The following is a 63815-nucleotide window of genomic DNA, read 5'->3' on the forward strand; positions in this document are numbered from 1 at the left end:
CAGCAGAGCAACCCGGCACTTTGCCTGCACCATCAAGAGCCCTGACACAGGGGCCAACGCCATCTCAGCGCCGAATTCAGGAAGTCAGCCCTGCAGCTGCCTCAGGGCAGAAACCTGTGCCCTCGGCTCAGTCCCCCTGGCTGCACAGTTCCCAGTGTCCGCGACCTGGAACTCTGGGCGCAGGCAAAGGAACCACGGACCCTAGGCTGGGATGGTGGTCCACTCCATGACCCTGAGGCTGTCTGGGAAACGCCTTGCCAGCCTCCCTCACGGGCTCAGCTGCAGCAGCCACTGCACATGGGTGCAGTAGCCTTGGTGGCGACCCCAGACCATGCTCTTACAGCAGCCAGGCGGACCCCAGGGCCAGACGCCGCCCAGCGGCTAACTCGGGTGGTCAGGCCTCAGCTGCAGGAGGGTGGGAACCGGCTGCTCAGCCATTTCCTGGAGGCTGCCCTATGCCCAGAGCCTACACACCCTGCTCTGGGTGCCTGCAAGAAAGAGCTGACTCTATGGTGAAAGGGCCATGCCCTCAGCTATCCCCAGGCTGTCTGGGAACAGCCCTGCCTGCCTCTGCTGTAGGTTCAGCTGCAGTGGCAACCTGCACAAGGCGCCGCTGTGGCAAACTCCGACCCTGCCAGTGCCACCAGCAGTGCGGTCCCTTGGGCCAGAAGCCTCCAGGGCACCTAAGTCAGGGTGTTGGTCCTCAGCTGCAGGAGGACGGGAACTGGCGCTCAGCCCCACCTCAGAGGCTGCATGGTTCCCAGAGCCGGGGCCCAGCTCTTCTAGTGCAGGTTGTGGAGGGGCCAGGGGCCACCCAGGCTGGAGGGCAGTATCATGACCACAGCTCACTGAAGCCTCAACCTCCCAGATTCAAGTTATGCTCTCACCTCAGCCTCCTGATTAGCTGGTAGCTGGACTACAGGCAGGTGCCATAATGCCTGGCTATTATATTTTATATATATTTTGGAGAGACAGGGTCTCACCATGTTGCCCGGGCAGGTCTTGAACGCCTGCAGTTCAAGTGATCCTCCCAACTTGACCTTCCTCAGTGCCGAGATGGTATGTGTGAACCACTGGGCCCTACCAGCCGCTTTTCTTATAAGGATACTTGTCATTGGATTTCGGGCGCATCCTAATCCACGATGAGATGCCTTCATCTGAAGGTGCTGGATTTGATTACATCTGCAGAATGTTTTCCAAATAAAGGCACATTCACAAGTTCCAGTTAGACATATCTTTTGATTGACCACCATGCAATCCACTCGAGGAGTATTAAAATGCCAGTGTGGACTGAGGCACCAAAGAATCACATTATTATATCATATAAATTGCCTTCTTTGTAGTGATCTGTGGGCTTGGAAACAGAACCATTTGCAGCTGTCAGGCAAGTGCACAGAGCCTGACTTTCCTGCAGCCTCTTCCCCACTGGCGTTCCATGAGAGGATCACCCCTTGAGAGTGTTGAGAGATTCCTCTTAAATGCTAAAGACCACAGGAACATTTGGGAGAAGGAAGATGTTTAGGGAGCAACTTAGTTGCCCTGAGGTGCCCATCACCCTTCACTGTTTCAGCAAGGATCTGGGAATGGGAACCAGGCATAAGACAGATACATGTGGATGAGAAGAGGCCAGAGTCTTTCTCTGTGTAGGCACCACCCAGCCCAAGATGAGCATTGCTGCAGAAACACATGCACTCACGATGTTAAACCCAATCTATTGAGTACTTAATGTGAACTGGGAATTTTTTTAAGCACTTAAGCTGACATTTATATCTCCCCTACCAGTGTTGCACATGGTATTAAGCATTTGACAAAGTGTATTATATTAACTCCTGCAGAAAACCTAAAAAGGGGAAGGGCAGTATAATTAATAGAATTTTCCATATGAAAAGACGGGGACTTGAGTTGAGGTCACAATTTATATATGGCATTATATTGTACTTCACACATGTAACATAGTAAGTGTCCTGGAGAATCTTGGTCTCTTAGTCTATATAATAACATAAGCAACTTTTGTGAGATTAATTGTTTTTCCTAACCATGCCTGGAATATTTGCATAACATTCCAGTGTTTAAATATGCTGTTTATTGCCAGATGTGGTGGCTCACGCCTGTAATCCCAGCATTTTGGGACTCCAGGGCAGGTGGATTGCCTGAGCTTAGGAGTTCAAGACCAGCCTTAGCAACACAGGGAAACCCCATCTCTACTAAAATACAAAAACATAGCCAGGCGTGGTGGGGTGTGCCTGTAGTCCCAGCTACTTGGGAGACTGGACAGGAGAATTTCTTGAACCTGAGAGTTGCAGTGAGCTGTGATCGTACCACTGCACTACAGCCTGGGCAACAGAGCGAGACCTCATCTCAAAAAAAAAAAAAAAAAATGTTGTTTATCAAACCATTTTCATCTTCGAAACATTTCAGGCCTCCTCCAACTAACCAGCTTATGTTACATTTTGTTTTACTTGAATTAAATTTAATTGTAATAGTAACCTGTGGCTATTGGCTACTGTAGTGGATAGCACAGAGATGAGAAATAATAGAAACCTTTTTTGTTGTTGTTTCAATGGCTAACATTGTCAAAAGTTCAGTTCCTGTTTTATGTAAGATTTTGGCTTATATTTTCTCAAAGAAGTGAAGCACGAAAAAGAAAAAAGAAAACAAAATGATGATCAAGCAGAACTTTGGTAAGGAAGGGTGAAGAAGAGACACTTAACTAAGGGTGGAGACAACAGCAATGACCTTGTTTGAAATGCAGCTCCTCTCTGTGTGGCTCTCAGTGCTCTGTTGGGGCATCAGTTCCTTTACTTCTTAGTTAAATCAGTTATTTCGATGGTACAATGCTTTTTTGTTCAATAAGTGTGATATTTTGCATAGCTGGTTTATCTCCAGTATGGAAGCTCTCTGCTTAATCGTCTTGATTTCTCTGGGCTTGTTCCCATTCTGCAGGTGTAAGCATGACACCGGTATCTCTCTCTCCAGATTCTGATCTAGTGTGACAGTATCTATGACGTGCCCACCTAGAGAAATACACACATTGCAACTTGAGGAAGAGAAAAAGAGGGTCCTGCAAAAGGCATCTACAGGCCCCACATGCTGTTTACCCTTCTTATTTATTGGTGAAGTGAGTCCTCATTCATTTATTGGGCAGTTGTAAGCAAAGGAATTAACTGACTATGACAATTTATCTTGATGTACAAAAATGTAGTCTGTTTTGAGTTTCCACTGTTGGGAAATACCTAGTTATACTAATTAAGAACAGTTACAGATAGTATAGTGATAGCCTGGTTTTTTTTTTTTTCTTTTTTTTTTTGGAGACACACTCTTGCTCTGTCACCCAGATTAGAGTGGAGTGGCATGATCATGGCTCACTGCAGTCTCAACCTCCCTGGGCTCAGTGATTCTCCGACCTCAGTCTCCTGAGTAACGGAGAATACAAGCACATGCCACCGTGCCTACATATTTTGTGTATTTTGTTTTGTTTTGTTTTGTTTTGTTTTGTTTTGTAGAGATGAGGTTTTGCCATGTCACCTAGGCTGGTATTGAATTTCTGGTCTCAACTGATCCTTTCTCCTCAGCCTCCCAAAGTACTGGGATTACAGGTGTGGACCAGCATGCCACGCCTATAGTGATATCTTTAAGTAAGCCTCTCCTTTCTTCTTTTGAGCAATTTTTCAAAGCAACAGGCACCTTATTAAATGAGAAAGTTGATCGGTTTTCCTAATGCCTGATAATAAAGAACTAAGGAACCTCTTTGATTTCAATAAAGTCCCTACAGATGTTATGGGCTACTTGTTACTGACAAGTATGGTAGGAACTATAGGTCAAGCTGTGATAGGCAAATAGATCTTGCTGAAGAGGAAGAATGATTGGCTAAGATAATCCCCCAGGACAGCTGGCATACGTTTAGACATAGCTGAATTGAATGCTTTCTGAGGAGGAGTGTATTAGTCTGCTCTCACAGTGCTATAAAGATATACCTGAGACTGGGTAATTGAAAAAGAAAAGAGATTGAATTGGCTCACAGTTCCGTGGGCTGTATAGACTTATGTTTATAGGGAGGCCTCAGGAAACTTACAATCATGGCAGAAGGGGAAAAGGAAGCAAGCTTATATTCACATGGCTGAAAGGAGTCAGGGGAGGTGCTACACACTTTTTAAACAAGCAGATCTCAGGAGAACTTTGTCTTCAGACAGCACTAGGGGGATGAGGCTAAACCACTAGAAACCACATCCATGATCCGATCGCTTTACACCAAGCCCCTCCTCCAACACTGGCCATTACAATTCCACATGAGATTGGGAGTGGAGGGTGCACAAATCCAAACCATATTAAGAAGCATTTTAAAAATTGAGGGAAGTTCTAATAGATGGCAAATCAGGATAGGGCATTCCATCAGCATAATACTCCTCTCAATCCACACCAAAGTGGGAGAAAGGGAAAAGTGCAAGGATGAAGATGGGACACAGCAAAATGACAGGATGACTCACAAGATGACCCCTGTGGAAAGCATTTACTGACTCAAAATCCAAACAATGAATACAGTAAGAGAAAATTTGCTGAGTTTCTATGCTCTTTATGTTTATTAGGGAAGGGCAAAAGCCAGCCCCTTGACATTGTTATTGTTAATTAACATCATCACCGCCTGCTCTTAAGTGTCTAGATACTTTCTAGAATCTAGTATTACTTTCACTCAAATGTTTTTTGGATATGCCCTGTCATGCACGTGATATTGCAGAAACATTCTACATTAACCACAGCAAGATGGCTATGTAATATATGGGATCACTTTAGAGGAGTGTATTTCTACCCTATTGTGAGATGGAAAATGAAGTAGAGATGTCCCTTTGTCAATTTCTTCTACATTATGTCAAATATTCAAAGAGATTATTTTATTTATTTCAAAGATGTATTCATGTTGAAATTAAAATTTAAATTAAGAAAATGTATAAACTGAGTCAAAAGAAAAGCAAGCGAGGCAGTTGGTTAATGTGTCGGTTAGTGCTACCATACTTCTGCATGCCCTGGAAGCGTCAGGCATAAATGACTCTAAAGTATTCGGCATGTGGCCAGGTGTGGTAGCTCACGCTGTCATTCCAGGATGTGGAGAGGCTGAAGCAGGTGGATTGCTTGAGACCAAGCAAGGCAACATGGTGAAACCCCATCTCTATGAAAATATGAAAATTAGCCAAGCATGGGGGTGCCTGCCTTTTAGTACCAGCTACTGGAAAGGCTAAGGTGAGAGGATCAGTTGAGCCCAGGAGGTCGAGGCTGCAGCAGCCTGGGTGAAAGAGGGAGACCCTCTGCCCAGGACTCTTGGGATAGGACTATACCCATAGGGATTGCCCGCAGTAACTACACATTTGAGTAGAAGTGGAGATCATATGTACCTATGCCAATATGTACCAAAAAAGAAAAACATAAGAAATTATGGCAGAAATGGCCCAAAGTATGAAAGAGGGCGGAGGTAATTGAGAGAGGCTTTCTGGTGATACAATTTGAACTGATTTCTGGAGAATGGGTTGAATTCCAATAGGGGGAGATGGACCAAAGTTAATTTTGATGAGGGAAATGTCTTGAGCAAAATCTCAAAAAGGAAAACAGGCCCATGTAAAGTGTTAATGAGCGGTCAGGTTGGGGTGCGGTGAAGGAAGAGAGTTCCAAGTGAAAAGGTAGTTGGTCTGATAGGTCAGGGTCTTGCAGGCAGAGGCAGATACTATCATTATTCCATTTTTCAGATTGGAAAACAGACACAGAGAGTCCAAGGTCACAAAGCCGGGTAGCGAATCTGGGCAGTCTACGGGTAGCAACCTCATCTTAAATGATCCATTAAAGCTTCTCTTCTGCTGGCATTCCAAACCTCTTCTCCATCTTTAGCTTCCGCAGAGTACCATGAGGCCCCTGTCTACCTCACAGGACGGGGTCTCAGAAAAGCAACAGATCCCAACTCATACTAGCTTTTAAATTAAAAAATGTATAATCTTGCAAAACAAGAAGTGCAGAGATTGGGCGAGAGCCAGCATTGGTTAGTTCAGCAGCTCAACAATAAATCCAGGGACCTGGGTATTGGTGCACCTCTCCACGTCTCCACACCACCATCCTCATGGACCAGCTTCTACTTCCTCCTGAATGCTGTGTCTTTCCCTAGTTTTCTCCCTGATTCTAGCTCAAGTGCTGCTTCCTTCCTGGGGGCAGTCTTTCCTGCCTCCCTCTTGGGGTCAGTCCATCTTCCCAGGCTCTTGCAGCACACCTGGGTCTGCTGCACTTCCCCTTATTACATAATTCTGTGAATAACGTCACCTCTTTCTGTTAGACTCAAAGCTCTACTAGGGAAGAAATTCTGTGCATATTGCTCACTATTGAACCCTGGAGTTGACACCCAAATATTTGTCAAATGACTAAATGGTCGCTCTTCAGGGCCAAGGAACCCAAGAAACACAAGAAACATGCAAACTACCAAAATAGTCTTTACAACTCACTCCCCTCTGGAGAGTTCCCTGAGGCACATTCCTGTTGGTTTCTTCCCCTCAAGAAGCATTCTCCTTTCTCCTTCCTGTAAAAGCCAGGTTATTCTCAGATAGCCACACCATGCCCCATGCAAAGAGATTTGGATTATTCTATCATTTGGACATAGTCTATGCACCCTATGCAGGTCCACAGGGTGCTGGTTGCCCCAGCTGCTGCTGGTAGTCTTCATGTAGCCAAGATATCGCTAGTGCGTATGGAGAAAACAGAGCAACTGGAGAGAAACTGAGGAGGTAAAAGTGGGCAGGGCTTGGTGATGTTTGGGGATATGAGGGATAAGACAGAGGATGGTCTTAGGAAAATCTGTTTTTTCCTTTTGGATAATGATATAGATGAATAAAAGTTCCAATCACGGGGATAGAAAACACTGGAAAATATGAGATTCATTCAAGCAAGTCTTTCATACACTATTCCATCATCAGTTTCATAAGGGAAAGGGAGTCAGATCTCATCTCCACCTTGTTTGCTTCTGTCATACTGTGTTCTACCTTGTTGGATCTAATTGATAACTAGATGATAACTTGCTACTGGTAGTGGACTTACCTACTAGTGTTTACACCTCCTCCTTGCCAACCTAGAAGCTCTGAGACAGCAGGAGCAGTGTGTGTGCACGCATGTGTGTGTGTAACTGGATTCCCCAGAGCACATTATTGTTTCATCCATAGTAAATGGTGGAGGAATATTTGCAGGCCTTAGCTGGACTGCAGCATTGTGAAGGTCAGATAACCACATTTGATAGACAGGTTGCATTCTAACCTTGAAGCAGACAAAATGCCCATCTTATCAGCCTCGCTCACACCGGCTGTGCCTTTCCTTTGTGGTTGTACGTTTGAAGAGCTCATGCCACAAGCTTCTTAAAAAGGGGATTGGACGTTCACCAGCCTCAGGCTGCATGGCAGGGTGACTGTGTCTTTGAATATCCCGGCTGGAGGCTGGTCATCCTTTAGTCTTTGGATGAATAGACTACTCAGGAAGGCAGGGATGTGTGCACCCCCCATTCTTGTTAATGAGTTGCATTTTATTTTGGCAGATCTAAAATAATATTTCAACAGCAGTGTAGAAGCAGATAGGGACATTACTTGTAATCGTTTAATATTGTTATGACATGACATTTGCCTACAGAAAGAGAGACAAGCCACCATCTTCAAGGGAGGGCCAGACGTGTTAAGTGCATCGTGTTGAATACAATTTTGTTTGGTGATCAGGCAGCCCTGGGTTCAAATCCTGCCTCTATTGCTACCAATTAAGCCACTTAACTCCATCTGAGCCTCAGGCTGCCCATCTGTGTAATAAGCAGTAATAGCAGCTCTCCTGCAGGACTATGGTGAGAATTACAGCTCAGGCAACGATCATGATACTTCTTGGCACAGAGGTGTTCACTACCTAGGCAGTGTTATTATTATGTCTAAAGTCACAAAGGGAGTTTTTGAGAAAGATGGAATGAAAATTGTTTCTCTCAATTCTGAGCTTATTAGAGCACTGTTTTGCTTGAATAAAGCAGCCCTGGAGTCTCTCAGGGGAGGGTGTTTGTAACATCTGCTCAGGCACGGTTTCATTTCCTATATACCCAGAGACTAGCCCTGTACAAGTTGTGGGGAGATACTCATGGGAGTTGGCGGACTTTTGGTCAAATATTTTCCCTAAGCCCAGGTCTCTATGGCATTCTACAGAACACTCTGCATGCTTCTAAGGGACACTGGACGAGCAAATGGATTGTATAGTGAGTTACAAATAAAATGGCCAATTTCAGCATGAAAGACTGAGGGTGTTACCTAATGAGGACGCACACCACTCCATCTACATACAAGCCCATCTACATACAAGCAAACCACGAGCCTGCCAGAAGGAAAGAACATGCTATGTAAAGATTTAATAACAGTGATGAATATTTGAACTTCAGCTCCAGAGCAGTTCAGTGGCCTCCCTTCCAGGAACAGAAGCCAAAGCACATCAGGATTCTGGAAGGCCCTGAAAGGTAAATGAGAATCCTAGTGTATGGCAAAACATTCCCACAAAAGAAGGGCTCCGTGTGTAGAGACTTAGAAAGGATTCCCAACTTCAGTCCCTTCAGAACCAGAAGCAAAGGTGGGGGACAGCGCAATTGAGTGGCCCTAGAGATTTGCCAGGAACTAGAGCCTTCCGGAGAAGTCCAGTTTTCCTACGCAGGGAGAGGACTGGGAGTTCTCTGGTCACAAGCGTTGTGCCTTTGTTTTCATGACGACTTTTGGAGTCCCCCAGCATTGGAGGACCATTGCCTTACTGCGGACTCAAGCACAGTCTCTTACCTGGTAAGAAAAATGGAGCTGCATGCAGCTGCTGAAAACTTTATCCAGAAGCCCAAAGATGTTGGCACAAAAAAAGGAGGGCTGAAGAAAAGTGACCATGAAAACACATTTAGCTCTTAATCTGACCCATTTCTTCTGGGACAGGCCTAGTGCCTAGAATGGGATGATGAATAAGGCCTGAGCTGAGATCGTGAGGATGAGAGGGAGTCCACCGTGTGGGGATCTGGGATGATGAAAGGGCTCCGCAGATGGGGGACCCTGTGGCCAGAAGTTCTGCTGAGTGGAAAAGAGCTTGGAGTAACTGAGGTCAGCTGGATTCCTTAAACACTGCTCAGAGCCCTTGAAGCCATCTAAGGGCACGCTTCTCAGGCCTGCTCCAAGCCACGCTCAACTGGGAAGCTTTTAAGGACAGCTGCTCTGTTAGGCTTGCGTGAGATGGTATAGTATTCCCCCGCCGCGGTAGAGGCACAGACAGTAAGTGTTCAGGAGCCGGGCCTCACAATGTCGTGGACTAGGGTAAAGGAGGACCCCGTCCTCTCCCAGCCCTGGGCTAAAACACGGGAGGACCCCGACCGGTGGCTCCATGGACCCCTGCAATGCCAAGAGCTAGGTTATGCTGCTGAAGGACCTCTCCGCCCTGGACTAAGGCACCAGAGGATCCTGGCCCTGCCCCGCCCCACGGTGTCCTGGACCGTGTCACTGCAGAACCCCAGCCCCTCCACACCCTGGACTCTGGTTCTGGAGGACTCTGGCCCTGGCTCGCCCTGAACTACTCCTGCCCCTCAGCGCGCTGGACTGTGTTTCCAGAAGACCTGGTCCTGCGGCAACTTGGGCTACCTCGTGGACTCCAGGACCCCAGTCCTGCCGGGCCCTAGACCAAGACCCAGGAGGACCCGCCATCCCCTGTACTAGGGCACCAGAGGACCCACACCTTGCCGTGCCCTGGACTACAGCTCGGAAGGACCCCCGATTCGCTGAGCACTGGGTTCCAGCACAGAGGGACCCCCGCCATGGAGATATGGACCACTCCTGCCCCACCGCACCCTGGACTACCGCACGCCAAGACCCTCGCCTGAACGTGTCCTACACTCTGGCGTGGGGAAAACCGGCCTCGCAGAGCCCTGGACTCTGGCATTGGTGGACTCCGGCATTGGTGGACTCCCACTCCGCTATGTCCTGGACTCCTGCACCAGAGGACTCCTGTCCCGCCGCATCCTGGACACCTACACTAGCAAACCCTATCCCCGTCTCCCCCTAGACTATGGTAGGGGGGGACCCTGCAAACCGACTCCGGCACAGTAACACCCCTGACCTGTCACGGGCTGTATTCCAGCACTGGAGGACCCCCTGCCAGGGCGCTCTCTGGACTACCCCTGCCCCACTGCGTCCTGCCCTACAGCACAGCAGGACAGCCGTCCCCCGGCGCACTGGACTGAGGCACAGCAGGACTGGGGCGTCGTGTGTGGCGGACTACAGGATGAGGTGATCCCCGCCCCTCCGCACCTCGGACTATGGCACAGGAGGACCACCACTCGCGCATGCCCTGGACCACCGCAGGACAGGTCCCCGACTCCGCCGCGCCCGGAAGACAGCACTGGAGGACCCCAATCCCCGTCACTCCACGGACTCCACCACTGAAGACCCTCGCTCCCCTGCGTCCTGGACAAAGGCACGGGAGGACCCAGCCTCACCGGCCCGTGGGCTATCGCATAGGAAAACCCCCAGCCCCACCGTGCCAGAGACTCTGACAAGAGAGGACTCCTGCCCCCGCTCCCCCGACTACAGCAAGGCAGGAACCACACTCCTCGGAGGTCCTCACTGTGGCAACTGTGGACCTCCGCCCTGGTATGCCCTGAACTAAGTCAGGCAATGACCCCGACCCCACCACGCCCCATGAACTCCAGTATTGGAAGACCATTGCATTACTGCGGACTCAAGCACTGGACTATCTCAGGGCAGGATCCCTGTCCTGTCATGCCCTACTCTATGGCACGAGAGTACCCAGCCTCAGTGCGCTCTGGACTCCAGCACCCCAGGACTCCTACATGGAGGACTCCTGCTCCTTCACAGTCTCGTCCTGGACTCCTGCACAAGGGAACCCCCGCCCCGCTGCACCCTGGATATAGCAAGGCAAGAATTCCACCCTGTGGTGCTCTGCACTGTGGCACCTGAGGATCCACACTCCAGTGCGCCCTGGACTACTGCGCCGCAAGACTCCTGTTCCGCCGCCCCCTGGACTATGGCATCAGAGGACCCAGCTCCCCGCGCCCTGGACAATGGCACCGGAGGACCCAGCACCCCTGCGTCCTGGACTAAGGCACAGTAGGACTCCGGCTGCATTGTGTACTCCTGCACAGGAGGACCCTTGCACGGCAGCGCACTGGACTGAGCTACTGAAGGAGCCGCACTCCTGCCTCACCCTGGACTAAGGCACTGGAGAACTCTTCCTCCGCAGAGCCGTGGACTCTTGTAGGAGAGAACCTCCACCCAGCCTGCCCAGTAGGGCCCACACCGCGTCATGGACTCCTGTACTGGAGGAAGAATAGTGATAAATGTCCGGGTTTATAAATTGAAAAGTAGCAATCAATGTGTTACAATGAATGGATTTGATGTAAAATTACAAATGCTGAAACCATTATGTGTAATTGCCTAGCCAGAACAATTACACAAGACAAAGAAATAAAATAAATCCATATACGGAAAGAAGAGGTAAGATTGTTTCTGTTTTCTGAAAATATAATCTTAAGATAGAGAACATCTTAAAGACTCCACCAAAATAAATGGTTAAAGCTGATAAAGAAGTTCAATGAAGTTAATAGTTACAAAATCAATATGCAAATACCATTATTGTTTCTATACACTAATGACAAACTATTACCTGAAAAATTAATTGATAAGGCAATTTCATTTATGATAGAATCAAAACAGATATATAAATATATAATAGACAGGAGTAAATTTAATCAAGAACGTGAAAGATTTGCACACTGAAAACATAGCACATTGATGACAAAATTAAAATAGCATGAATAAATGCAGAGACATCCTTTATTGATGAATTCAAAAATTAGTATTGTAAAAGTGTCAATGCTACCCAAAGCAATCTACAGATTAAATGTAACCACTATGAAATTCCAATGTCATTGTTCACAGAAATAGAAAAATTACTCCTGAAATTTGTATGGAACCACAAAAGACCCCAACTAACCAAAACAATCTTGAACAAAAAGAACAAAGCTGGAGGCATCAGACGACCCAATTACAAACTATATGACCAAGCTGTAGTAATTGAAACAGCATAGCAGTGACATAAAAAGAGACACGTAGAACAGTGAAAAGGGATATAGAACCCATAAATAAATCCGCATGTCTGTGGTCAATCGATTTTTTGATAAAATAACTAAAAATACACAAAGAAGAAAGAAAATTATTTTCAATAAATGGTATAGAAAAAACTGACTATCCACATACAGAAGAATAAAATTTGACTTTTATTTTTCTCTTTATACAAGCATCAAATCAAAATTAAAAATTTAAATGTAAAACTACTACAAGGAGATAGAGAAGAAGACGGCCTGACATTGGCCTGAGCTATGATTTTCTGTAGATTATTTTGAAAGCACAGGCAACAAAAGCAAAAACACACAAATGAGATTGTATAAAACTAAAAAGTTTTTCCACAGGAAAAAAGCAATAACAGAATAAAGAGAACCCACAAATGGGATGACATTTTTAAACCGTACATCAGATAAGGGGCTCATATAATAATATATAAGTAACTCAACCTACTCAAAAATAAGAAAAAAAATATGCTTATTAAAAAAGTAAGCAAAGATCCTGAATAGACATTTCCTAAGGCATACAAAGGCTAACAGGTACATGAAAAATCATAAGCATTCCTAATTATCAGAGAAATGCAAATCAAAGCCACACTGAGATATCACCTCACACATTTTACTAGGGCTATCATAAAAAGAGATGGAAGATAAGTGTTGATGAGGACGTAGAGAAAAAAGAAACCCCGTACACTGTTGGTAGGAATGGAAATTAGTACAACCATCTTAGAAAACAGTATGAAGCTTCCTCAAGAAATTATAAATATATTTACCCTATGATCCATCAATCCCACTTCTGGATATATGTCCAAAGAAATTTCAATCAAAAAGAGACATCTGGAATTTCATGTTCATTGCAGCATTATTCATAATAGCTGTGAATTAGAAACAACCTAAGTGCTTATCAACTGAAGAATGGATAAAAATATGTGGAAAAATTGGAACCCTTCTACACCTCTGGTGAGACTTCCAAATGTAAAACAGTCTGGCAGTTCTTCAAGATGTTACACATAGACTTAGCACATGATGCAGCAATTCCACGCCTGTGTATTTACCAAAAAGAAAACAAAACAAATGCTACACACAGTAGTACACAAATGTTTATAGCAACAAAAAGTAGAAAACAACAGAACTGTTCATCAACTGAGGAGTGGATAAATCAAATGAATCCATAAAATAGAATCTTATTTAGCAGTAAAAGGGAAAAAAGTGTTAATGCATGCTCCAGAATGGATGAACATTAAAAATATGTGAAGTGCAAGAAGTGAGTAAAAAATGACTATGTGTTATGATGATTCCATTTATGTGAAATGTCCAGAATAGGCAAATTCATATTCAGAAAGTAGAGGAGTGGTCACCTAGACTAGGAGGGGTTTAGGAAAGGCTGGAGAAAATGGGGAAAGTTTGCTAATGGGCGCAAGTCTCTTTAAGGCACATTAAAATGTTCTAAAATTATATTATGATGATTATTTCTCCACCCGGTTAATATACTAAAAGAATTTGAAGTTTGTACTTTAAATGAGTGAATTACACAATGTATGAATAATATCTCAATAAAGCTGTGGGAAGTTAAAAGTATATGTAGGATGCATACAAAAATCCTACTTATCTTCATACATGAATGAAATTCTGTCATTTGTAAAAACATGGATGAATTTAGAGGATATTATACTAAGTAAAATAAGCCAGACGCAGAAAGACAAATATCTCATAATATCACTTATATGTGAAATCCACAAATGTGCACTCACAGATGTTAGGAGTAGAATGGTGGTTTATCAGAGGCTGAGTGAGGTGGGCGGGGGAGGAAGTTGGGAGTAGAATGGTGGTTTATCAGAGGCTGAGCCGGGTGGGGAGGAAGTTGGGAGTAGAATGGTGGTTTATCAGAGGCTGAGCCGGGCAGGGAGTGGGGGAAGTTGGGAGTAGAATGGTGGTTTATCAGAGGCTGAGCGGGGCTGGGGGTAGGGGGTAAGTTGGGAGTAGAATGGTGGTTTATCAGAGGCTGAGCCGGGTGGGGAGGAAGTTGGGAGTAGAATGGTGGTTTATCAGAGGCTGAGCGGGGCTGGGGGTAGGGGGTAAGTTGGGAGTAGAATGGTGGTTTATCAGAGGCTGAGCGGGGCTAGGGATGGGGGGGAAGTTGGGAGTAGAATGGTGGTTTATCAGAGGATGAGCCGGGTGGGGAGGAAGTTGGGAGTAGAATGGTGGTTTATCAGAGGCTGAGCGGGGCTAGGGATGGGGGGGAAGTTGGGAGTAGAATGTGGTTTATCAGAGGCTGAGCCGGCAGGGAGTGGGGGAAGTTGGGAGTAGAATGGTGGTTTATCAGAGGATGAGCCGGGTGGGGAGGAAGTTGGGAGTAGAATGGTGGTTTATCAGAGGCTGAGCGGGGCGGGTGGGGGTAAGTTGGGAGTAGAATGGTGGTTTATCAGAGGCTGAGCAGGGTGGGGAGGATGTTGGGAGTAGAATGGTGGTTTATCAGAGGCTAAGCAGGGCCGGGGTGCAGGTAAGTTGGGAGTAGAATGGTGGTTTATCAGAGGCTGAGCGAGGCGGCTAGGGGTAAGTTGGGAGTAGAATGGTGGTTTATCAGAGGCTGAGCGGGCCGGGGAGGATGTTGGGAGTAGAATGGTGGTTTATCAGAGGCTGAGCAGGGCCGGGGTGAAGTTAGGATTAGAATGACGGTTTATCACAGGCTGATCAGGGCGGAGTGGGGGGTGAAAAAGGGGGAACTATTCAATGAGATAATGCTTCAGCAAGGAGAGATACATGCTGGTGATATGGTGCACAGCAAAGTGACAGCAGTTACTCATAATGAAGTGCGTATCTTAAAACTGCTAAAATACTACATTTCAAATGTTTCACCATAATGTAATAAATATGTGAAGTGGACGATATGTTATTTAACCTAATTTGTCCATTTCACAATATTTGCATGTATTGTACCACATTGTATGCATATATATTTATTTATCAATAAAAACAATTTTAAAAAGCGAGCGAAACAGTTGTGCCAGATCTTCATCTAAAGACATTTCTGAGAAAAATGTATCTGTTTTCTTTCAGAATAAATTTACAGTTCATAGATATTGTGTTACCTAATGTAAAGCGGATAATTTTGGCCATCAGCTTATACTGTGGGATAATCTCTTTTTGCTGACCTTGTAAAAGCTGTGGCGGATTAACAACAAGTAGGAAAGATTTTTATCATGATCAGGTAAAGTTTCTGCTTGCTTCTATTTTGAATAATATTGTCCCCCTAGAATCGCAAAGTGTGAATGCCTTTTGTTTCAGAGGTCTAGCCCTAAATGCTTTAGTCAATTACATCATGCATTCTAAAACAAGTCCTGGTGCGTTTGTGATGGTACTACATATAATTGTGTTTTTAATTTAACTCTCATATATGTCTACTTTTCTATTAAGAGGCTATATTTTACCGAGGCCCTCCATACATATAAGTGCTTTTATGATAGTCTATCCACTAATTTCAAACATAAGTTAAGGAACAGTTTTGCTTTTATTTTTTATTATTGTTATTACATTTTAAGGCTAGTCAAGTGAAGCAGTGGGAGTGGAGAAGGAACTGCTTTAATTTTTATATGTTGGTGTTACAGGCTGTATGTGACAGGCTATGTATTTGTCAGCTGAATTTTAGAAACAAAGTGAAATATTTATTTCATATTTCATTAGATGTTGGGATGATGATTACTTCAAGGGACTGTCGCTAGACTGAAAGCATCACATCATCAATCACTTGGAAACAATATTTTGCCTATGTGTTCTGTTATGTTGACAAAAACTTTTATTGTGGCAATATACCTCACAATTGAAATATGTGAAAAATATACAGAAAAAAAGATAATATTTGTTATTAAGGGATATTTAGGCCTGAGCTGCAGGATGCAAATATTTAAAACATACATTTTTTAAAAATTACATTTAAAATGTAAATTGAAGCAAGGCATTTGAAAAAGACGTTATATCTACTATAAAAGTCCTAGGTTAGAAAAGTTAAAATACTAAATGAGAAAATAATGCTTCTTGGGTAGCTTAAAATCAAATATGAGGCAAAACATTACTCAGAACTTTTTGTAAGTTTAAGAACAGGTATACAGTTTCTTTGATATAAATGAAGTAAATGGATATAACTTTAATAGAATAGGGAGACAAGAGCAAAGGAGAGATGTATGCAGAATAAAGTGAACATATTATTCTAACAATGAGAGGACAGAATTGAATGATTGTTCTTGGAGACAAGGGATTTTGGTGTCTAAGTCAATGATGAATCTTTCGTGTGCAAGTGAGAAAATGGACCTTAAACCTGGTGAAGGAATAAAGGGTGGTGGAGGGGATGATTCTTTGTACACTAAACTGCTTTTAATGACTAATGAATTAATCATGAGTTCAAATGATTTTATGGAGGCCCTTTCTTTTTTATTTGATATTTCTGGACTGCTTTTCTCTTTGTATTTGCTCCATTTTTACCTGCTTGAACAATTTTTCCCCACAAAGTTTAGGAAACACTGTAACCACATGCTCCAGCATGATGTGATCCCTGAAAGCATTTGCAGCTGGGGAGGAGGCAAAGGGGCTTCTCTTTCAACAAATGCATATGAATCTCGGTGAAAACTCAGAAGTTTAAACATGGTCCTCCTTGGGTCATGTGGCTACCCCAGGACCAGTCATTGCACCAGACATAGGAGATAGTCTCAAAAGCCAGGCTGGAGTCAAGGTTCTCTGGTGGAGTTTCCACTTGAGAAATGGGTTTTGTCAGGCTTTGTGTTTTCGTGTTACAGACATGACAGCCATGTATCTATCTATTCCACTTCCAGTGGAGATGAAAACCTAACGCATATGCCCATTCAATGGATTTTATATGAATCTTCATAACAGCTTTACTTGCAACAGCCAAAACCTGAAAACAGTCCAAATGTCCATGGACAGGTGAATTTGTGACTGAAAAATTTACTATGGTATATGTATATAATGAAATAATACTCCCTAGTAAGAACAGAACAATTGATAGATGTAGCAACATGAATAAATCTCCAAAATAGTGATGCTGAGTGATGAAAAAGTATACCCACCCTATGATTTCATGTATTTGGAAATAAAAACTCACAGGGACTGCAGGTGGATCAGTGGTTGCCTGTGGATGGGATGGGGATAGGCAAGAGAAAGTGAGTAGAAAAAACAAGAAAACTTCGGTGGTAAAGGTAATGGATATGCTTTTTATTTGAATATGTTGTTGGTTTTATAGAGCTACAAATATCGAGAATAATCAAAATGTACAATTGAAGTATGTGCAGTTTATTGCATGTAAATAAACCTTTTAAAAATTAACTGATGCAAATTGACTTACATGACCAGAAATCTGTTGAAAACTCTCATGTTTTCTTCCCTATTTTTATTCTTGTGTGCTCCTACAGACTGTGTGAACACGTTTCTCATCTTACTGTTCTTTTATGTCTACATTTCTCCAGGTCAATATAACTATCACCATAATTTCTTGGTTTCTCTTTAGTTCATTAGTAATTATGAGTAATGTATTGAAATGTTAAAGATATGTTCATGCATTCAGAATCCTCTGCTCTCTCATCCACATAATAGTGAATTAAGCTGCCAACAATTACACAGAATATTGCTTCTTTGTTTGTTTGTTTGTTTTTTGATGAAGTCTCGCCTGGTTACCCAGGCTGGAATGCAATGGCACATTCTGGGCTCACTGCAACCTCCACCTCCTGGGTTCAAGCAATTTTCCTGCCTCAGCCTCCTGAGCAGCTGGGATTACAGGCATCTGCCATCATCCTCAACTAATTTTTGTGTTTTTATTAGAGACAGTGTTTCACCACATTGGCCAGGCCGGTCTTGAACCCATGACCTCAGGTGATCTGCCCACCTTGGCCTCCCAAAGAGCTGGGATTACAGGCATAAGCCACCATGTCCAACCAGAATATTGCTACTTTTGCAAATAGCTACAATTAACCCTGATCTGGACACCTTGAGTTGATCATAGCTTTGTAAAAGAGGATAGTATTGTAAAACTATAAAAGTAGACTAATAATAAATAACATAGGCCGGGCGCGGTGGCTCAAGCCTGTAATCCCAGCACTTTGGGAGGCCGAGACGGGCGGATCACGAGGTCAGGAGATCGAGACCATCCTGGCGAACACGGTGAAACCCCGTCTCTACTAAAAATACAAAAAAAACTAGCCGGGCGAGGTGGCGGGCGCCTGTAGTCCCAGCTACTCGGGAGGCTGAGGCAGGAGAATGGCGTAAACCCGGGAGGCGGAGCTTGCAGTGAGCTGAGATCCGGCCACTGCACTCCAGCCTGGGCGACAGAGCGGAACTCCGCCTACAAAAAAAAAAAAAAAAAAAAATAACATAGAATGCTTTCAGTATAAGAAATAACACTATCCTAAGGAAAAATAAATAAATAAATAAATAAATAAAGCTGGAGGAATTCTATTATCTGACTTCATATTATACTACAGAATTATAGTAACCAAAAGAATATGGTACTGGCATAAAAACAGACCCATAGATCAATGGAACAGAATAGAGAATGCAGTAACAAATCTACATAGCTACAGTGGACTCATTTTTGACAAAGGTGCCAAGAACATACACTGGTGGTAAATGGTGTTGAAAAAACTGGATATCTATATGCAGAGGAATGAAAACAGACTAGTATCTCTCATAATACATGAAAGTAAAATCAAAGTTGATTAAAACTCCAACAATAAAACTAGTACAAAAAAAGTTTGAGGAAAATCTCTAGGACATTGGTCTGGGCAAAAATATTTTGAGCAATACCCACAAGCACAGGCAACCAAAACACAAATGGACAAATGGATCACACTAAGTTCAAATGCTTCTGCCCAGAAAATGATACAATCAACAAAATTAAGAGACAATCCACAGAATGGGAGAAAATATTTGCAAACGACTCCTCCAACAAGGGATTAATAATCAGAATATATAAAAAGCTCGAACAACTCTTTAAGAAACAATCTAATAACCTGGTTTAAAAAAGGGGGTAAAATATTTGAATAGATATTTCTCAAAAGAAGACCTACAAATGGCAAACAGGTATAAGAAACGGTGCTCAGTATTACTGATCATCAGAGAAATGCAAATTAAAACTACAATGAGATATCATCTCACCACAGTTTAAATGACTTGTATGCAAGCCAGGGAAAGTCTACTTTGATTGACTTAATGGCCCTAGTCACCTGGCAGTTCCTTCAGATGTGGCTTCCCAGGTTTGTGCATCCATGTGACAATGTGCCTGTGTCTCCTTGTGTCCATGTGGCAGTGTCTGTGTGGTGGAATCTGACAGTGCGGAGGTGTGTCCATGTCACAGTGTGGCGGTGTGTCTGTGTGGCAGTGTCCATGTGGTGGTGTCTGACAGTGTGGAGGTGTGTCTGTGTCACAGTGTGGCAGTGTGTCTGGGTGTGTGGCAGTGTCCATGTGGCAGTGTCTGTGTGGTGGTATCTGACAGTGTGGAGGTGTGTCTGTGTCACAGTGTGGCGGTGTGTCTGTGTGTGTGGCAGTGTTCATGTGGCAGTGTCTGTGTGGTGGTATCTGACAGTGTGGCGGTGTGTCTGTGTGTGTGGCAGTGTCCATGTGGCAGTGTCTGTGTGGTGGTGTCTGACAGTGTGGAGGTGTGTCCGTGTCACAGTGTGGCAGTGTGTCTGTGTGTGTGGCAGTGTCCATGTGGCAGTGTCTGTGTGGAGGTGTCTCACAGTGTGGAGATGTGTCCGTGTCACAGTGTGGCGGTGTGTCTGTGTGTCCTTGTGTCCATGTGGCAGTGTCTGCGTGGTGGTGTCTGACAGTGCGGAGGTGTGTCCATGTCACAGTGTGGCGGTGTTTCTGTGTGTGTGGCAGTGTCCATGTGGCAGTGTCTGTGTGTGGTGGAGTCTGGAGTGTGGAGGTGTGTCTGTGTCACAGTGTGGCGGTGTGTCTGTGTGTGTGGCAGTGTTCATGTGGCAGTGTTTGTGTGGTGGTATCTGACAGTGTGGCGGTGTGTCTGTGTGTGTGGCAGTGTCCATGTGGCAGTGTCTGTGTGGAGGTGTCTCACAGTGTGGAGATGTGTCCGTGTCACAGTGTGGCGGTGTGTCTGTGTGTCCTTGTATCCATGTGGCAGTGTCTGCGTGGTGGTGTCTGAGAGTGCGGAGGTGTGTCCATGTCACAGTGTGGCGGTGTGTCTGTGTGTGTGGCAGTGTCCATGTGGCAGTGTCTGTGGGGTGGTGTCTGACAGTGTGGAGGTGTGTCCGTGTCACAGTGTGGCAGTGTGTCTGTGTGTGTGGCAGTGTCCATGTGGCAGTGTCTGTGTGGAGGTGTCTCACAATGTGGAGATGTGTCCGTGTCACAGTGTGGCAGTGTGTCTGTGTGTCCTTGTGTCCATGTGGCAGTGTCTGCGTGGTGGTGTCTGACAGTGCGGAGGTGTGTCCATGTCACAGTGTGGCGGTGTTTCTGTGTGTGTGGCAGTGTCCATGTGGCAGTGTCTGTGTGGTGGTGTCTGAGAGTGTGCAGGTGTGTCCATGTCACAGTGTGGCGGTGTGTCTGTGTGTGTGGCAGTGTTCATGTGGCAGTGTCTGTGTGGTGGTATCTGACAGTGTGGCGGTGTGTCTGTGTGTGTGGCAGTGTCCATGTGGCAGTGTCTGTGTGGAGGTGTCTCACAGTGTGGAGATGTGTCCGTGTCACAGTGTGGCGGTGTGTCTGTGTGTCCTTGTATCCATGTGGCAGTGTCTGCGTGGTGGTGTCTGAGAGTGCGGAGGTGTGTCCATGTCACAGTGTGGCGGTGTGTCTGTGTGTGTGGCAGTGTCCATGTGGCAGTGTCTGTGGGGTGGTGTCTGACAGTGTGGAGGTGTGTCCGTGTCACAGTGTGGCGGTGTGTCTGTATGTGTGGCAGTGTCCATGTGGCAGTGTCTGTGTGTGGTGGAGTCTGGAGTGTGGAGGTGTGTCCATGTCACAGTGTGGCAGTGTGTCTGTGTGTGTGGCAGTGTCCATGTGGCAGTGTCTGTGTGGTGGTGTCTGACAGTGTGGAGGTGTGTCCATGTCACAGTGTGGCGGTGTGTCTGTGTGTGTGGCAGTGTCCATGTGGCAGTGTCTGTGTGGTGGTGTCTGAGAGTGCAGAGGTGTGTCCGTGTCACAGTGTGGCAGTGTGTCTGTGTGTGTGGCAGTGTCCATGTGGCAGTGTCTGTGTGGTGGTGTCTGAGAGTGTGCAGGTGTGTCCATGTCACAGTGTGGCGGTGTGTCTGTGTGGCAGTGTCCATGTGGCAGTGTCTGTGTGGTGGTATCTGACAGTGTGGAGGTGTGTCCCTGTCACAGTGTGGCGGTGTGTCTGTGTGGCAGTGTCCATGTGGCAGTGTTTGTGTGGTGGTATCTGACAGTGCGGGTGTGTTTCCGTGTCACAGTGTGGCAGTGTGTCTGTGTGTTTGGCAGTGTCCATGTGGCAGTGTCTGTGTCGTGGAGTCTGACAGTGTGGAGGTGTGTCCGTGTCACAGTGTGGCGGTGTGTGTCTGTGTGTGTGGCACTGTCTGTGTGTGGTGGTGTCTGACAGTGTGGAGGTGTGTCCGTATCACAGTGTGGCGGTGTGTCTGTGTGTGTGGCAGTGTCCATGTGGCAGTGTCTGTGTGGTGGTGTCTGACAGTGTGGAGGTGTGTACATGTCACAGTGTGGTGGTGTGTCTGTGTGTGTGGCAGTGTCCATGTGGCAGTGTCTGTGTGGTGGTGTCTGACAGTGTGGAGGTGTGTCCATGTCACACTGTGGCGGTGTGTCTGTGTGTGTGGCAGTATCCATGTGGCAGTGTCTGTGTGTGGTGGTTTCTGACAGTGTGGAGGTGGGTCCGTGTCACAGTGTGGCGGTGTGTCTGTGTGTGTGGCAGTGTCCATGTGGCAGTGTCTGTGTGGTGGTGTCTGACAGTGTGGAGATGTGTCCGTGTCACAGTGTAGCGGTGTGTCTGTGTGTCCCTGTGTCCATGTGGCAGTGTCTGTGTGGTGGTGTCTGACAGTGAGGAGATGTGTCCATGTCACAGTGTGGCGGTGTGTCTGTGTGTGTGGCAGTGTCCATGTGGCAGTGTCTGTGTGGTGGTATCTGACAGTGTGGAGGTGTGTCCATGTCACAGTGTGGCGGTGTGTCTGTGTGTGTGGCAGTGTCCATGTGGCAGTGTCTGTGTGGTGGTGTCTGACAGTGCAGAGGTGTGTCCATGTCACAGTGTGGCGGTGTGTCTGTTTATGTGGCAGTGTCCATGTGGCAGTGTCTGTGTGGTGGTATCTGACAGTGTGGAGGTGTGTCCATGTCACAGTGTGGCGGTGTGTCTGTGTGGCAGTGTCCATGTGGCAGTGTCTGTGTGGTGGTGTCTGACAGTGTGGAGGTGTGTCCGTGTCACAGTGTGGCGGTGTGTCTGTGTGTGTGGCAGTGTCCATGTGGCGGTGTCTGTGTGTGGTGGAGTCTGACAGTGTGGAGGTGTGTCTGTGTGTCCTTGTGTCCATGTGGCAGTGTCTGTGTGGTGGTGTCTGACAGTGCGGAGATGTGTCCGTGTCACAGTGTGGCGGTGTGTCTGTGTGTGTGGCAGTGTCCATGTGGCAGTGTCTGTGTGGTGGAATCTGACAGTGCGGAGGCGTGTCCGTGTCACAGTATGGCGGTGTGTCTGTGTGTGTGGCAGTGTCCATGTGGCGGTGTCTGTGTGGTGGAGTCTGACAGTGTGGAGGTGTGTCCGTGTCACAGTGTGGCGGTGTGTCTGTGTGTGTGGCATTGTCCATGTGGCAGTGTCTGTGTGGTGGAGTCTGACAGTGTGGAGGTGTGTCCATGTCACAGTGTGGCGGTGTGTCTGTGTGGCCGTGTCCATGTGGCAGTGTCTGTGTGGTGGTATCTGAGAGTGCGGGTGTGTGTCCGTGTCACAGTGTGGCGGTGTGTCTGTGTGTGTGGCAGTGTCCATGTGGCAGTGTCTGTGTGGTGGTGTCTGACAGTGTGGAGGTGTGTCCGTGTCACAGTGTGGCGGTGTGTCTGTGTGTGTGGCAGTGTCCATGTGGCAGTGTCTGTGTGGTGGTGTCTCACAGTGTGGAGGTGTGTCCATGTCACAATGTGGTGATGTGTCTGTGTGTGTGGCAGTGTCCATGTGGCAGTGTCTGTGTGGTGGAGTCTGACAGTGTGGAGGTGTGTCCGTGTCACAGTGTGGCGGTGTGTCTGTGTGTGTGGCAGTGTCCATGTGGCAGTGTCTGTGTGTGGTCGTGTCTGACAGTGTGGAGGTGTGTCCGTGTCACAGTGTGGCGGTGTGTCTGTGTGTGTGGCAGTGTCCATGTGGCAGTGTCTGTGTGTGGTCGTGTCTGACAGTGTGGAGGTGTGCCCGTGTCACAGTGTGGTGGTGTGTCTCTGTGTGTGGCAGTGTCCATGTGGCAGTGTCTGTGTTGTGGTGTCTCACAGTGTGTAGGTGTGGCCATGTCACAGTGTAGCGGGGGGTGTGTGTGTGTGTGGCAGTGTCCATGTGGCAGTGTCTGTGTGGTGGAATCTGACAGTGTGGATGTGTGTCCGTGTCACAGTGTGATGGTCTGTCTGTGTGTGGCAGTGTCCATGTGGCAGTGTCTGTGTGGTGGTATCTGAGAGTGCGGAGGTGTGTCCGTGTCACAGTGTGGCGGTGTGTCTGTGTGTGTGGCAGTGTCCATGTGGCAGTGTCTGTGTGGTGGAATCTGACAGTGCGGAGGTGTGTCCGTGTCACAGTGTGGCGGTGTGTCTGTGTGTGTGGCAGTGTCCATGTGGCGGTGACTGTGTGTGGTGGAGTCTGACAGTGCGGAGGTGTGTCCGTGTCACAGTGTGGCGGTGTGTCTGTGTGTGTAGCAGTGTCCATGTGGCAATGTCTGTGTGGTGGTGTCTGACAGTGTGGAGGTGTGTCCGTGTAACAGTGTGGTGGTGTGTCTGTGTGTCCTTGTGTCCATGTGGCAGTGTCTGTGTGGTGGAGTCTGACAGTGTGGAGGTGTGTCCATGTCACAGTGTGTCGGTGTGTCTGTGTGTGTGGCAGTGTCCATGTGGCAGTGTCTGTGTGGTGGTGTCTGACAGTGTGGAGGTGTGTCCGTGTCACAGTGTGGTGGTGTGTCTGTGTGTGTGGCAGTGTCCATGTGGCAGTGTCTGTGTGGTGGTGTCTGACAGTGCGGAGGTGTGTCCATGTCACAGTGTGGCGGTGTGTCTGTGTGTGTGGCAGTGTCCATGGGGCAGTGTCTGTGTGTGGTGTCTGACAGTGTGGGGGTGTTTCCCTGTCACAGTGTGGCGGTGTGTCTGTGTGTCCTTGTGTCCATGTGGCAGTGTCTGTGTGTTGGTGTCTGACAGTGCGGAGGTGTGTCCATGTAACAGTGTGTCGTTGTGTCTGTGTATGTGGCAGTGTCCATGTGGCAGTGTCTGTGTCGTGGTATCTGACAGTGCGGAGGTGTGTCCGTGTCAGAGTGTGGCGGTGTGTCTGTGTGTGTGGCAGTTTCCATGTGGCAGTGTCTGTGTGGTGGTGTCTGACAGTGCGGAGGTGTGTACTTGTCACAGTGTGGCGGTGTGTCTGTGTGTGTGGCAGTGTCCATGGGGCAGTGTCTGTGTGGTGGTGTCTGACAGTGTGGGGGTGTTTCCTGTCACAGTGTGGCGGTGTGTCTGTGTGTCCTTGTCTCCATGTGACAGTGTCTATGTGGTGGTGTCTGACAGTGCGGCGTGTGTCCATGTCACAGTGTGCGGTGTGTCTGTGTGTGTGGCAGTGTCCATGTGGCAGTGTCTGTGTGGTGGTATCTGACAGTGTGGAGGTGTGTCCATGTCACAGTGTGACGGTGTGTCTGTGTGTGGCAGTGTCCATGTGGCAGTGTCTGTGTGGTGGTGTCTGACAGTGTGGAGGTGTACCCGTGTCACAGTGTGGTGGTGTGTCTCTGTGTGTGGCAGTGTCCATGTGGCAGTGTCTGTGTGCTGGTGTCTCACAGTGTGTAGGTGTGGCCATGTCACAGTGTAGCGGTGTGTGTGTGTGTGTGGCATTGTCCATGTGGCAATGTCTGTGTGGTGGAATCTGACAGTGCGGAGGTGTGTCCGTGTCACAGTGTGGCGGTGTGTCTGTGTGTGTGGCAGTGTCCATGTGGCAGTGTCTGTGTGTGGTCGTGTCTGACAGTGTGGAGGTGTGTCCGTGTCACAGTGTGGCGGTGTGTCTGTGTGTGTGGCAGTGTCCATGTGGCAGTGTCTGTGTGGTGGTATCTGACAGTGTGGAGGTGTGTCCGTGTCACAGTGTGGCGGTGTGTCTGTGTGTGTGGCAGTGTCCATGGGGCAGTGTCTGTGTGGTGGTGTCTGACAGTGTGGGGGTGTTTCCCTGTCACAGTGTGGCGTGTGTCTGTGTGTCCTTGTGTCCATGTGGCAGTGGCTGTGTGGTGGTGTCTGACAGTGCGGAGGTGTGTCTATGTCACAGTGTGGCGGTGTGTGTGTGTGTGGCAGTGTCCATGTGGCAGTGTCTGTGTGGTGGTATCTGACAGTGTGGAGGTGTGTCCATGTCACAGTGTGGCGGTGTGTCTGTGTGTGGCAGTGTCCATGTGGCAGTGTCTGTGTGGTGGTATCTGAGAGTGCGGAGGTGTGTCCGTGTCACAGTGTGACGGTGTGTCTGTGTGTGGCAGTGTCCATGTGGCAGTGTCTGTGTGGTGGTGTCTGACAGTGTGGAGGTGTGCCCGTGTCACAGTGTGGCGGTGTGTCTGTGTGTGTGGCAGTGTCCATGTGGCAGTGTCTGTGTGGTGGTATCTGACAGTGTGGAGGTGTGTCCGTGTCACAGTGTGACGGTGTGTCTGTGTGTGGCAGTGTCCATGTGGCAGTGTCTGTGTGGTGGTGTCTGACAGTGTGGGGTGTGCCGTGTCACAGTGTGGTGGTGTGTCTCTGTGTGTGGCAGTGTCCATGTGGCAGTGTCTGTGTTGTGGTGTCTCACAGTGTGTAGGTGTGCCATGTCACAGTGTAGCGGGGGGTGTGTGTGTGTGGCAGTGTCCATGTGGCAGTGTCTGTGTGGTGGAATCTGACAGTGTGGAGGTGTGTCCGTGTCACAGTGTGGCGGTGTGTCTGTGTGTGTGGCAGTGTCCTGTGGCAGTGTCTGTGTGGTGGTGTGTCTGTGTGGTGTGTGTCTGACAGTGCAGAGGTGTGTCCATGTCACAGTGTGGCGTTGTGTCTGTGTGTGTGGCAGTGTCCATGGGGCAGTGTCTGTGTGGTGGTGTCTGACAGTGTGGGGGTGTTCCCTGTCACAGTGTGGCGGTGTGTCTGTGTGTCCTTGTGTCCATGTGGCAGTGTCTGTGTGTTGGTGTCTGACAGTGCGGAGGTGTGTCCATGTAACAGTGTGTCGTTGTGTCTGTGTATGTGGCAGTGTCCATGTGGCAGTGTCTGTGTCGTGGTATCTGACAGTGCGGAGGTGTGTCCGTGTCAGAGTGTGGCGGTGTGTCTGTGTGTGTGGCAGTTTCCATGTGGCAGTGTCTGTGTGGTGGTGTCTGACAGTGCGGAGGTGTGTACTTGTCACAGTGTGGCGGTGTGTGTGTGTGTGGCAGTGTCCATGGGGCAGTGTCTGTGTGGTGGTGTCTGACAGTGTGGGGGTGTTTCCCTGTCACAGTGTGGCGGTGTGTCTGTGTGTGTCCTTGTCTCCATGTGACAGTGTCTATGTGGTGGTGTCTGACAGTGCGGCGTGTGTCCATGTCACAGTGTGGCGGTGTGTCTGGTGTGTGGCAGTGTCCATGTGGCAGTGTCTGTGTGGTGGTATCTGACAGTGTGGAGGTGTGTCCATGTCACAGTGTGACGGTGTGTCTGTGTGTGGCAGTGTCCATGTGGCAGTGTCTGTGTGTGGTGTCTGACAGTGTGGAGGTGTACCCGTGTCACAGTGTGGTGGTGTGTCTCTGTGTGTGGCAGTGTCCATGTGGCAGTGTCTGTGTGTGGTGTCTCACAGTGTGTAGGTGTGGCCATGTCACAGTGTAGCGGGGGGTGTGTGTGTGTGGCAGTGTCCATGTGGCAGTGTCTGTGTGGTGGAATCTGACAGTGTGGAGGTGTGTCCGTGTCACAGTGTGGCGGTGTGTCTGTGTGTGTGGCAGTGTCCATGGGGCAGTGTCTGTGTGGTGGTGTCTGACAGTGCAGAGGTGTGTCCATGTCACAGTGTGGCGTTGTGTCTGTGTGTGTGGCAGTGTCCATGGGGCAGTGTCTGTGTGGTGGTGTCTGACAGTGTGGGGGTGTTTCCCTGTCACAGTGTGGCGGTGTGTCTGTGTGTCCTTGTGTCCATGTGGCAGTGTCTGTGTGTTGGTGTCTGACAGTGCGGAGGTGTGTCCATGTAACAGTGTGTCGTTGTGTCTGTGTATGTGGCAGTGTCCATGTGGCAGTGTCTGTGTCGTGGTATCTGACAGTGCGGAGGTGTGTCCGTGTCAGAGTGTGGCGGTGTGTCTGTGTGTGTGGCAGTTTCCATGTGGCAGTGTCTGTGTGGTGGTGTCTGACAGTGCGGAGGTGTGTACTTGTCACAGTGTGGCGGTGTGTCTGTGTGTGTGGCAGTGTCCATGGGGCAGTGTCTGTGTGGTGGTGTCTGACAGTGTGGGGGTGTTTCCCTGTCACAGTGTGGCGGTGTGTCTGTGTGTCCTTGTCTCCATGTGACAGTGTCTATGTGGTGGTGTCTGACAGTGCGGCGTGTGTCCATGTCACAGTGTGGCGGTGTGTCTGTGTGTGTGGCAGTGTCCATGTGGCAGTGTCTGTGTGGTGGTATCTGACAGTGTGGAGGTGTGTCCATGTCACAGTGTGACGGTGTGTCTGTGTGTGGCAGTGTCCATGTGGCAGTGTCTGTGTGGTGGTGTCTGACAGTGTGGAGGTGTACCCGTGTCACAGTGTGGTGGTGTGTCTCTGTGTGTGGCAGTGTCCATGTGGCAGTGTCTGTGTGCTGGTGTCTCACAGTGTGTAGGTGTGGCCATGTCACAGTGTAGCGGTGTGTGTGTGTGTGTGGCATTGTCCATGTGGCAATGTCTGTGTGGTGGAATCTGACAGTGCGGAGGTGTGTCCGTGTCACAGTGTGGCGGTGTGTCTGTGTGTGTGGCAGTGTCCATGTGGCAGTGTCTGTGTGTGGTCGTGTCTGACAGTGTGGAGGTGTGTCCGTGTCACAGTGTGGCGGTGTGTCTGTGTGTGTGGCAGTGTCCATGTGGCAGTGTCTGTGTGGTGGTATCTGACAGTGTGGAGGTGTGTCCGTGTCACAGTGTGGTGGTGTGTCTGTGTGTGTGGCAGTGTCCATGTGGCAGTGTCTGTGTGGTGGTGTCTGACAGTGTGGAGGTGTGTCCGTGTCACAGTGTGGCGGTGTGTCTGTGTGTGTGGCAGTGTCCATGGGGCAGTGTCTGTGTGGTGGTGTCTGACAGTGTGGGGGTGTTTCCCTGTCACAGTGTGGCGGTGTGTCTGTGTGTCCTTGTGTCCATGTGGCAGTGGCTGTGTGGTGGTGTCTGACAGTGCGGAGGTGTGTCTATGTCACAGTGTGGCGGTGTGTCTGTGTGTGTGGCAGTGTCCATGTGGCAGTGTCTGTGTGGTGGTATCTGACAGTGTGGAGGTGTGTCCATGTCACAGTGTGGCGGTGTGTCTGTGTGTGGCAGTGTCCATGTGGCAGTGTCTGTGTGGTGGTATCTGAGAGTGCGGAGGTGTGTCCGTGTCACAGTGTGACGGTGTGTCTGTGTGTGGCAGTGTCCATGTGGCAGTGTCTGTGTGGTGGTGTCTGACAGTGTGGAGGTGTGCCCGTGTCACAGTGTGGCGGTGTGTCTGTGTGTGTGGCAGTGTCCATGTGGCAGTGTCTGTGTGGTGGTATCTGACAGTGTGGAGGTGTGTCCGTGTCACAGTGTGACGGTGTGTCTGTGTGTGGCAGTGTCCATGTGGCAGTGTCTGTGTGGTGGTGTCTGACAGTGTGGAGGTGTGCCCGTGTCACAGTGTGGTGGTGTGTCTCTGTGTGTGGCAGTGTCCATGTGGCAGTGTCTGTGTTGTGGTGTCTCACAGTGTGTAGGTGTGGCCATGTCACAGTGTAGCGGGGGGTGTGTGTGTGTGTGGCAGTGTCCATGTGGCAGTGTCTGTGTGGTGGAATCTGACAGTGTGGAGGTGTGTCCGTGTCACAGTGTGGCGGTGTGTCTGTGTGTGTGGCAGTGTCCATGGGGCAGTGTCTGTGTGGTGGTGTCTGACAGTGCGGAGGTGTGTCCATGTCACAGTGTGGCGTTGTGTCTGTGTGTGTGGCAGTGTCCATGGGGCAGTGTCTGTGTGGTGGTGTCTGACAGTGCAGAGGTGTGTCCATGTCACAGTGTGGCGTTGTGTCTGTGTGTGTGGCAGTGTCCATGGGGCAGTGTCTGTGTGGTGGTGTCTGACAGTGCAGAGGTGTGTCCATGTCACAGTGTGGCGTTGTGTCTGTGTGTGTGGCAGTGTCCATGTGGCAGTGTCTGTGTGGTGGTATCTGGCAGTGTGGAGGTGTGTCCATGTCACAGTGTGGCGGTGTGTCTGTGTGTGTGGCAGTGTCCATGTGGCAGTGTCTGTGTGGTGGTGTCTGGCAGTGTGGAGGTGTGTCCATGTCACAGTGTGGCGGTGTGTCTGTGTGTGTGGCAGTGTCCATGTGGCAGTGTCTGTGTGGTGGTATCTGACAGTGTGGATGTGTGTCCGTGTCACAGTGTGATGGTGTGTCTGTGTGTGGCAGTGTCCATGTGGCAGTGTCTGTGTGGTGGTGTCTGACAGTGTGGAGGTGTGCCCGTGTCACAGTGTGGTGGTGTGTCTCTGTGTGTAGCACTGTCCATGTGGCAGTGTCTGTGTGGTGGTGTCTCACAGTGTGTAGGTGTGGCCATGCCACAGTGTAGCGGTGTGTGTGTGTGTGTGTGGCCGTGTCCATGTGGCAGTGTCTGTGTGGTGGAATCTGACAGTGTGGAGGTGTGTCCGTGTCACAGTGTGGCGGTGTGTCTGTGTGTGTGGCAGTGTCCATGTGGCAGTGTCTGTGTGGTGGTGTCTGACAGTGTGGAGGTGTGTCCGTGTCACAGTGTGGCGGTGTGTCTGTGTGTGTGGCAGTGTCCATGTGGCAGTGTCTGTGTGGTGGTATCTGACAGTGTGGAGGTGTGTCCGTGTCACAGTGTGGCGGTGTGTCTGTGTGTGTGGCAGTGTCCATGTGGCAGTGTCTGTGTGGTGGTGTCTGACAGTGCGGAGGTGTGTCCATGTCACAGTGTGGCGGTGTGTCTGTGTGTGTGGCAGTGTCCATGGGGCAGTGTCTGTGTGGTGGTGTCTGACAGTGTGGGGGTGTTTCCCTGTCACAGTGTGGCGGTGTGTCTGTGTGTCCTTGTGTCCATGTGGCAGTGTCTGTGTGGTGGAGTCTGACAGTGTGGAGGTGTGTCCATGTCACAGTGTGGCGGTGTGTCTGTGTGTGTGGCAGTGTCCATGTGGCAGTGTCTGTGTGGTGGTGTCTGACAGTGCGGAGGTGTGTACTTGTCACAGTGTGGCGGTGTGTCTGTGTGTGTGGCAGTTTCCATGTGGCAGTGTCTGTGTGGTGGTGTCTGACAGTGCGGAGGTGTGTACTTGTCACAGTGTGGCGGTGTGTCCTGTGTGTGTGGCAGTGTCCATGGGCAGTGTCTGTGTGGTGGTGTCTGACAGTGTGGGGGTGTTTCCCTGTCACAGTGTGGCGGTGTGTCTGTGTGTCCTTGTCCATGTGACAGTGTCTATGTGGTGGTGTCTGACAGTGCGGCGTGTGTCCATGTCACAGTGTGGCGGTGTGTCTGTGTGTGTGGCAGTGTCCATGTGGCAGTGTCTGTGTGGTGGTATCTGACAGTGTGGAGGTGTGTCCATGTCACAGTGTGACGGTGTGTGTCTGTGTGTGGCAGTGTCCATGTGGCAGTGTCTGTGTGGTGGTGTCTGACAGTGTGGAGGTGTGCCCGTGTCACAGTGTGGCGGTGTGTGTGTCTGTGTGTGTGCAGTGTCCATGGGGCAGTGTCTGTGTGGTGGTGTCTGACAGTGCGGAGTGTGTCCATGTCACAGTGTGGCGTTGTGTCTGTGTGTGTGGCAGTGTCCATGGGGCAGTGTCTGTGTGGTGGTGTCTGACAGTGCAGAGGTGTGTCCATGTCACAGTGTGGCGTTTGTCTGTGGTGTGGCAGTGTCCATGGGGCAGTGTCTGTGTGGTGGTGTCTGACAGTGCAGAGGTGTGTCCATGTCACAGTGTGGCGTTGTGTCTGTGTGTGTGGCAGTGTCCATGTGGCAGTGTCTGTGTGGTGGTATCTGGCAGTGTGGAGGTGTGTCCATGTCACAGTGTGTCGGTGTGTCTGTGTGTGTGGCAGTGTCCATGTGGCAGTGTCTGTGTGGTGGTATCTGACAGTGTGGATGTGGGTCCGTGTCACAGTGTGATGGTGTGTCTGTGTGTGGCAGTGTCCATGTGGCAGTGTCTGTGTGGTGGTGTCTGACAGTGTGGAGGTGTGCCCGTGTCACAGTGTGGTGGTGTGTCTCTGTGTGTGGCAGTGTCCATGTGGCAGTGTCTGTGTGGTGGTGTCTCACAGTGTGTAGGTGTGGCCATGTCACAGTGTAGCGGGGTGTGTGTGTGTGTGTGGCAGTGTCCATGTGGCAGTGTCTGTGTGGTGGACTGACAGTGTGGAGGTGTGTCCGTGTCACAGTGTGGCGGTGTGTGTGTGTGTGGCAGTGTCCATGGGGCAGTCGTGTGTGGTGGTGTCTGACAGTGTGGGGGTGTTTCCCTGTCACAGTGTGGCGGTGTGTCTGTGTGTCCTTGTGTCCATGTGCAGTGTCTGGTGGTGGTGTCTGACAGTGCGGAGGTGTGTCCATGTCACAGTGTGGCGTGTGTGTCTGTGTGTGTGGCAGTGTCCATGTGGCAGTGTCTGTGTGGTGGTATCTGGCAGTGTGGAGGTGTGTCCATGTCACAGTGTGGCGGTGTGTCTGTGTGTGTGGCAGTGTCCATGTGGCAGTGTCTGTGTGGTGGTGTCTGACAGTGTGGAGGTGTGCCCGTGTCACAGTGTGGTGGTGTGTCTCTGTGTGTGGCACTGTCCATGTGGCAGTGTCTGTGTGGTGGTGTCTCACAGTGTGTAGGTGTGGCCATGTCACAGTGTAGCGGTGTGTGTGTGTGTGGCAGTGTCCATGTGGCAGTGTCTGTGTGGTGGAATCTGACAGTGTGGAGGTGTGTCCGTGTCACAGTGTGGCGGTGTGTCTGTGTGTGTGGCAGTGTCCATGTGGCAGTGTCTGTGTGGTGGTGTCTGACATTGTGGAGGTGTTTCCATGTCACAGTGTGGCGGTGTGTCTGTGTGTGTGGCAGTGTCCATGTGGCAGTGTCTGTGTGGTGGTATCTGACAGTGCGGAGGTGTGTCCGTGTCACAGTGTGGCGGTGTGTCTGTGTGTGTGGCAGTGTCCATGTGGCAGTGTCTGTGTGGTGGTGTCTGACAGTGCGGAGGTGTGTCCTTGTCACAGTGTGGCGGTGTGTCTGTGTGTGTGGCAGTGTCCATGTGGCAGTGTCTGTGTGGTGGTGTCTGACAGTGCGGAGGCGTGTGCGTGTCACAGTGTGGCGGTGTGTCTGTGTGTGTGGCAGCGTCCATGTGGCAGTGTCTGTGTGGTGGAGTCTGACAGTGTGGAGGTGTGTCCGTGTCACAGTGTGGCGGTTTGTCTGTGTGTGTGGCAGCGTCCATGTGGCAGTGTCTGTGTGGTGGTGTCTGACAGTGCGGAGGTGTGTTCGTGTCACAGTGTGGCGGTGTGTCTGTGTGTGTGGCAGCGTCCATGTGGCAATGTCTGTGTGGTGGTGTCTGACAGTGTGGAGGTGTGTCCGTGTCACAGTGTGGCGGTGTGTCTGTGTGTCCTTGTGTCCATGTGGCAGTGTCTGTGTGGTGGACTCTGACAGTGCGTGCGGAGGTGTGTCCGTGTCACAGTGTGGTGGTGTGTCTGTGTGTGTGGCAGCGTCCATGTGGCAATGTCTGTGTGGTGGTGTCTGACAGTGTGGAGGTGTGTCCGTGTCACAGTGTGGCGGTGTGTCTGTGTGTCCTTGTGTCCATGTGGCAGTGTCTGTGTGGTGGACTCTGACAGTGCGTGCGGAGGTGTGTCCGTGTCACAGTGTGGCGGTGTGTCTGTGTGTGTGGCAGCGTCCATGTGGCAATGTCTGTGTGGTGTGTGTCTGACAGTGTGGAGGTGTGTCCGTGTCACAGTGTGGTGGTGTGTCTGTGTGTCCTTGTGTCCATGTGGCAGTGTCTGTGTGGTGGAGTCTGACAGTGTGGAGTGTGTCCGTGTCACAGTGTGGCGGTGTGTCTGTGTGTGTGGCAGTGTCCATATGGCAGTGTCTGTGTGTGGTGGTGTCTGACAGTGTGGAGGTGTGTCCGTGTCACAGTGTGGTGGTGTGTCTGTGTGTCCTGTGTCCATGTGGCAGTGTCTGTGTGTGGTGGAGTCTGACAGTGTGGAGGTGTGTCCATGTCACAGTGTGGCGGTGTGTCTGTGTGTGTGGCAGTGTCCATGTGGCAGTGTCTGTGTGGTGGTGTCTGACAGTGTGGAGGTGTGCCCGTGTCACAGTGTGGTGGTGTGTCTGTGTGTGTGGCAGTGTCCATGTGGCAGTGTCTGTGTGGTGGTGTCTGACAGTGTGGAGTGTGTCCGTGTCACAGTGTGGCGGTGTGTCTGTGTGTGTGGCAGTGTCCATGGGGCAGTGTCTGTGTGTGGTGGTGTCTGACAGTGTGGGGGTGTTTCCCTGTCACAGTGTGGCGGTGTGTCTGTGTGTCCTTGTGTCCATGTGGCAGTGTCTGTGTGGTGGTGTCTGACAGTGCGGAGGTGTGTCCATGTCACAGTGTGGCGTTGTGTCTGTGTGTGTGGCAGTGTCCATGTGGCAGTGTCTGTGTGGTGGTATCTGACAGTGTGGAGGTGTGTCCATGTCACAGTGTGGCGGTGTGTCTGTGTGTGGCAGTGTCCATGTGGCAGTGTCTTTGTGGTGGTGTCTGACAGTCCGGAGGTGTGTCCGTGTCACAGTGTGGCGGTGTGTCTTTTTGTGTGGCAGTGTCCATGTGGCAGTGTCTGTGTGGTGGTGTCTGACAGTTTGGTGGCGTGCCCATGTCACAGTGTGGCGGTGTGTCTGTGTGTGTGGCAGTGTCCATGTGGCAGTGTCTGTGTGGTGGTGTCTGACAGTGTGGAGGTGTGTCTGTGTCACAGTGTGGCGGTGTCTGTGTGTGTGGCAGCGTCCATGTGGCAATGTCTGTGTGGTGGTGTCTGACAGTGTGGAGGTGTGTCCGTGTCACAGTGTGGCGGTGTGTCTGTGTGTCCTTGTGTCCATGTGGCAGTGTCTGTGTGGTGGACTCTGACAGTGCGGAGGTGTGTCCGTGTCACAGTGTGGCGGTGTGTCTGTGTGTGTGGCAGCGTCCATGTGGCAATGTCTGTGTGGTGTGTGTCTGACAGTGTGGAGGTGTGTCCGTGTCACAGTGTGTGGTGTGTCTGTGTGTCCTTGTGTCCATGTGGCAGTGTCTGTGTGGTGGACTCTGACAGTGCGGAGGTGTGTCCATGTCACAGTGTGGCGGTGTGTCTGTGTGTGTGGCAGTGTCCATATGGCAGTGTCTGTGTGTGGTGGTGTCTGACAGTGTGGAGGTGTGTCCGTGTCACAGTGTGGTGGTGTGTCTGTGTGTCCTTGTGTCCATGTGGCAGTGTCTGTGTGGTGGAGTCTGACAGTGTGGAGGTGTGTCCATGTCACAGTGTGGCGGTGTGTCTGTGTGTGTGGCAGTGTCCATGTGGCAGTGTCTGTGTGGTGGTGTCTGACAGTGCGGAGGTGTGTCCGTGTCACAGTGTGGTGGTGTGTCTGTGTGTGTGGCAGTGTCCATGTGGCAGTGTCTGTGTGGTGGTGTCTGACAGTGCGGAGGTGTGTCCCTGTCACAGTGTGGCGGTGTGTCTGTGTGTGTGGCAGTGTCCATGGGGCAGTGTCTGTGTGGTGGTGTCTGACAGTGTGGGGGTGTTTCCCTGTCACAGTGTGGCGGTGTGTCTGTGTGTCCTTGTGTCCATGTGGCAGTGTCTGTGTGGTGGTGTCTGACAGTGCGGAGGTGTGTCCATGTCACAGTGTGGCGTTGTGTCTGTGTGTGTGGCAGTGTCCATGTGGCAGTGTCTGTGTGGTGGTATCTGACAGTGTGGAGGTGTGTCCATGTCACAGTGTGGCGGTGTGTCTGTGTGTGGCAGTGTCCATGGGGCAGTGTCTGTGTGGTGGTGTCTGACAGTCCGGAGGTGTGTCCGTGTCACAGTGTGGCGGTGTGTCTTTTTGTGTGGCAGTGTCCATGTGGCAGTGTCTGTGTGGTGGTGTCTGACAGTTTGGTGGCGTGCCCATGTCACAGTGTGGCGGTGTGTCTGTGTGTGTGGCAGTGTCCATGTGGCAGTGTCTGTGTGGTGGTGTCTGACAGTGTGGAGGTGTGTCTGTGTCACAGTGTGGCGGTGTGTCTGTGTGTGTGGCAGTGTCCATGTGGCAGTGTCTGTGTGGTGGTATATGACAGTGTGGAGGTGTGTCCGTGTCACAGTGTGACGGTGTGTCTGTGTGTGGCAGTGTCCATGTGGCAGTGTCTGTGTGGTGGTATCTGACAGTGTGGAGGTGTGCCCGTGTCACAGTGTGGTGGTGTGTCTCTGTGTGTGGCAGTGTCCATGTGGCAGTGTCTGTGTGGTGGTGTCTCACAGTGTGTAGGTGTGGCCATGTCACAGTGTAGCGGTGTGTGTGTGTGTGGGGCAGTGTCCATGTGGCAGTGTCTGTGTGGTGGAATCTGACAGTGTGGAGGTGTGTCCGTGTCACAGTGTGGCGGTGTGTGTGTGTGTGTGGCAGTGTCCATGTGGCAGTGTCTGTGTGGTGGAATCTGACAGTGTGGAGGTGTGTCCGTGTCACAGTGTGGCGGTGTGTCTGTGTGTGTGGCAGTGTCCATGTGGCAGTGTGTCTGTTCGTGTGAGAGTGATGCTGTGTCCCTGGACACTGTGGTGATGTCTCTGTGTGTCTGTGTGTCCCTGTGGTAGTGTGGTCGTGTGTCGTTATGGTGATGTCTCCGTGCGTCTGTGTCCGTGTGACAGTCTGGTGCTGTGCCTGTGTGGTGACTTCTCCGTATATCTGTCTGTCCGTCCATGTCACAGTGTGGCAGTGTGTCCGTGTCGTAATGTCTCCGTGTGTCTGTACATGTGACAGTGTGGTGGTGTGTCCGTGTGTCCGTACAGTGATATCTCCATGTGTCTGTGTGTCTGTCCATGTGGCAGTGTCTGTGTGGTGGTGTCTTCGTGTGGTGCTGTGTCAGTGTGACAGTGTGGCGGTGTTCCTTCCCCAGTGTGTAGTGCTGGCACCTTTCCCTCTCAGCCCAGGATGCCCCAGAAGGCCCCAGCTTGGCGGGCAGGAGGTGGCTCCTGTGGAGGGAGGTGCAGGGAGCCCCGACAGCCGAGTTTGTGGGGTCCCCTGCACTGGGTGGGAGTGAGGAGAAAGGCACCCGGGCAGCCAGGACAAGCCTGGGCCTGCCCTAAGGAGGTGACCTGCTCTGGGCCTGCATTTCCTGGGCCCAGTACTCCAGCTCAGTCATCTTGTCCTGAGTCCTTCCTGGGCCTTGGAGAGTGCTGAGATTTGAAGAAGGGAAGGTCATCTTTGTTGCGGAAAGCCTGGTGTGTTTCTCTATTGCTGTCACTTTTCAGCCTCATCTCTGGTGAAACATCAAACATCGGACACCTGCGGAGAAAACTCCTGGAAGTAAATGTGGGGACTGGCAGGATCCAACCAGAGGAGTCACACGCGGATTTCTGTTTGGTTGGAGGTCTGCGTTTTTCCCTGTGGGTGGCGGAAGCGGAGCAGCTCTGCAGCGGGAAGGAAGGTGGGTCCTGTGCCACAGGAAGGTCCTGGCCTGGGGTGGAGGGGCGAGAGGGGATGGGCGGCCAGGGGCTGTGCAGTGCGCTGGGCAGTGTGTATGCCCCCTGCTGGTCGCCCAGGAGGAGGACAGGTCCTGGCCTGGCGGGAACAGAGGCAGCGAGGCTGCGGTCCTCGAACCAGGTGTGATGGCTGGCAGAGCCGTAGGCTATGGCGGAGGGGGACTCCCGGGCACCTGCTGTGCATCCTCGTGACCAGGACACACACCGGCCTCTGGAGGCCAGGTGGAGCAAGCGAGGGGCGCCAGGCAAGGTTGGGGTTCCCGCGGCGGGAGGTGGGTCCCTGGACCCTGGTATCCTCCTGCTGTCCGGAACATGGGCCGCCTTCCCTCAGGCGCGCCCCTCCAGGGTCGCCTATCTGCGACCTCAGCACAGCTCCTGGCTGGTGGGAGGGGGCGGAGGCCTCAGGTCCTAGCTGGGTCTGCAGTTTCCGCCACTGGCGGCAGCGCAGGGGCGAGCTCAAGCTGTGCCCAGGCAGGAAACTCTCCTACCTTGCCAGCTTCCGCGCCAGCTTTGGTGACTCTCTCCAGCTCAGCTTCAACACCGTTCAATAGTTCTGTGTTCTCTATTATCACAAGAATTCTTTCTGTATTTGCTATCCTTTATCAAATAAGAATTTAAAGATGCATGTGGAGTGATATCACAGTTGAAACATTAAAAATATATAATTTCAAGTGTTTAATTTTAATTTTCTAAGAAGTAAAATTATGACTCTAGTGCTAATATAAGATCAACACGTATCAACAGTGTTATTCAACTCAGTAAGCAATGAAGGTTCCAGTAATAGGTTCAAATCATTGCAAGGAACATAAAAGTAGCTTTACAGCCAATGTTAAGGTCAGATCGTTGGTTAGTTACAATACTAGATAATATCCAACATAGTCAGAATCTGTCATCTTTGTGAGTTCTCTCTTCCATGGCACAGAAATTATGTGTTTCTCTACTGTACAAAATATTTATCTTTTCTGCTACTTCTGCACATAAAAATATTGCTAGTCACAAAAGACCAGGATTGCACTGAAAAAAAAAAATCTGAGTACTGTCTCTCACCTGTATTCATACTTCTTTTCTTCCTTTATGAAATATCTTTGAACTGCATTTTCTATCTGAAGGTCTGTGGAGAGAGAGAGTAAAATGAATAAAAGCATAGTAAGTGAATATTTTGATAACATTTACAGCTTTATTCATGTCTAATGAACATAAAACACACTACCAATATTTAAAGTGTAATGAGATGAATTTGATGTATACATGTGCCCATTAAACAATCACCATGAAGGGGTCAGTGAGCATATCCAGTACTCTCAAAGCTTCCCAGTTCCCCTTGGTAATGCACACTCATACCTCTCAGGTGTGAAGTACTGAGCTACACACACACACACACACACACACACACACACACTGGGATATCTAATTGTTTCAGAAGCATTTGTTGAAAATGTTATGTCCATGAATGCTCTAAGAACTTTATTAAAAACTAGCTGAAAGCTGATATACATGTGTATATCTATATTTGTACTACATCGTCTTAAGTACTGTAACTTGATCAGTCTTGAAACCAGGTGCTGTTAATTCTCCCACAGCACCTGGTTTCAAAGTAATTGTTTCCTTTCAAAGTAATTTGCCTTTATAGGTCGTCTACCCATCGACGTACGTTTCAGAATTTTAGTTTCTCAATTTCTAAAATAAGGAATACAGCTGTGATTTGATTGGAATTCTTATAGATCAATGTGGGAAGAATAGACATTTTAACAGTATTGAGATTTATGACTCATACATTCCATTGATTGAGGTCTCTTATTTATTTTAACAATATTTGTAGTTTCATAGTTTTCAAACGTTTCTCTTTTTTGCAGGTTTATCCCTAAGTACTACACGCGTTGATATTTGCAATAATATCAAAATTATGGTAATATTAATGTAAACGTTTTATTTTTTCCTCCAGTAATTGTCAGGTAGCTTTAAATCATAATTTAATTGTATGATACAACGGGCCTTTGAGAAATGTATACATATCGTATATATACATTTTTTTCAGTTTGGCAGATTGACTCCACTATCATTTCATAATTTAAAATTGCACTAATTACCACCAGCCTGCTCTCAAGGACAATACATCAAAATATGTATCATGCTTCAGTTTATTTAGCATCATGAAACTCTCACATTGCACTTACTTTTGGAAACCTGGAATAAAACAATAATGTAAATATCAGCTCACAGGCAACATATGGGTACATGTGACAATTTTCTAAATATCGACCTTTCGCTATTTAATTCTAGGTTTATATTGTCAGTTTTTTCCCTCCTCTTGAAACTCTCTTACGCTGCTTATTAAATTTTGGTTCAATTCTCTCCCTACTTTTTCCCCTAATCTACTTTCGAATATTTTACTGATGTTCTGCTCCTTTTCATTTGGACACTTGTAAAAAGCTGTGTAATTTCTCCTTTGTATTAAAATGCAAATCCATATGCAAAATAAATGAGCGCAGGGACCAAACAGATGTTTGTGCAGCGTGTCCATGAGCAGTATTATCCACAATAATCAAAGGGAGGGAGCAGCCCATGTGAATATTGATGGATGAGTAGTTAAAAAAATGTGGTATATACGGCAACATCATAATATTCAGCCTTAAAATATATTCTGAACATGCTATGAAATAGATGAAACTTGAAGATATGCCAAGTGAAATAAGCCAGTCCGAGAAATTCAAACATTCTGTATCATGCCATTTCTGTGAGTTACTTAGTGAAATTTGTGGAGACAGAAAGTAGAATGGTGATTGCTAGGGGGAGGGGCAGGGAGAGGAATGGGAAGTTGGTGTTCAATGAGTACAGAGTTTTAGTTGGAGAAGAAGACAAGTTTTGGAGGTCTATGGTGGTGGCTGTTGCACAACAGTGCAAACATAATGCCACAAAACCGTGCACTTAAAGTGATTAAAAAGGTAAATCTTATGTTCTGTATACCTTTCCAGAATTATAAACCTGCAATCATAGTATAGAAATAGAACATGTTATATAGCTTTAGGTGATGATATTTTACACATTTGCACATAATTAGAATTTCAAAGCCTTAATTTCAGATAAGGTAGTCTAGGACATAACAATATTGATGTAAGAAAGCCATAGGCAATGTTATTTTAAATCAGATTTACTGGAGAAATTTTATTGAATGGTCAATTTTCTTTGCCAATATTACTGTATTCTTATTTCTAGTAACAGAAGTGTGAAAAAGCATCAAGGAAACATAAATTGCATTCTTTTTTATTTTGAGACGGAGTCTCGCTCTGTCGCCCAGGCTGGAGTGCAGTGGCCGGATCTCAGCTCACTGCAAGCTCCGCCTCCGGGGTTCACGCCATTCTACTGCCTCAGCCTCTCGAGTAGCTGGGACTACAGGCGCCCGCCACCACGCCCGGCTAGCTTTTTGTATTTTTTTAGTAGAGACGGGGTTTCACCGTATTAGCCAGGATGGTCTCGATCTCCTGACCTCGTGATCCGCCCGTCTCGGCCTCCCAAAGTGCTGGGATTACAGGCTTGAGCCACCGCGCCCCATAAATTGCATTCTCATACTGACTGCATACAATAGTTCTGAAAACAGTGGAAGTTATATTTATCCCCCATAAATAAAACATGAATAACAAAACAAAACAAAAATTAATAGGAGACAATTCAAATAATGGCGACCTGTTATTCCTATCTAGTTAAGTACTATTCTTTTCTAAGAGGAATTTGATATTTTAAATATATTATCCCAGATGTCTATATTTATATTTTGAGATGCTATACAAACTTGAGTCAGTGACATGGAATTTTATAAATCAAGAAGCTTATTCTGGAGCCATTTCTTTTGAAGTTTTCTCTGAACTACTAAAGAAGCATTAATAATCCATAAATTATATTATCTATATTTACAGCATTTAAAATGTGTTCAGCATGAAATATTAGCTACAGAGTAAGCTAAATAAATTAAACATGGAATGAAGATTTGTCCTTAAATATAATTTACAAGAAGACTTTGATATTTGTTTTTCACAAGTGAAGCATTCTTATAAAGTGTCATGACCTGTTGGGGGAACCTCTGGGAAAAATGGAGAAACTCTGAAGCTACTCTCTCCCTAACTCTCTTTAGAGGGAGCTCCCACAGCTCCTACAGAAATGAGTGGCTGAGATTCTTGATTGCATAGCAGAACTTCTCATCCCAACCCTTTCCCTTTTTAGTGTCTGTGTATCAGTATAAAAGTTCTGTAAACTGTAGTTCCTTATTTTAATCCCAAAGCACAGTAACAATGTATTTCATCCAGGGTCGGCAGTTTCTGTGAGTGTTTTGTTTAATTCTCAAAACTCTATCTACAGGATTCTAAAGAGCCTGAAAAGTACAATATTTTAAAAAGGGGAAAGAGACAAAGGGAAAGAAAATAAAATCAATAGCCCATTCTGTCGCTGTTATTAAACACCAGAATACCTTTCTGTTAATCTAATTAAAATTCGTGACATTGTTTAGCATTTATGTCTTGAACAAAAGTTTGGAATCCTGAAAAAGAAATTTAATTTGCTAATAAATATATTTGAGTTGAATTGAAATCCTTATATATTACTTCAAATAAGAACACAAGATGAATTATGATATAGAAAATTCTATCTCTCATTGTCCAAAATCTAATAGTTAAAATGAACTTATTGAATAATACTATTTGCCAGGCATGTGGCTTACATCTGGAATCCCAATACTTTGGGAAGCAAAGGCAGGTGGATTGTTTGAGCTCAGGAGTTACAGACCAGGTTCGGCAGTATGGTGAAACCCAATCTTGAAAAAAAAAAAAAAGCCAGGTATGGTGGCTTGCCTGTAGTCCCAGATACTCAGGAGGATGAGGTGGGAGGATAACATGAGCCTGGGGAAGCTGGGGCTGCAGTGCACCATGATTGTGCCACTGCACTCCAGCTTGGGCAACAGACTGAGACCCTGTCTCAAAGAAGAAAGAGAAAGAGAACGACAGAACAAGAGAAAGAAGCAAGAAAGAAGGAAGAAGGAAGGAAGAAGGAAAGGGAAGGAAAGAAGGAAGGAAGGAAGAAGGAAGGAAGGAAGGAAGGAGAAGGAAGGAAGGAAGGAAAAGGAAGGAAGGAAGAAGGAAGGAGGAGAAAGGAAGGAAGGAAGGAAAAATAATGTTTTTGGAGCCAATAATCTTTGTGAAATCATACGTGGAATTTTGCTTTAATGAAATAGATTTAACTAAGTTGTGACATGATTTAAGTGTACTGACTCTAGCAATCAGAGGCCTCTGAATCCCCACAATGACTTGACAGTTTCGTTTGACAATTGATTCTCCTATCATACATACAGCATAGTCAGAATTTCAGAACTCCAACTTTCCCTATGCTATTTGTGCACATTGCTTAACATTTCTAAGACTCGATATTTTTACTCTTAAAATACTACTAATAATAGTACCTAGTTTTTATCATATAATGTGTATCAAAAGCATTATACTTTCAATCAGATAGCAATTTCTCAGTAAATATTTGCTAATGTTTTAGTACAAACAGGAAAATTGGATTGTGATATTTATGACACGTTGATTCTCCTTCTAGAAATATTTAATTGTTTCTAAAACTTGTTTTCAAGTAGAGCAGTATTTTGTGTTCAAATTGAAAATACTATATGTTCATACTTTTTTTAAAAAAAGTATTGCTTGAATATTTTCATAAAAAAGTATTCGTAAATGAGCTTGAGCCAGGAGGACAGGAGGGATCAGTAAAATAAGGCTTTGTGGCATAGGAGACATTTGGTGGAGAGCTTTCAGCTCAAATAAGACTTGAAAAAAAGAGAGAATTTTTATAACAAATGTAAAGGCAGGATTTACCCTGATGAGCTTGTGAAGAAAATACACAGTGTAATGTAATTCAAAAGAGACTAATCAGTCAAAGTAGTTTTGAAGGGAATATCTTGAAGAGAGATAACCTAAAATGAAGATCAGGTATGTACTTATTTTAATAATCTACCCAAGAGATAGAAAGCACTGAGTTTTTTTAATTGATCACAAAGGGAAATTCGTTTCAAGAACCATTCTTTGTTCAGCCTAAAGCAGATTTTACATTTTGAAACGACATATTGTTCTAAGTAGATAATATCCAAATTCGTGTCTATATGAATAATTCTGTTCTCAATAAAAACACTTGATTCACACAACTGATGATTATCTGCATTTGATTTAGTGCTGAAAGGCCAAAGGGGGACTGATAAAATTGTAGAGTTGCAAGCAGCTTAAAGGGAAAATCATGATCATATTCAACTCATCATGACTGAAATAAGAAAACAAAGCAAAAAATACATAAGAAAAAAATTGACTACATGAACATTTGCTTCTCTCCTAAGAATCAAAATCCTTAATTTGCTGTGGCATAAAAGCATCTAGGTCCACAAGCCATGCAAAAGTCTACTGTTTCTGGGAGATAAGAAGAAGCAAAACACATCAATTTTCAGAGAAGGTTAAGAAACCTCTCACATCCTACTCCACCCCACCTGAGACCAGGCAAAGGATCACTGCTTCTGGGGGATGGATGGAGGAAAAATACTTCCCCATCAGGAGAGGAACAAGGATTGTTCGGGGTCCAGGATTTTGCACTAATGCAGAGTCATGCTACTGTGGTAAAGGGTTGGAAAGTCTCCATCCAGTGACCACAGAAAAGGTGCATTGTTCCTATGGAAGGAGAAAGTAAAAGAGTTTGCCCTTATTGTGGGTTTGAAAACTTTCAATGATATAAATCAAAGGTTTTCTACCACTGAGGTGGCAAGAGGCAAGGTATTATTTCTTCCTCAAAAACCAACACAGGTAAGTGACAGTTTGACTCCCACTGGAATAAGAGTCACGAAGTGCTAAAAATATCCCTTCTCTGAGAGTCTGATGATGAAACTGGCTCCAAAATAACATGAATCATTCCTCTGCCCCCAACCTGAATTTTCTGCCTAGTCACACACACACACAAGAAATGATGTTCTACAGTTAGAGAGGAACAAGAAAGTGGAGAGAGACCCTCTCTGTGACATAGGTGGTAAGGACTACCGGAAGGTAACTGTGAAACAGGAGCATTGGCATATGCCCTCCAGAGCCTAAGGCCCCACACAGGGCACATGGTATGGCAGCCTACTGCTGCAGAAATTTAAGTTACATGGTTCACTGAATGTTTCAGACACCACAGCAAAAACCAACCTTTGTTCCTGCCCGCACTAATAGCATGACACAAGCCAAAATGAAACAGAAACATAAAACAATCTTGACATAAATAATCATCTCGTGAGCTACTGTTTTTGTACATCTGATGATTTGCATTTTTTAGAAATTGGGAGACACATAAAAGCAAATTAGAAATTTGAGTTATGAGTTATAATATTTTCAAAAGATAAAAAGTCAACAGAATCAAATTCAGAGATAATTCAGATGTTGGAACTAAATGCAAGTAATTTAAAATAATAATGATCAAAATGTTAAAGGATCTAGTTAAAAAAAAGACATGCATGGAAAAATGAGGAATTTCAGCAGAGATGGGAACAGTAAAAGGCAAAAGCTAGAAATAAGTGAAAGCTTGAGAACAGAGATGAAGAATTACATCCTCAAGCTGATTAGCAGACTGGTCATCAGAGTTAAGAAAGAAGCAGTAAATTTTATAATAGGTCAACACAAGTTATTCGAATGGCAGCACAAAGGGAGGAAAGAGAAAAACAAAATAATCCAATGAACCAAGCAAATAAAATACTATAGTGCATCCAAGAATTCTCTGGAATTAGTTAATATGAAATTAACTAAAATGCAATTACTTGGAATTCCAGAAGGAGATTAAAAACAGAGTGTGAGAGAAGAAAACTTTGAAAAAGATGACTGAGGACACCAAGTAACCTCAAAAAGCTCCAAGAAAGATTAATACAAAATTTAAAGAACGCTAGAATAATCACACTAGTCTAACTGCTGAAAACCAAAGATTAGCATAAATCTTGAATTCAGTCACAGAAAAATAGGAACATTGTGTACAGAGATAAACAGAAACAAACATTACAGTGAACTGCTGGTCAGCAACTCTGCAAGTCAGAAACCATGATACAAATTTTTAAATAACTGAAAAAAGTCAGTCCCCAATCTTATAATTAAATGAAGACATTTTCAGATTAACCCTGGAAGATTCCCTTGCTAACAGGTCTGCACTAAAATAAATGTCAAAATGATTTCTTGAGGCAAAAGGAATATGGAAGCAGATGAAAGTTGAAACTACACCAAGAAATAAAGAGTGCCAGGGAAGATATAAAGATATGTAGCCCAATATTTTACATTGCTCTAAAGATCATGGATTGTCTACATTTTTTTTTTTTTTTTTTTTTGAGACGGAGTCTCGCTCTGTCGCCCAGGCTGGAGTGCAGTGGCCGGATCTCAGTTCACTGCAAGCTCCGCCTCCCGGGTTCCCGCCATTCTCCTGCCTCAGCCTCCGAGTAGCGGGGACTACAGGCGCCGCCACCTTGCCCGGCTAATTTTTTGTATTTTTTTAGTAGAGACGGGGTTTCACTGTGTTAGCCAGGATGGTCTGGATCTCCTGACCTCGTGATCCGCCCGCCTCGGCCTCCCAAGTGCTGGGATTACAGGCTTGAGCCACCGCGCCCGGCCTACATTTTTTTTTAAAAAAGAGTAACTTCACATCATGGAATTCATAATATTTGAGACTATAATGCATGACATATAGTGTAAAGCAGGGAGGAAAGAGAAACATACATTTTAAGGTTTTTATACCATAGTCATATAATACAAATTATAGGTTACTGTAATAAGGTAGAATAGGTATTGAAATCTCTAGAGAAACAATGAACATTTTAAAAAGATTATATGTGCATTAATGTTTTCATAGAACTTCTAGCTTTTATTTATTTGTTTTTATTTATTTTATTTTATTTTATTTATTTATTTTTGAGACACAGTCTTGACCTGGAGTACAATGGCGTGATCTCAGCTCACTACAACCTCCACCTCCCAGGTTCTGATGATTTTCTTGCCTCAGCCTCCCGAGTAGCTGGGATTACAGGTGCATAGTGTGTGGATATTTTCTTCCATTCTGTAGGCTGTCTGTTTGATCCCTTGATAGCTTCTCATGCTGTGCAGAAGAAGCTCTTTAGTTTAATTAAATCACACTTGTCAGTTTTCATTTTGCTGGCAATTGTTTTTTGAGTACTTACCCACAAATTCATTGCCAAGTGCAATGTCCAGAAGAATATTTCCTAGTTTTTCTTCCAGGATTTTTATAGTCAGAGGAAGTAATCTTATGCCAATGGGTCTTATCAATCAAATGACTCCACAGTGAGACTCATTACTCTGAAAAATTAATCTTGTTATAATGATGGAAATATAAATATTTGAAAGTAAAAGCAGATGCCACCTTTTTGCTAGAATTCTACAAGGCAAATTGCTATAAGAGAGGCAGAGGAATATATATATATCTCCAAAATATAATTTGCAGTGAAATAAATGAAAGCACATTATAAATAAACTTACCTGATTTTACAAACTAACCTGTAAAGGGATTTCTACTCATTTTTCTATTGCCTGCATTGCCCTTTCTTCTAGATTCAATGTATAATTTTGTACATCATCACCAATTTGTCTTCACCAGTGTGTTGTTTCCATATGCTTCTTAAGATTTAATATTTCTTCTTCCAACATATTTTTATCCTCCTCAAGTTTTTTACATTCCTGTGGTACTTTTTTCGTAGATAATAACTCCCATTGAATAACTTGATTTTATTTAGTCAAATAGACATATTTTGAAGATACAGCTCCCAGCTGTGTTGTAAGATCATCAAACTACATTAATAAAATAATACAGCTTGATAATGGAGGCTGAGAACAATCTCATACAAAACCAGTAACACATTTTGAAATACATTTACTTGCAATAAAGTGTTATGTATAATACGCATTCTTTAAATGTTAACCCTTAAGTTACTCAGAAATTCAAGAATAAAGTAAAAGCCACCATGAGTCACAATCATACATTCTTTACTATCGTCTTTGCCACAGAACTTCTGCACTTGATCTTTCTTTTATTGTTCTGATAATTTGTTTGTTCCTCCTTAAATGGTTCCAAGTTAATCCTTTTTAGAAAGTCTCAAACCCCCTTCTCTCATCATCATGCCCCAAAATTTGTCAAAAAAAAGTTTCAGAGATATTATATTGAGTTATTGAGACCAAAGTCAACAAATGGATCTTAGAATAAGACTTTGAAAACAATGTAATACTCTATGCTAGGCATGGTGGCTCATGCCTGTAATCCCAGCACTTTAGGAGGCTGTGGCAGAAAGATCACTTGAGGATGGGAATTTGAGACCAGCCAGAGCAACACAGTGATACCATACTCTCAACAACAACAACAACAAAACCACATTTAGAAAACTAGCCAGGCATGGTGCCTCATGCTTGTAGCTCCTACTAGTTGGGAGACCAAGGGAAAAGGATGGATGGGACTCAGAGTTCATGGCGGTGGTGAATTATGACAAAATCACAGCACTTCTGCCTGGATAAGAGGCAAAGACCCTATCTCAAAAAACCACAAAATAATCATATAAATAAGGATTCTAATGCCATAAGCCTTTCCTAGGCTGTAAATTTCTATGCTAATTGGAATTGCATTTTAAAACATAAAGTCCTCCTCAAGATGGCTTGTGGAGGTAACCAAGAAGCCCGCTGTGCCATACAAGCCCGGAGGCATGGACTGGAGCCCTAAAGCAAGCATACACCCTGCCACTGAGCCTGCTGCTCATGTCCTCTGTCTGGCTTCATTTGCAGCACAGTTGTTGCACTGAGGCTTGTGCATACCTGGCAAGGCCAAGCTGGATCAAAGAGCAATGAGCCAACTCTGCAAGTGTGTGCCAGGAGCCGGTGGACCAGCCACCAACCTCACTTGCTGCCGTTCAGGGTACCTCATTTCTTCTATCCTAAAGGTAGGGCCTCAGTGCCATCTGCTTTTCCTCAGGCCTCTGCTCCAGCAGCCATCAGGTGGCAAGCCCTCAGGCTGTGGGAATCTGACCATCCCTGCTTCCTTCAGTGGGTGAAGTTGGTGACTGGTCCAGCTGCTACACGCACACCCTTGCCAAGGTGGCAGGTTGCTCTTTGAGCCAGTTTGGCCTTGCCTGTCATGCACAGGCCCCAGCTACCCACGTGCTGCTCTGAGTGAGCTTGTCATGCCTGAGGCCAGATTCTAAGTCTGGAAAGGGCCACAGAAAGCCTAGACCCCTGGATTGCAATCCTGGCTGCTTTCTGCACTTGAATGTAAAGTCCTCCTTCAGACGGCCTGTGGTCTGCTTCTTGGCAACAAAGAAGCCCGCAGGGCCATCTGAGCCCTGAGGAATTGAGTGGAGCCCTAAAGGCAGAGCACACCCTGCTCCTGAGCCTGATGCTCCTTTCCTCTAAATGGCTCCATTTGTAAGACAATTGTTGCACTGAGGCTTGTGCATGCCAGGCAAGGCCAAGCCAGCTCAAAGAGCAACCAGCCACCTCTGCAAGGGTGTGTCAGGAGCCGGTGGACCAGCCACCAACCTCACTCGCTGCCGGTCAGCATACATCATTTCTTCTACCCTAGAGGTAAGGCCTCAGTGCCACCTGTTTTTCCTCAAGCCTCTGCTAAATCAGCCATCAGGTGGCAGCCACTCAGTGTGTTGGAATCTGGCCATCCGTGCTTCCTCGAGTGGGTGAGGTTGGTGGCTGCTCCATCTGCTCCAGGAGCACCCTTGCAGAGGTGGCTGGCTGCTCTTTGAGCCAGCTTGGCCTTACCTGGCATGCACAGATGGCAGGTACCAAAGTGCTGTTCTGAGTGAGCTTGTGCTGCTTGAGGCCAAATTCTAAGTCTGGCCAGGGCCTCAGAAGGCCTAGGCCCCTGGGTGGAAATCCTGGCTGCTTTCTGCACTTGAATATAAAGTTCTCCTCAAGTTAGTCTATGGTCTACCTCTTCCCAATGAAGAAGCCCGCACTGCCATCTGAGCCCTGAGGAATTGACTGGAGCCCTAAAGGCAGCGTACACCCTGCTCCTGAGCCTGCTCCTCTTTTCCTCAATATGGCTCCATTCGTAAGACAATAGTTGCACTGAGGCTTGTGCATGCCAGGCAAGGCCACGCTGGATCAAAGAGCAACCAGCCACCTCTGCAAGGTGTGCCAGGAGCCAGTGGACGAGCCACCATTCTCACTCACTGCGGTCAGAGTATATCATTTCTTCTACCCTAGAGGTAAGGCCTCAGTGCCATCTGCTTTTCCTCAAGCCTATGCTACATCAGCCATCAGGAGGCAGTCACTCAGGCTGTGGGAACCTGGCATCCCTGCTTCCTTCCCTGGGTGAGGTTGGTGGCTGTTCCAAGTGCTCCAGGCACATCCTTGCAGAGGTGGCTGGTTGCCCTTTCAGCCAGCTTGGTCTTGCCTGGCATGCACATACCACAACTACCCACATGCTGCTCTGAGTGAGCTTATCCTGCCTGGGGCCAAATTCTAATTCTGGCCAGGGCCACAGAAGGCCTAAGCCTGTGGGGGTGAAATCCTGGCTACTTACTTTATTTGAACATAAAGTCCTCCTCAAGACGGCCAATGGACCAGCCTCCAACCTCACTCGTTAACGATCAGGGTACCTCATTTCTTCTACCCTAGAGGTAAGGCCTCAGTGTCATCTGCTTTTCCTCAGGCCTCTGCTCCGTCAGCCATCAGGTGGCAGCCAGTCCAGCTGTTGGGACCTGGCCATCCCTACTTCCTTAATGGGTGAGGTTGGTGGCTGGTGCAATTGCTCCAGGTGCACCCTTGCAGAAGGGGCTGGTTGGTCTTTGAGCCAGGATGGCCTTGCCTTGCATGCACATGCCCCAGTTGCTCCAAGTGATCTTGTCCTTCCTAGGGCCAAATTCTAAGTCTGGCCAGGACCACAGAAAGCCGAGTCCCTTGGGTTTAAATCCTGGCTGCTTTCTGCATTTGAACATAAAGTCCTCCTCAAGATGGCCTGTGGTCTCCCTATTTGCAACCAAGAAGCCTGCAGTGCCATCTGAGCCCTGAGGAATTGACTGGAGCCCTAAAGGCAGCCCACATGCTGCTCCTGAGCCTGCTGCTCATTTCCTCCATATGGCTCCATTTGTAAGACAATTGTTGCACTGAGGCTTGTGCATGCCAGGCAAGGCCAAGCTGGCTCAAAGAGCAACCAGCCACCTCTGCAAGGGTGTGCCAGGAGTCGGTGGAGCAGCCACCAACCTCACTCACTGCCGCTCATGGTACATCAGTTCTACCCTAGAGGTAGGGCCCCAGTGCCATCTGCTTTTCCTCAGGCCTCTGCTCCATCAGCCATCAGGTGTCAGTCAGTCTGGCTGTTGGAACGTGGCCATCTCTCCTTCCTTGAATGGGTGAGGTTGGTGGCTGTTTCACCTGTTCCAGGCATACCCTTGCAGACGTGGCTGGTTGCTCCTGGAGCCAGCCTGGCCTTGCCTGGCATGCACAGACCCCAGCTACTGCCATGCTGCTCCGAGTGAGCTTGTCCTGCCTGGGGCCAAATTCTAAATCTGGCCAGGGCCTCAGAAGGCCGAGTCCACTGGATGGAAATCCTGGCTGCTTTCTGCACTTGAACATAAAGTTGTCCTCAGGATGGCCTGTGGTCTGCCTCTTGGCAGTCAAGAAGCCTGCAGTGCCATATGAGTCCTGAGGGATGGACTGGAGCCCCAAAGGGAGCACACACCCTGCTCCTGAGCCTGCTGCTCCTTTTCTCTGTGTGGCTCCATTTGAAGCACAGTTGTTGCACTGAGGCTTGTGCATGTGGGGCAAGGCCAAGCTGACTCTAAGAACAACCAGCCACTTCTCCAAGGGTGTGCCAGGAGCTGGTGAACCAGCCACCAACCCCACTGACTGCTGGTCGGGTACATCAGTTCCTCTACCCTAGAGGTAGGGCCCCAGTGTCTTCTGATTTTCCTCAGGCCTCAGCTCCATCAGCCATCAGGTGGCAGACAGTCCGGCTGTTGGAAGCTGGCCATCCCTGCTTCCTTGAGTGGGTGAGGTTGGTGGCTACTGCAACTGATCCAGGTGCACCCTTGCAGAGGTGACTGGTTGCTCTTTGAGCTAGCTTGGTGTTCCCTGGAATGCACAGACCCCAGGCACCAACATGCTGCTCTGAGTGAGCTTGTCCTGCCTGGGGTGAAATTCTAAGTCTTGCCAGGGCCACAGAAGACCTAGGCCCCTGGGTGGAAATCCTGGCTGCTTTCTGCACTTGAACATAAAGTCCTCCTGAATATGGCCTGTCGTCTGACCCTTGGCAGCAAAGAAGCCCAGAATGCCATCTGAGTCCTGAGGAATGAGTGGAACCCTAAAGGCAGTGCACACCCTGCTCCTGAGCCTGCTGCTCATTTCCTCTATATGGCTCCATTTGTAAGACAATTGTCACAATGAGGTTTTGTATGCAGGACAAGGCCAAGCTGGCTCTAGGAGCAACCAACCACCTCTGCAAGGGTGTGCCAGGAGCTAATGGACCAGTCACCAATCTCACTGCCGGTCAGGGTACATCATTTCTTCTATCCCAGGGGTAAGGCCTCAGTGCCATCTGCTTTTCCTCAGGTCTCTGCTCCATCAGCCATCAGGTGGCAGCCACTCAGGGTGTTGGAATCTGGCCATCCCTGCTTCCTTGAGTGGGTGAGGTTGGTGGCTGCTCCACCTGCTCCAGGGGCACCCTTGCAGAGGTGGCTGGTTGCCCTGTGAGCCAGCTTGGCCTTGCCTGGCATGCACAGACCACAGGTACCGAAGTGCTGCTCTGAGTGAGCTTGTCCTGCCTGAGGCCAAACTCTAAGTCTGGTCAGGGCCACAGAAGACCTAGGCCCCTGGGTGGAAATCCTTTCTGCTTCCTGCACTTGAATATAAAGTCCTCCTCAAGACGGACCGTGTTCTGCCTCTTGGCAAAGAAGAAGCCCACAGTGCCATCTGAGCACTGAGGAATTGATTGGAGCCCTAAAGGCAGCGCACACCCTGCTCCTGAGCCTGCTGCTCTTTTCCTCAATATGGCTCCATTTGTAAGACAATTGTTGCACTGAGGCTTGTTCATGCCAGGCAAGGCCAAGCTGGATCAAAGAGCAACCAGCCACCTCTGCAAGGGTGTGCCAGGAGCAGGTGGACCAGCAACCAACCTCACTCACTGCCGCTCGTGTACCTCAATTCTTCTACTCTAGAGGTAAGGCCTCAGTGCCATCTGCTTTTCCTCAGGCCTCTGTTCTGTCAGCCATCAAGTGGCAGCCAGTCCGGCTTTTGGTACCTGGCCATCCCTCCTTCCTTGAGTGGGTGAGGTTGGCGGCTCGTGCAACTGCTCCTGGCACACCCTTGCAGAGGTGGCTGGTTGCTCTTTGAGCCAGGATGGCCTTGCCTTTCATGCACATGCCCCAGCTGCTCCGAGTGATCTTGTGCTGCCTGGGGCCAAATTATAAATCTGTCCAGGGCCACAGAAGGCAGGGTCCTCAGGCCTTTACTCCATCAGCACCTGCTCCATGTGCACCTTTGCAGAGGTGGCTGGTTGCTCTTTGAGCCAGCTTGGCCTTGCCTGGCATGCACAGAATGCAGGTACCAAAGTGCTGCTCTCAGTGAGCTTGTCCTGCCTGAGGCCAAATTCTAAGTATGGCCAGGGCCACAGAAGTCCTAGGCCCCTGGGTGGAAATCCTGACGGCTCTCTGCACTTGAATATAAAGTCCTCCTCAAGACGGCCTGTGGTCTACCTCTTCATAATGAAGAAGCCCGCAGAGCTATCTGAGCCCTGAGGAATTGACTGGAGCCCTAAAGGCAGCGCACACCCTGCTCCAGAGATTGCTGCTCATTTCCTCTCTATGACTCCATTTGTAAGACAGTTGTTGCACTGAGGCTTGTGCATGCCGGGCAAGGCCAAGCTAGCTTGCAACCAGCCAACTCTGCAAGGGTGTGCCAGGAGCTTGTGGACCAGCCTCCAACCTCACTCACTGCCGCTCGTGTACCTCATGTCTTCTACCCTAGACGTAAGGCCTCAGTGCCATCTGCTTTTCCACAGGCCTCTGCTCCATCAGCCATCAGGTGGCAGCCAGTCTGGCTGTTGGGACCTGGCCATCCCTACTTCCCTGAGTGGGTGAGGTTGGACGCTGGTGCAACTGCTCCAGGCACACCATTTCAGAGGTGGATGTTTGCTCTTTGAGCCACCATAGCCTTGTCTTGCATGAACATGCCCCAGCTGTTCCAAGTGATCTTGTCCTGCTTGGGGCCAAATTTTACATCTGCCGAGGGTCACAGAAGGCAGGGTCCTCAGGCCTCTGCTCCATCAGCACCTGCTTCAGGCGCACCCTTGCAGAGGTGGCTGGTTGCTCTTTGAGCCAGCTTGGCCTTACCTGGTGTGCACAGACCGCAGGTACCCATGTGCTACTCTGAGTGAGCTTGTCCTGCCTGTGGCCACATTCAAAGTCTGGCCGGGGCCACAGATTGCTTAGTCCCTGAATTGCAATCCTGGCTGCTTTCTGCACTTGAACATAAAGTCCTCCTCAAGACAGCCTGTGGTCTGCCTCTTGGCAACAAAGAAGCCCACAGTGCCACCTGAGCCCTGAGGAATTGACTCGTGTTTTAAAGGCAGCGCACACCCTGCTCCAGAGATTGCTGCTCATTTCCTCTACATGTCTCCATTTGTAAGACAATTGTTGCACTGAGGCTTGTGCATGCCCAGTAAGGCCAAGCTGGCTCAAAGACCAACCAGACACCTCTGCAAGGGTGTGCCAAGAGCCAGTGGACCAGCGACCAATCACACTTGCCACTGGTCAGGGTATATCATTTCCTCTACCCTAGAGGTAAGGCCTCAGTGTCATCTGCTTTTCCTCAGGCCTCTGCTACATTAGCCATCAGGAGGCAGCCACTCAGGCTTCGGGAACATGGCCATCCCTGCTTCCTTCAGTGGGTGACATTCAAGGCTGGTCCAACTGCTACAGATGCACCATTGCAGAGGTAGCTCATTGCCCTTTGAACCATGCTGGCCTTACCTGGCATGCACATACCCCAGCTATCCACATGCTGCTCCGAGTGACCTTGTCCTGCCTGGAGCCAAATTCTAAGTCTGGCCAGGGCCACAGAAGGCCGAGTCCCTTGGGTTTAAATCCTGGCTGCTTTCTTCACTTGAACATAATGCACAGGTCACCAACCTCACTCACTGCCGCTTATGGTGCATCAGTTCTACCCTAGAGGTAGGGCCCCAGTGCCATCTGCTTTTCCTCAGACGTCTGCTTTTTCAGCCATCAGGTGGCAGCCACTCAGGCCGTTGGAATCTGGCCATCCCTGCTTCCTTGAGTGGGTGAAGTTGGTGACTCCTCCACCTGCTCCAGGAGCACCCTTGCAGAGGTGGCTGGTTGCTCTTTGAGCCAGTTTGGCCTTGCCTGGCATGCACAGACCGCAGGTACCAAAGTGCTGTCCTGAGTGAGCTTGTCCTCCCTGAGGCCAAACTCTAAGTCTGGTCAGGGCCACAGAAGACCTAGGCCCCTGGGTGGAAATCCTTTCTGCTTCCTGCATTTGAATATAAAGTCCTCCTCAAGATGGCCCGTGTTCTGCCTCTTGGCAAAGAAGAAGCCCACAGTGCCATCTGAGCACCGAGGACTTGACTGGAGCCCTAAAGGCACCACACACCCTGCTCCTGAGCCTGCTGCTCTTTTCCTCAATATGGCTCCATTTGTAAGACAATTGTAGCACTGAGGCTTGTGCATGCCAGGCAAGGCCAAGCTGACTCAAAGAGCAACCAGCCACCTCTGCAAGGGTGTGTAAGGAGCAGGTGGACCAGCAACCAACCTCACTCACTGCCGCTCGTGTACCTCAATTCTTCTACCCTAGAGGTAAGGCCTCAGTGCCATCTGCTTTTCCTCAGGCCTCTGCTCCGTCAGCCATCAAGTGGCAGCCAGTTCAGCTTTTGGGACCTGGCCATCCCTACTTCCTTGAGTGGGTGAGGTTGGCGGCTGGTGCAACTGCTCCTGGCACACCCTTGCAGAGGTGGCTGGTTGCTCTTTGAGCCAGGATGACCTTGCCTTTCATGCACATGCCCCAGCTGCTCCGAGTGATCTTGTGCTGCCTGGGACCAAATTTTAAATATGCTCAGGGCCACAGAAGGCAGAGTCCTCAGGCCTCTACTCCATCAGCATCTGCTCCAGGCACACCTTTGCAGAGGTGGCTGGTTGCTCTTTGAGCCAGCTTGGCCTTGCCTGGCATGCACAGACCGCAGGTACCCATGTGCTGCGCTGAGTCAGCTTGTCCTGCCTGCGGTCAAATCTAAGCCTGGCCAGGGCCACGGAATGCCTAGTCCCCTGAATTGCAATCCTGGCTGCTTTCTGCACTTGAACATAAAGTTCTCCTCAAGACGGCCTGTGGTCAGACTCTTGGCAAGGAAGAAGCCCGCAGTGCCATCTGAGCCCTGAGGAATTAACTGGAGTCTTAAATGCAAAGCACACCCTGTGCCAGAGCTTACTGCTCATATCCTCTATATGGCTCCCTTTGTAAGACAATTGTTGCACTGAGGCTTGTGCATGCCAGGCAAGGCCAAGCTGACTCAAAGAGCAACCAACCACCTCTGCAAGAGTGTGCCAGGAGCAGGTGGACCAGCCACCAACCTCATCACTGCCGGACATGGTAAATCCTTTCTTCTATCCTAAAGGTAGGGACACAGTGCCAACTGCTTTTCCTCAGTGCTCTGCTCCATCAGCCATCAGGTGGCAGTCACTCAGGCTGTCGGAACCTGGCCATCCCTGCTTTCCTGAGAGGGTGAAGTTGGTGGCTGAACCGCCTGCTCCAGGCGCACCCTTGCAGAGGTGACTGGTTGCTGTTTGCGCCAGCCTGGACTTGCCTGGCATGCACAGGCCCCAGAAACTGACACTGCTCCGTGTGAGCTTGTCCTGCCTGGGGCCAAATTCTAAGTCTGGCCAGGACCACAGAAGGCCTAGGCCCCTGGGTGGAAATCCTGGCTGCTTTCTGCACTTGAATATAAAGTCCTCCTCAAGATAGCCTATGGTCTACCTCTTCACAATGAAGAAGCCCGCAGTGCCATCTGAGCCCTGAGGAATTGACTGGAACTCTAAAGACAGCGCACACCCTGCTCCTGAGCCTGCTGTTCATTTCCTCTATATGACTCCATTTGTAAGATAGTTGTTGCACTGAGGCTTGTGCATGCCAGGCAAGGCCAAGCTGGCTTGCAACCAGCCAACTCTGCAAGGGTGTGCCAGGAGCCTGTGGACCAGCCACCAACCTCACTCACTGATGGTCAGTGTACCTCATTTCTTCTACCCTAGAGGTAAGGCCTCAGTGCCATCTACTTTTCCTCAAGCCTCTGCTCTGTCAGCCATCAGGTGGCAGCCAGTCCGGCTGTTGGGACCTGGCCATCCCTACTTCCTTGAGTGGGTGAGGTTGGTGGCTGGTGCAACTGCTCCAGGGGCACCCTTGCAGAGGTGGCTGGTTGGTCTTTGAGCCAGGATGGCCTTGCCTGGCATGCACATGCCCCAGCTGCTCCAAGTGATATTGTCCTTCCTAGGGCCAAATTCTAAGTCTGACCAGGGCCATAGAAGGCCGAGTCCCTTGGGTTTAAATCCTGGCTGCTTTCTGCACTTGAACATAAAGTCCTCCTCAAGATGGCCCGTGGTCTCCTTGTTTGTAACAAGAAGCCTGCAGTGCCATCTGAGCCCTGAGGAATTGACTGGATCCCTAAAGGCAGTACACACCCTGCTCCTGAGCCTGCTACTCCTTTCCTCTATATGGCTCCATTTGTAAGACAATTGTTGCACTGAGGCTTGTGCATGCCAGGCAAGGCCAAGTTGGCTCAAAGAGCAACCAGCCATCTCTACAAGGGTGTGTCAGGAGCCGGTGGACCAGCCACCAACCTCACTCACTGCCGCTCATGGTACATCAGTTCTACCCTAGAGGTAGGGCCCCAGTGCCATCTGCTTTTCCTCAGGTCTCTGCTCCTTCAGCCATCAGGTGTCAGTCACTCAGTCTGTTGGAATCTGGCCATCCCTGCTTCCTTGAGTGGGTGAGGTTGGTGGCTACTCCACCTGCTCCAGGGGCACCCTTGCAGAGGTGGCTGGTTGCTCTTTCAGCCAGCCTGGCCTTGCCTGGCATGCACAGACCGCAGGTACCAACGTGCTGCTCTGAGTGAGCTTTTCCTGCCTGAGGCCAAATTCTAAGTCTGCCCAGGGCCACAGAAGCCAAGTCCACTGGATGGAAATCCTGGCTGCTTTCTGCACTTGAACATAAAGTCCTCCTCAAGATAGCCTGTGGTCTGCCTCTTGGCAACCAAGAAGCCTGTAGTGCCATATGAGCCCTGAGGGATGGACTGGAGCCCCAAGGCAGCTCACACCCTGCTCCTGAGCCTGCTGCTCCTTTTCTCTGTGTGGCTCCATTTGAAGCACAGTTGTTGCACTGAGGCTTGTGCATGCCAGTCTAGGCCAAGCTGGCTCAAAGAGAAACCAGCCATGTCTGCAGGGATCCGCCTGGAGCAGGTGGACCACTAGCCAACTTGACCCACCAGGGAAGCAGGGAGTGCATGTTTGTAACACGCATTTCACTGAAAGTATCTTTCTCCACGGTTGATGGCCTAGGTTTGCTTCTAGGGTTTTTTTTTATGGTTTTAGGTCTTGTGTTTAACTCTTTAATGCATCTTAAGTTAATTTTTGTATTAAGTGTAAGGGAATGGCCCAGTTTCAGTTTTCTGCATATGGCTGGCCAGTTTTCCCAACACCATTTATTGAACAGGGAATCCTTTCCCCATTGCTTGTTTTTGTCAGCTTTGTCAAAGATCAGATGGTTTTAGGTGTGTGGTGTCATTTCTGAGGTCTCTGTTCTGTTCCATTGGTCTATATATCTGGATTGGTACCAGTACCATGCTGTTTTGATTACTGTAGCCTTGCAGAATAGTTTTAAGTCAGGTACTGTGATGTCTCCAGCTTTGTGCTTTTTGCTTAGGATTCCCTTGGCTGTCTGGGCTCTTTTCTGGTTCCACGTGAAATTTAAAGTAGTTTTTCAAATACTTTGAAGAAAGTCAGTGGTAGCTCAATGGGGATAGTACTGAGTCTATAGATTACTTTAGGTGGTATGGCACTCAGGCACAGAAATGTCCTTGTGTATGGCAATACGATTCAGGACATAGGCCTGGGCAAAGACTTCATCACTAGAACACCAAAAGCAATGGCAACCAAAGCCAAAATTGACAAATGGGATCTAATTAAACTACAGTGTCTGCAGAGCAAATGAAACAATCATCAGAGTGAACGGGCAACCCACAGAATGAGAGAAAATTATTGCAATCTCTCCATCTGACAAAGGGCTAATATACATAATCTACAAAGAACTTAAAGAAATTTACAAGAGAAAAACAAAGAACCCCATCAAAAAGTGGGCAAAGATATGAACAGACACTTCCCAAAGAAGACATTTATGCAGCCAACGAACATGTGAAGCAAAGCACATCACCACTGGTCATTAGAGAAATGGAAAGCAAAATCACAATGAGATACAATCTCACGTCACTTATAATGGCCATCATTAAAAAATTGGGAAACAATAGATGTTGGAGAGGATGTGGAGAAAGAGGAATGCTTTTACACTGTTGGTGGGAGTATAAATTAGTTCAACAATTGCGGAAGACAGTGTGATGATTCCTCAAGGATCTATAACTAGAAATAGTATTTGGCCCAGCGATCCCATTACTGGGTATATACCCCCAAAATTATAAACCGTTCTAATGTAAAGACACATGCACACGTATGTTTATTGCAGCACTGTTGACAGCAGCACAGACTGGAACCAACCCAAATGCCCATCAAGAATAGACTGGATAAAGAAAATGTGGCATATATGCATCATGGAGTACTATGCAGCCACAATAATGGATGAGTTCATATCCTTTGCAGGGACATGGATGAAGCTGGAAACCATCATTCTCAGCAAACTAACACAAAAACAGAAAACCAAACACCACGCGTTCTCACTCATAAGTGGGAGTTGAACAATGAGAACACATGGACACAGGAAGGGGAACATCACACACCAGGGCCTGTCAGGGTGGGGAGCTAGGAGAGGGATGGCATTAGCAGAAATCCATAATGTAGATCACGGACTGATGGAGGCAGCAAGCCAGCAGGGCATGTGTATACCCATAAAACAATCCTGCATGTTCTGCACATATACCACAGAATTTAAAGTATAATTTTAAAAAAAGGAAATTTGCTTTTAAGTAAACTTTTAATCATAGAACTTTAAAAAAAAAAATCCTTTTGAATCTTTTACTACCACATCATAGCTTGGACAAACTGCTGATATTTTAAAAGTAACACAAACATCACACAGAAAGAACTAGACTTAGGAACCAAACTCAGGTTTCTGTAGTTAACAGGCAGAATCTTAACACTGGGTCACCAAGACTATTCCTTCAGCCTGGCCTTGGCTAGCAAAGATGGCCTTGTTATGTAGGTGAGCCCGCTTATGTACAAACAAAAAAAATAAAATAAAAAGTATTTTCTGATCACTGGAATTTATTTTTTTCATTTTTGCAGCCACAGGACTTTTAGCCAATTCAGATGCCTTGCTCCCCACAATTTGGAACATTCCCTTGGATTTGACCGAGTCAGGAAGAGATGGGAGAAAAGTGAAACAACAACAATAAAACCCCAAACACAAACAAACACAAAGAATTGAGCAAAACAAACAAATGCACCATTCACATGATTACTGACTGTTCTCATGGTAAGGAGAAATTAAAAGCAGCTGGTGGATAATCGTCAATTTTAGTCATTAGAAAAAATTTTAAGACAAAATTCTAATTCAGCTACTTACCTGGAAATAAGGCTCAGGCTGGTGATCGTTCTCTGCCATCTTAGAAGCTGGAAAAAACTGACACTCACCTTTCCTTTCAGAAGCAAGCTGAAACTCAGGAAAGGAGGTGCCTGCTCTCCATCGCCATGGAAGCAGGAAAACTTGCCTTCGTTGTTGGAAATGAGTAAAACTTCAGACAAGGACTTGTACAGCAAAATCAACTTTAGATCGCAACCAAATTTTGGGAGATCAGGAACTCTCTGCAGGGGAGAAGCTCCCCAACCTCAGCAAATTATCCTATTGGTTTGGGCAATAAAGATTGCCCCGGTTGGTATCAATCAATAATGAGATTTATCAAAGGTCAGGACCACCTTTGCAATGTTCTTCTTTTTTTTCTTTTCTTTGAGATGGAGTCTCGCTCAGTCACCCAGGCTGGAGTGCAGTGGCGCGATCCCAGCTCACTGCAAGCTCCGACTCCCAGGTTCATGCCATTCTCCTGCCTCAGCCTCCCGAGTAGCTGGGACTACAGGCCCCTGCCACCGTGCCTGGCTAATTTTTTGTGTTTTCAGTAGAGATGGGGGTTTCACCGTGTTAGCCAGGATGGTCTCGATCTCCTGACCTCAAGATTTGCCTGCCTCGGCCTCCCAAAGTGCTGGGATTACAGGCGTGAGCCACCGCGCCTAGCCCTCTGTCTTTTTTTTATCTTTATTGCTATAGTCCGGTTGGTCAGGAACTAGGAGTGCAACACTTGCTTTTTTCTGTTTTCCATTTGCTTGAAATATTTTTCTCCATTCCTTTCTTTTGAGCTTATGTATGGCACTGCATGCAAGATGGGTTTCTTGAAGACGGCATACTCAAATGGGTCTTGGTTCTTTATCCAGCTTGCCCCCATGTCTTTCAATTGGAGCACTTAGCCCATTTCCATTTAAGGTTAGTCATGGTATGTGTGGATTTGATCCTGTCCTCATGCTGTCAGCTGGTGATTTTGCAGACTTGTGTGGTTGGTTTTTGGCATCACTGGACTGTGTACTGCAGTGCGTTTTTGTACTGGCTGGTGATGGTCTTTTCTTTCCATATTTAGTGCTTCCTTCAGGAGCTCTTGTAAGATAGATCTGGTGATAATGGATTCCCTCAGCATTTGTTTGTCTGAAAAGGATCTTATTTCTCCTTCACTTATGATGCTTCATTTTGCTGGACATGAAATTCTGGGTTGAAATTTCTTTTCTTTAAGAAGTTGAGTATCTTTTCTGGTTTGTCGGGTTTCAGCTGAGAGGTCTGCTAAGTCTGATGGAATTCCCTTTGTAGGTGACCTTGCCTTTCTCCCCAGCTGCACTTAACATATTTTTTTTTCATTTTGACCTTGGAAAATCTGATGACTGTGTGTCTTGGGGATGATCTTCTCGTGGCATATCTTACTGAGGTTCTCTGGATTTCCTGAATTTGAATGTTGGCCGTCTGGTTAGGTTGGGGATCTTCTCATGAATGATATTCTGAAGTATGTTTTCCAAGTTGGTTCCATTCTCCTCATCCCTTTCAGGTACATTAATTCATCACAGATTTGGTCACTTATATCATCCCATATTTCTCAGATGTTTTGTTCATTGCTTTTCATTCTTTTTTTCCCCATTCTTGTCTGCCTGTTTTATTTCAGAAAGCCAGTTTTCAAGATCTGGGATTCTTTCCTCTGCTTCGTCTGTTCTGCTGGGTGGTTTTGCACATGAGATGGAGCTGGTCAGACCTCTGCCGTCCTTAGTCTGTTTGCCTCTCCCAGGACTCCAGCTTGGGCACACCTGCTTACAGGGCACTCTCGGGTGCCCACACACACTACAATAATTTTCATAATGCCATCACACACAATCACCATGTGACTGCATTATGAAAATTCTTGTAGTGTGGTTTACAGCTCTATCAGGTCAGTTATGGTTTTCTCTGTACTGCCTATTTTGTCTGGCATCTCCTGCAGTGTTGTACAATGATTTTTAGCTTCCTTGTATTGGATGACAACGTACTTCTTTCACTCAGTGAACTTTATTCCTACCCATATCCTGAACTCTGCTTGTATCATTTCACACATCTCAGCCTCAGCCCAGTTCTGAACACTTGCTGGAGAGCTGATGCAGTCATTTGGAGGAAAGCAGGCATGCTGACTTTCTGAGTTCTCAGTGTTCTTGCACAGATCCTTTCTCATCTTTATGGGCTTATCCTCCTTCAGTCGTTGAGGTTGCTGACCTTTGGACAGGGTATTTTTCTTTTATTATATCTGATGACCTTGAGGATTTGATTGTGGTGTAAGGTGGATTCAGCCAACTGGTTTTGTTTTTGGAGGATTTTAGGGGGCCAACATGCAGCTCCCAATTCCTGAACTGTGTGCTTTAACTCTGGGGAACATGTATTGGGCCCCATCTTTGTTCTCTGGCTCCTCGAGGTTTGGAGTCCACTGCACTGAGGGGATCCAAGTGCGGCAGCTGCGGCGGAATGCCAGCGGATGCAGAAGTCCCTGCCTCCCTGCGAGTGGTCACCAGGGGGTGGAGGCAAGACAGCTGGGGTGTGGGCCAGGGGGCCCCTGCTGACTATCTGTGCTGTTACACTGGAGGCAGTGCTGGTTTGGGGTGGGCTGCTGGCCAGTGCATGTCTGGGTGCCTTCTCTGAGCCTCCCCACCCAAAGCAACAGTGGTCGCTCAGGGTGTAAGAAGGTCCCTTTTTCTCTGCACAGCATTACCTCAAGGGTGAGATGTTGACAGGGGTGGGGTTTTTGGCTCTGTTCCAATCACAGCTTCATCTTCAGTGGCTGTTGGTGTGGGTTGGGGTGTGTGCTGCACTCCCATGTGCTGTCAGGGCAAGTACAGAAAACACCCACCTGTGTAAACACACACAGCAAAGTGATGTGGGAAGTTTCCATATAAAGAGCTGCAGTATGGAGAGGTGATGTGCAGGCTGCTGTGTGGCTGTAGGGGCCCCCTTGCTGCAACTCTCCACTGATCAGGCACGGTCCACTGGTACAGAAGCTATGGTGTGTGCACCCGAGAGTGTCCTGTAAGCAGGTATGGCCTGGCTGGGGTCCTGGGAGTGGCAAGCTGACTAAGGGGTGCTGAGGTCAGACCAGCCCCACCTGATGTGCAAAACTGCCCAGCAGAGATCAGGTCTCGGAGAACTCTCTCAAAAGTGAACCCCCAGCACAGCACAACTGCTCTACACAAACATGGCCAGACTTCTTTTTTAAGCAAGTCCCCCTTTTAAAGAAGGTAACTCTTAGACCTGATCTGTGCTGGGCAATCTTGCACATGAGACAGGGCTGGTCTGACCGCAGCACTCCTTAAGTGCTGGGATAAAGTGTCTCATAAGAGCAAGTGGAGCCTAGAGAGATAGCTGTCCCTGCCCTCTGGGCTGCATGTCAGCTGACTTGTTGCTCTACAACTTTCCTTGTCTCCTGGAGGCTCCACCCCAGAGAGATGTAAGCTAGCAGTTATTTAATGTAATCACCCCAGGATGGAGGGTCTGTGCTGTGAGCCCAAGCCAGGGTTCCCTGTCTGGTGATGAGCAGTGGACGGTGTGTGGTACTCATGGGAGATGGACTGGTGTGTTCCTTGGGTCAACTGCAGCTTGTTGGAGGTGTGGATATGGCACTTAGGGTCTTTGCTCCCTTGATATTCTGAGGGAAGCAAGGGCAGTTCCACTGCAGAGGCAGCGGCACAGAGGATTTCAGCTGCTCCTGGAAGCTCAGTCCAGGGAATTGCCAAGTTGCTACAGGCTTGATAGTTCCAGTGGGGGGCTGGCTGGAGACCCAGGTCAGGAGGGCCTGCCCACCGAGGAGATAAGATATGGAAATGGGCACCCACATAACAGTCTGGCCACTTTTCCGTGGGGCTGCTGTGGTATGCTGGGGGTCCACTCCAGCCCCCAGTTGCCCCCTATTTTCCAGTGCCTGAAAGTATCAGCAGAGAAGTCTGCAAAAAGGCAAAGATGATAGCCTGCCCCTTCCTCTGGGAACTCTGCACCTCGGAGGCATGAACCTGTTGCCAATCTGTACACACCTGTAGGATGTGGCTGGAGGCAAG

General features: G+C 48.2%; 2 long non-coding RNA genes across 3 annotated transcripts; one reads left to right on the forward strand and one right to left on the reverse strand.

Moving 5' to 3' along the window:
* Positions 1-14584: 14584 nt before the first annotated feature.
* On the forward strand, positions 14585-60119 carry LOC117084384. The gene is made up of 4 exons (XR_004437428.1): positions 14585-14639; positions 15197-15347; positions 36770-36903; positions 59502-60119. It is a non-coding gene; the product is annotated as an uncharacterized LOC117084384 (long non-coding RNA).
* On the reverse strand, positions 37440-47041 carry LOC117084376. Of its 2 annotated transcripts, XR_004437422.1 has the most exons (4): positions 46498-47041; positions 46164-46299; positions 38006-38069; positions 37440-37555 (listed from the first exon to the last, which is right to left on the reverse strand). It is a non-coding gene; the product is annotated as an uncharacterized LOC117084376 (long non-coding RNA). The 2 variants fall into 2 exon arrangements; XR_004437421.1 differs by having other exon boundaries at positions 46164-47041.
* Positions 60120-63815: the final 3696 nt, after the last annotated feature.

This window comes from Trachypithecus francoisi, unplaced genomic scaffold (genome assembly GCF_009764315.1).
Source record: "Trachypithecus francoisi isolate TF-2019V2 unplaced genomic scaffold, Tfra_2.0 Contig00480, whole genome shotgun sequence".
NCBI lineage: Eukaryota > Metazoa > Chordata > Mammalia > Primates > Cercopithecidae > Trachypithecus > Trachypithecus francoisi.